Below are 72,089 nucleotides of genomic sequence, written 5' to 3'. Positions count from 1 at the left end.
TAAGGGGGGGAGAGAGAGAGAGAGAGAGAGAGAGAGAGAGAAACCTCATCTCACCACCCACCCTTCTATCCTCTTCATATTTCATAGACTTCATGGCACCTAAGAGAATAAGAGTTGTAGAGAAGTCACTCATGAATGGAAGAAGTAGCATCAATACTAGCAACATTGTAGTCATCTCTTCTTTGGAAATAGATAACAAAGAAGTGGCTAACCTTCCATCATCTAGCCAACAAATCTAAGTTCTGTATAGTGTTGTTATGCTATTGATGAGTTGTGCTCGTCATTAAGTTAAGATGTTTGGGAAGGATTGTTTGCCATGTGTTGACATGCCTTCTTTATGATTTTTCTTATGAATAAATAATAAGAATTAAGGAGGATATACAGTTATTGGATCTATGGAACGAGTGGAGCCACTAGCAATTGGACTCACCCTAAGGTCTAATAGGAGTGCTAAAGTGATTGAGATAACTTGAAAGGGCACTGCTTGTGTATTTGTGTATTTAGGACTAACATCTAAGTGTGAAAAAGGCTAGGCGTCTTGTTGCTACATCACCTTAGGTAGAGGATCTTAGAGGACCTTTGAGCTAGTAAATTCCTCAATGACCTATGATAGAGATGTATAGCTTCACGATTCACATCTCTAGGATAGGGTTGCATGACCTCAAATACTAGTCAAGATATGAAACAACCTTGAGGGTTTGAGAGGCCTTGTAAGGATTAAGATGGCTCTATGAAAGTCATGATCCTTGCAAGTATCGTAATAAAGAGATTGGACCTTAATTAAAATGAGTTGTTTTTACCTTTGATTATTTATTTCTTGAGCCTAAATTATGTGTAATGAACCTTGTGTAATGGGATATTAAAAGGAAGCTACTTTTATATGTTCTCTTATTATTGTAGCACTTTTTGCTACTCAGATAACTAAAACAAACCATTAATAAAAGTAGGAAATCTCAATCCCAATGATTAAGCATCTATGATCTGGTGAACCTAATAGGTTGGGTAGCTTTCTTGTAGTAAATAGAGCTACTAGTATGTGACCGCTTTGGTTGGATAGAACCTGGCTTAACATTGTTTTCAGGGACCAAATTGTGATTGAGTACTAGTCCTAATGGCCATGGAATTTTAAAAGGAAGCTCCACTCTCTTTGAACCAAGTGTAGTGTTAGCCCACTCTCAACTTTCATTGGTTACAAAATGGGCATTAGACTATTATCTCTACACGACTTTAGACATTAAGGAACCCTCATGTTGATCCTTCAAGTTGAGGCCTTAGCATTTTATCAACATAGATTTGGAGACTACCGACCAACTAAGTAAGTGTGTTCTATTAGGTTTGGATGATGCTAATCTTGGAGAAGTATCTAAGTGACCATTAACACCACCTCCTCTAGCGTGGCTAGGGGTGGGTAAGTCACACAACCAAAGAAAATGAAAGCAAATACAATAAACCTTTATAGGAAAAATGGCGTTATGTGCTAATTATTGATAAATAGATTTTTCATGAGGATGAACATGCATGGTTATCCACAATAGCTCAATACAATTAGGTAGACTAAGATTTTGTAGTCATCAATACTAGATTTTGCCAACTTCTCCAACATTGGCATGACATCAAAGGTAGTATCAAGGTCACCAGACACCTTTGCTATGTCAATAGAGAGAGCAAGTTGTAGAAGGTAAGAAAGAAGGAGAAATGGTCTAGAGAATGCTCAAAGTGTAGAAAGGAAGTGCTTCCCAATGCAAAGAAAATCTGGATATACCATAGGACCTAAAGAGCAAGGTACTTTTTAACATTTAGTAATATACAGCTACCAATCACAAAATAATTTGAGAACTAAAGGAGGCATTAATGTGTACAATGCTACCACCATGTTGCAAACATGATGCACCTCAATTTGAAAAAATGAAAATGATTTTGCTACCACATCATCATTACATTTAAACTTTTTGTAAGAAGTGCACTACGAAAAGATTTATAACCCAAAACCATGCCACCATAGGAATTATTAGAGAGATTGTTAGAGAATCAATGCACATTTTGGACTTTGCATTTGCACCAAAATCTAGAGCTTTCTTTGAAATCAAAAGGGACATTTAAGTTTAAATGCATTTTATAGTTAGAGTTGAAAGCCATTCATTGTGTGTGATGGCAGCGAATCCTACAAATGTATAATATAAAAAGAATTAGAATGAGTATTCTAGATCATGCAAAATGGTCTATTGCACTACAATTTGAGTTTTTCCAATAGCTTTTCTATGCGAGTGTATTGAACATCAATGTGGCTTGGCCAAAAGTTCTCCTCACCCTATTTTTCTAGCTCCTCCAAGCATTGATTTGTCCACTACTAAGCACATACTTGGAACCAAAAGATCCACATGATCATGGTGTTTAGTTATGCAGAAACTTGAGAGGAGATAGTTTGTAGTAACTTTATAAGATGTCTGATAAACCCATATAGGGGCTAGCAACTTAGCATCTCAATCCTTATTGATGAAATTCCATTAATTTAGTCAAAATCATGCATATGGTCTTCTTTGTAGGTTCCAACAAGCCATTTTCTTATAGGTAAGGAGATTATTTATTGTGGATGATCGTGAAAGATGTGGAGAGCCTATGAATTGCCTTGTAGTAATATCCTTAAAGAGATGCACTACCACAAAATTAGACACAAATTATTCTTTTATGCCTTAGCTGCAAGCCATAGTATCTTGTAGCTATTAGAATGTACATGTTTTTTGTACGAGAAATAATTGGTTTGAAATGGTCTAGCAAATTCTAATCCCCAAAATTGATTGAAGAGACATACAATGGCTGGAATCTAGTTGGCCCAACATTTGACATAGATCTCAATGCCTAGCCATCTTGAAAGCACATCAGCATGCATTATTGACCACCAGATTCTGGCTTGTTGAAACTATCACACTATTATCTCTATTTAGAAATGACCTTTTGATAATTCTTGAAGTGGTTTCTCTATCATTATGTCTTTCTCCAAGGGTGAAACAACCTCTTGTAGCACCTTACCCATATTTCAATGATACAAATATCCCAAAATGATCTCATCCCAAGATGATCTCAAACTAATGGCTATAGAGTGACAGCCACTCAAATGGTTGGGTATTTCCCTATAGTAAGGAATTCAAACATCTCCTCATACCATGACCAAGGAACATCTAGAATAGGAGCACTTTCCTCATTAGCTAATAAATCCCTAGACACTTGAGCATCAATCATCCACTGCATCCCAAGCTTCACCATTATCAAACCTTGATAAGAAACCCACAATCACATGTCGTACTTTGCACTTATGCCACACCACCCAATATTTGAAGCTCTGACAATAGAAGCGCCACTTGGCTAACCATCTTGTAACATTTAGTTACTTAACCTAGTTTTAAAAAAGTATAATGATTAGCATGGGACACAAATGGGTGCAATAACTAGTGGTGGAACTTCTTTTTATAGAGCAGTTCAACCCAAAGAATTCTATTTCAATTTGTAAAAATTCTTCTTGTCTTGTATAATCTCTAACTAGCATAGTAAATTAGCCTAAACCGTCTGAAAGGACTCCCATACATCATGATAGTTCCAATTGCAATGTTTGATGCATCCAAAAACACATGAAATTCCTTATTCTAGTCCAAAGGAACTAGCATTGGGGTTGTACATAACATGAAGTAGTGGTGCTACTAGAAAGCTAAACCACTAGCTCTACTACTAATTATTATCCTTATAATTTAGTTAGTCTCTCAAATTAATTGGATTGCACATCTTAGTACCAAGACTAATATTATCAAATCAAGGATCATCTTATCCTAAAAATAGTCTCGCAACTTGATGTACACTGCTCTCCAAAGTTCAAATGCTTGGGTGAATCACAGCACTGCATTGTTTGTGGTCATCAAACAACTAGGATTGTTTGATAGGTAGATGCCTTTTAGGGATCTATTGCAACATAATCTTGAGAGATTGCATGTCCAAGGAGCATCCCCACTCTAATAATGAGGACCCTCTTATGGGGATAATAGAGCTTCATGATTTTAAATAAGCATAGCCAAACATGATTCAAGTGCAAGATAATCTTTCTAGACACACTAAAACCATCTAAGAAGACCGTGAAGTTTGTCAAATAAGCACCAAATATTTCCTAGATGTGCTTTTGAAAGGAAGAAGGGGCAACTTTTAGGCCAAACAATGTCATTGTATAGAAAAAGACACCCTATGTTGTGCTGAAAACTAATGCTCATCTTTAGGAACCATTTGGACTTAGTTGTATCCAGTAAAAACATTAAGAATAGACTACATCTCATGTCTTGCCACTTCATATAAAACACTATCCGTACATGGAAGCAAAAATGGACATGTGATTATTGGTTCATTTAACTTCCTATAATGCATAAAAATTTGAAGCTTCCTATTTGCTTTAGAACAAAGACCATAGATTAAACACCTCTACATATAAGTAGCCATCACATTTGATTTCAATTGGATTCAAATCTAGTAAAATCAAGGATCTATCCCTTCATATTGAAGGGAGTGAGCCCTGGAGTGGAAGCACGAATTGGAAATAAGAGCTATGGTGGAGAGAGAGAGAGAGAGAGAGAGAGAGAAGAGAAGATGTGGGAGCTCCAATAGTCACAATGTGTGACTAGTCTTCCCTTTATTCAAATGTCATTGAAAGAATAAAGAATAAAGTGACACTGATGGGTACCCACCACCTACAGTGTACATGTGTGCCGGTTACTAATACATGGTGCGGGTATTGTCAGTGTAACTAATACATGGGTGGCTAGGCATATGTGCCTTTACCCCCAACAACCTCCCACTTAAAGGTGAATGTGCCCCTAATGAGGAGAGAACAAGAGAAAAAAGTGATAAAGTATAAATGTACATAAGTACAAAAGGATGAGGAAATACATCATCTCATCCAACGCCCATCATCTTCCTAAGGAAGGTAAAGCACTCCACTGAGAGACTTTTAGTGAGCAAAATTTTAAGATTTTGGTCAGTTTAGATTTTGACAAACTCAACGGACTTGTCCTCAACAACCTCTCGAATAAAGTGGTAATTTAAATGCAATGTAGGGACCACATACTATAGTAATGCTAAGGTATGCCACTAGACAACCTAGCCAAAGAGCCTCCTTACAAGTTTCAGTGGTTCCTCAAAATCCCAGGGAAAGATAACTAATGATCCCACGTCCATCACATAAGTAGTTAAAGCAAATAAGTGATTAGAAATTCAATTTATTTCACAAAATTGATTTGTCCATCGAAAACTAGCCACATTACATTTTCAATTCCTACATACAAATTCATAAATAATTTCATTATCTACCTTATGCCAAAACAAAATCAAACAAAGAAAAAACATATAGCGTCTCAAAAATAAATCCATCTCTCCTAAAGAACACGTGTGAGAAATATTTGTTTTCAGCAATTTCGTCATCTGTAAGACTTTGACCATTCTATGCAACCACTAAAAAGCTCTGGAAACACTGGAGTATAAAAGGAAAACACCGATATGAAAACATTATCTAAGAACCATATCAACCCAACTATAAAATACATTAGCTAAAGTTATAATCATACATGAATGAGTTTATACAATCACTCAATTGTCCACTTCTACAAATTAGGTTTTTTTGGTGTTCTTGTTGAAACACATGGGCGTACTTAAAACTTTTAAAGTCAGTTCTTGTATCCTTATTTAAATCCAATTATCGTAATCTTTAACAAATTGATGTATGCATCTTGGTTGGTTATGTATTGAGTTTCCATTATGTTGCTCAGTCTATTATGCCTTTGGTTAGTCTCTTTTGTTACCCGTGAATCCCACTCTATGCATGATGATTATGTCTATGGGATGTATCTCATTCTGACACATAACTCTTTGATGGTTCTCGGTGCCTGTTGCATATTCACTCACTACTTGTTGGAGCTGTTCCCTAGCAGTTATAGTGTGTCTCATATCACTGATTGCCCATCTTTGGCATTAACTTCTTACTATTGTACTTCATTTTCAGCATGCTCTAATTGCAGTTTATAGCACTATTTATGTGAGCAATCACCTCCATTTGATAGTCATTTATTCATCCTCTATGAACAGCTTCTTGGTTCAATTGTTCCTCCTATTTTTAGCTTAACACCTGGCAGTGGTTTTGGGGTTCATTTGCAAGTTATTACAACAACATGTTTTGCCCTTCTATGCAATTCCTTGGTCTCAGTATAGCTAGTGGTTCTAATGATAGTGCTATCTTTAATATTGACAAGTTGAATGGCACCAATTCTAGCTATTGGAAGGCCCAAATCTGGAAACTTTTAGTGCAAAAAATGTGGGTTAAGCCTTTGAAACATGAGGGTGTCAAGCCCGAACATATTGATGCAAAGGATTGGGTTGAATTAGATGAGCTATCTAAGTCTACCATCGTATTGTCACTCTCTAATTAGGCGTTCTATAACGTTGTCTTTGATGGGAGTCCACGTGGGATTTATGGAAAAAGATTTGCAAATGTCTATGACAAGCAGAGCCCTACTTCTCATATATTGGCTGAAGCAACTCATGGACCTTCATATGAAAGAGGACACTTCCATGTCGACCTACTTAAATGAATTTCATTCTATTCTAAAGCATTTGTCTTCATGGGGAATCGAATTCAAGGGGAATCTTCCCCCTTCGTTCCTCTTGGTTACACTACTTGAATCATGGAATACATTTCGTACTGCTACATGTGTAACATGCCTACTAATGGGCTAGACTTATTGCATGGTGTAGAGGGTGCACTCTTGAATGAAGAAGTTAACAGAAAGAATATTAATGCTTCTCACACCTCTCATGCATTGATAGTACGAGGCAGTATTGGTAGGAGTGGTAATGACTGCCGTAGGAGAGACTCTCAATAGTCTCGTTTTCTCAGTCACATGGATAGTCTCATAATAAGTCTTGTGGCCATAAGTCCTCATTGGCTTGTCACTATTTTGGAAAAGAATGATATATTTATCCACGACGCCATAAAATATGCGAGGACAAGCACAAGGAAAAGGGCAAGGGTAAAGTGTAGGACCAAAATGATGATCGTAGCATTATCCCTAGCAAGTCAGGTGTTAAGATTGAAGAGATTAATGTAACTGTGCTAACTAATTTTGATTATGATTTTATACTTGTAGCTTCTTCTCTTGATGCTTCAAAGCTAAATGATTCTTTGTTAGGGTATACTCAGTGTTGACTAATAGATTAAGGGCTTCCTTTCATATGACCCCTCGTAGAGAGCAATTCCAATCCTATCTTAGTTTGACTCGATTTTTCCATTTGGGTAATGACTTGGCATTAGAGATAGTTGGTATGGGTAATGTCCAGCTATAGTTTGGTTGCTGCAACTTGGTTTAGGTTGTATGTTTACCCTTCATTATGTATGCCATGTACCGACTCATGAAGAGCCTTATCTCTGTTGGCACTTTGGATGATGTAGGTTATGCAGTTTCTTTTGATGATTCCTCATGGAAGATTACCCATGGAAATCTTGTCATGGCATGTGGTACTAAGTCCAACACTCTGTACCCCTTGCTTGTATCTAGGTCAATTGACCATGTTTTGGCAGTAAATGTAGTTTCACATGTATCTCTTTGGCATCATCGCCTTGGGTATATGTCCTTGAAATGAATGAAAATGCTTACTTTGTAGTATATTCTTCCCCCCTTGACTATAAGTGCTTTAAGTCTTGTGATTACTATTTATATGGTAGATAGACATGTAATATGCATAAAAACTCCAGTATGACATACATGGGTGAGCCATTGGCTAATGTTCATTCGGATGTATATGGTCCTATTATGCCTTGCAAGTCATTAGGTGGCACGAAGTATTTTGTTACCTTCATCGATGATTATACTCATAAGATCTGGGTATATCCTATTAAGAAAAAATCGAAAGTCTTGGCTATATTTCAATGTTGTCTTGCTTTGGTTGAGAACCAATCTAGGTATAGGCTGAAATGCCTAAGGTCAGATAATGGGGGTGAGTATGTCTCTAAATCCTTTGAGCACTTTTGTGATGAGAGGGATATTAAGCGTCCGTTGACTACCCCCTATATCCCACCCTAGAATGGTATGGCAAGGCTAAACACATAAATAGGACAATTCAGGAGTGAGTTCATAGTATGCTTAGCCAAGCAAGCTTATTGTAGCCTTTTTGGACTGAGGCAATTACTACCATCATACACTTGATAAATCGATTCCCGTGTGGTGCTATTGACTATCAGGGGTACAAAGGAGGTCTGGTCTAGGAAACCTCCCTCATATACTCATTTACACGTCTTTGGTTGTGAGGCTTTCTGTCACGAATGCATCTTTCTTGGTTATGGAGATGGAGATGAGATGGGCTATTGCCTATGGGATGAGCAAGCTCATAAGGTTTATCTACAGCCATGATGTTTTTTTTCATGAGACAAAAATGCATAAGCATCCTGAGCATGTCGTTGAGGTACATATGGGGATATTTTAGGAGGAGCCTCTAGCTAATATACAACTATTTGGATAGCTTACAGCAATGGCTCGTGCTCTAGTGGCCAAGTTCCCTGATGCTCCATAGGATGTCCAAGCCCCTAGCCTGGCGGTCTTCTAGAAGTAGATGACAACCTGCAAAACTTGAGCCCTCTATGGATTATGTTATTGCGACAGATGCTGGTGAGTCTCTTACGATAAGGCCATGTGCAGAGGTGATAGTCACTCTTAGGAGAGGGTCATGCAATTAGAGTATGACTCACTATAGAAAAAATATACATGGGATTTGGTTTCTTTACCTAGTGGAAAGAGTGCTTTTCCATGAAAATGGGTGTATAAGTTGGAAAATACCCTTGGATAACCCAAGTCAGCATATAAGGCCAAACTGGTTGCTAAGGGTTTCAAGCAAGACCAAGGTGTGGACTTTGATGAAGTCTTTTATCCTGTTGTGAAGATGAATATCCTACGTTTGGTACTAGCTTTGGTTGCTTAGCTTGACTTGGATCTTTATCATATGGATTTCAAGACGACCTACCATAATCACAAAGTGATTAGAAGGTCTCGTTCTAGGTGGAGATAAGAAATAACCATCATAAAGAGATTATTGAATAAGTAAAAAGAGCCAAAATCCCTATAAAGAGCTTGGAATTTATTAAAAGAATGAACACTACTTTATTTTTGTGTAAGGATATGTTTGAAAAAAATATTATTCAAAGAGTTATGTTAAAATGAAGGTGCTTTTATATGTCTAAATAGTATGATAGCAAAATGGTTTAACCCACTAGAACATGCTACATGCATTGGATGGAAAGTGGATGATTTCAACCTTGATGCTCATAGTCTAAGATCGGTAGGGTAGGTTTCCAAGCTTGATTTAAGGGTAGGAGAATATGCACAAGAGGACCTATCCATAGGATGAGAACATGAATCAACTTTTTTTAAAAGGGGATTATGATGGTGATTCTTACCTACTTGAGATGGGAAAAGGCATTGTCAACTTTAAACCAAATGCAAAGTCAATTGCTCTCAACTCTTATGTGCTACCAAGTCATCTATCTTGAGCAAGCACTAAACAATGATTAGGCTTGACCAAACATTTCCCCTACAAGAAGAGTCAAAGTTCCCATATTCAACTAAGTCCATTACACTCTTGGAAAGGGATATGATATTGTTGGTTGTAAAAAAGAGCTACAATTGCCTTACTAAGAGGGCATCTTGATGGGCTAGGAGGCATGTATCTCACAAGACCTCATTGCCTTGAGTCCCAACTCCAAAGGGTTTGTCATTATCATTAGCAAGGCTACATATACCTATAGCTAAACTATTATTGTAATGATTTCGTACCCCTTGGTACACCATTGTTGTTTTTCAATATGCATTTAGTTTAGATCTTTTCTATGCATTCACCACAAAGTGCTGGCACAATAGATTAGATTTGAGATAAGATGCCTCAATGGAAAAGCTAGTAGAGTGCTTTATAATGGTTGTATGAGTAATATTTACCTCAAGAGATGTGGATCCTAATAAATGGATGCATGTATCAGTTTTCTTGTTATTGAGAAACAAGTCATATGGGTTCAATAGCTACCCAATTCATTGGTTCTTAACAAGGAAGGTCTTGAGTGGGATTACCTTTTCCTTTACTTTTGTTATGGGTGGTAGGAAATAGCTCTTCAATCATCATTATTGTTTCCTACTCCCCTTGGCTCAAAGTTGAATCCCAATACATTTAAATGAAGTGCATTGCTACTATTACTATATTTTCTCATTTCCTTATTCCCACTTTACTATTACTAATGTTACTTTATATGCTCATTCCTTTCTTGCTACTTTACTATTACTCTATTACTACTATTACTCTATATGCTCATTCCCTTATTGCTACTTTGATCGAGACTAGTATTACTCAAGATGCTCATTCCCTTATTTTCTCAACTATTATTACTTTATATGCTCATTCTTCAATTGTCACTTTGGAAATATCAATACAAAAAGTGTACCTATGAGCATATTTATATGGCATTCTCAAATCCTTCTTTGCATCCTAATCACTACAAAATGTCTTAGGTACACCTATTGTTTCAAGAATCCTTTGTGGAAGGATATCTTTGATGTTTTACATGTAAGATTTTGACACAAATAAGGAGTCCAAGATAGAACGACTTGCTCTATTTCTAATGTGTGAGAAGAAACTTTAGCAAGGAATCAATTTGTATCTTTTTAGATGCTAGCTTGATATACAAAGACAAAGTGGTTGTTTCATTCTTCTTTCCATGTTGTAGCTCAAGATCAAGGGCAAAATGACCACCATGATTACAATGGTCACTTTTTACCTACGCAATATAGTTTCCCTTTCAAAGATTATCAAGCTTAGATTACAAAGAATACATCCTAGTAAGTCATTCTCATGTTTTGGAGATGTGATCATGCTTTGTGTGCATGTCTATCTAACCTTTCTAGAAAAGTTTCATACGCATGTCTTGTTTGTATTTTGTAATACCTAGATTGGTAATGCATGTTTATTATTAGGGCATAATGTGACATAAGTAGTGTTGGAGATGCATCCATTCCATCTAAAAAATCATTCCAAACTATATCTTAACCTCAAGATTTGCAACCTAGAAGCTGCACTCAAATTGCTAGTGAGATTATGACAACATCGAAGCATGCATGCATACAACTAGGTGAGGAGTTGGGTTATTTGTCAAAGAAATTCTTCATGGTAGGCATGACTATATGTGGGAGGGGGATGCGAAGAGTCATGATAAGTGTTATACATATGTAATCAAAGTAAAGCAAGATTAATCAATAACCTTCTTCATCATTCTTGTACCTCTTCTTTCTCTCGCATGTGTATGTCTTTCATTCTTGAAAGGGCAGGTTTCCCATGATGTTGTGATTGTAATATGTAGTGTAATAAAGTATTGTGTTTCACTCTCCCCCAAAAGGAATGAAAGCACTAAGATGCGAGAGAGAAAGAAAGAGACACATGAGAATGAATAAGAATGAATGAGATGATTTATTATTGGATGAACCTTTGATACATATTTATAGCCTTTTGCATGACTCTTGGCATCCCCCATAATGACCCCTCACTTCCCTTAAATACCCTTTGTATCACTCTCACATATAATGACTTTGGAGAAGCTTTAAGAAGTGCATAAATCACTACATCTCTAATTGATCATGCTCTTGAAAACATCACATGGCCAAGGCATAAGCTCACCTCAAATTAGAAAATAGGGACAAATTCCAAAATCTTCAAAACAAGCTCTCAAGATAATCCCAATCTAGAGCCATAAAGCTCATGGCTTAGTGATGGGTCAATTAAACATATAATTGTGAGATTCTGAGTTCAATTCTTATGGGGTACATCAACTGGTTGGAGACCTATGTCCACATGGTTGGTTTGTTTATGCAAGTTTACACTCTTGCCTACTCAAGCATCCAATTGGTCCTCGGCTACTGGTCACGAAGGAGGCAAAAGCCCTATTTTCCATTCAATTGACAAGCTATCCTATTTGAAAATAGGAAAATGCTATGATGTCTCTTGCCTACTCTTTGAGTTAACTCCCCTATTGCCATTTAGGGGTGTGTTTTATCTAAGATGAAAGCACATAATTATAAACCATTGTATCTCAAAAGAGTTATTTACATATAAAGTGAATTACTCTAGTAACTATGACTTGGGTTTGATCAAAGCATGTAACCTATCTAGAACCCCAAGGCCACCTCCACATGACAATAAAACATAATCTTGTTGTTGATCTAATGTTTTCTAGTAGTTCCACCAAGCTTGATAATTGATACTAAGACTCTATGCTTCATTTCCAAAAGCATCTTAAAAATTTAGGACTTTTTAAAAGTTGACTTAATTAAATTTCTCATTGCTTGCACAATTCCGATGACAATTGAATTCAAATTTCTCTTTAGAGCCAAGTTTTTATAACTAGAAAAATGTGTTGAATGCTCCCATCTTCCTTGCATTTGCAATTCCCATCTAAGAGACTTCTTTGGCTTAGTTTTTCAATGAAATTGAAGGTGCCACATAACACTCTCCAAGAAAAAATTCTAAGCTTAAGGTGTAGTTTGTTATCCCACACCCCTTTGAAGATGGCCTCCAGCATTTCTTCTAAAACCTCAATCCCCTAGGTGCTTCTTATTCTTCCCCCACCAATATTCTCTTAATTAGCTAGGGGCTTCCTGATGATAAAGGTAATCTCTAGCTTAAATAGAATATGCTTCCCTCTCAATAGCAAAGGAAGCAAGCAATGGGAACTGAGTGTTGGGCGTGTACCCCTAGCCTCCTTCTACCAAGCCGACAGTATCCCATTTTGGCCAATGTGATCTAGTCAAATTCCAATGGGCTAGAGCTTGATTCATTGCAAGTAGTCTACCTTGTTGATCATACCAATGCTTTACTTTTCATATGCCTTTCTTGACTAGTGAGTATCCTCTCCTCCATAGAAAATGAGCTAAGGAGAGTGAGAAAGCCCATGACCAATAGACATTGTCCTCCAAAGGACTAGCTTGACTTGCATTAACTCAATCCGCTTTCTCAATAATTCTTCTCTGAGATGAGATCAAATGCACAAGAACACCATGTCCTTGCACTTCCTTAAAAATCTATTAAATGAGGATATCATCTTGTTGAGCACGCCACTTATCTCAAAGATCCTTGTTCACATTGAAAATAGTGTCTAGAATCATACAATTCTAAGGGGACTTCTGATCTAGGAATCTAGCAAATAATTTGGCCCTAGTAGCATCCACTTCAAAGCCCACATCAAGCAATTGGAGAACCCTTATTTGTAAACTAAACTTGAGATGTTGCATACCAATAGGATCCAATAGGACAATAATACCTTGAATGGCCATACTTGCCCCAAAAGAGTTTCCCTATTAAGGAGTCTTGAGACTTTTTCTAAATTTGTGTTCTAGCACATGAGGAGTATAAAGAATTTGAGGGTGGAGAAGACAAAAGTTTTGATCATCTTAAGCATGAGGTGCAAAGGCATGAAGTGGACTTCCATTTCAATGATTTTTATTTTATTTTCTCCAAAAATCCAATTTTCTTTAGCAACCTCTTTAACCTAAATACTCAAGGGGAAACCAAAGTAATTATAAATTGAGCCTCTAGCAACTACTTTCCCATGCCAATCTAAGTCTTGGAAGTGTGTCTACAATAGCACTAACCAAACAAGAATTTCCTAGCTTGATTGAAATCATTTGCAGAGGAAAGGCACAAGATCATGATGGATTAGTAGCCAAGCACTTGATCCATGCTAGAGATTTGGTGGCAGGATTCCTAGCTTACATGTCTAACAAAGCCATGTGTGAATGCCTACTAGAAAGTTGGAGCACGAACACTATTGTGCAAGTCAGGGGACCCTACTCTATCATGGTTGGGCATACATTGGCTAAGCTATATGCTTTCATCCTTGAGCATGAGTTAAGCAGGTGGGCAAAGATGTGGGGTGTTAGAGCACAGGGACAGGCTGGCTTTAGGAGAGGCTTCTCCACATTGGATCACATCCTCACACTCAGAGCGATCATTGAGGGGGGAAGGGCCCATGGTCAACGGACCTACTGCTGCTTTGTGGACTTCCGCAAAGCCTTTGACACAGTACCGATGAGAGACAAGCCAATACATAGGTTGCATGCCATGGGAGTACCAAAAGAGCTCAGTTGGGGTATTTTGGCACAGTATGAGAGAGTTGTGGGCAAAGTCCGAACACCTGAGGGCCTTTCAGCACCTATTTACTCCACCATTGGGGTGAAGTAGGGATGCCCCCTCTCTGGCATGTACATTGATGGGATTGCTGATTATATTTCATAGGAAGGAGATAAAGGAGCTCCACTAGCTAGCACTTGGATACCTCTCCTATTGTATGCAGATGACATTGTATTGATAGCGGACTCTCCAGAGGGTCTACAAAGACACTTGGATGCATTACACTCCTATACTTTGGACAAAGGGCTTTCAGTGAACCTTGGTAAAACCAAGGTGATGTTATTTAATACTACACCACAGTGGGTCAAGAGATCAGCACCTAAATTCACATATGGATCTAAGGAGCTGGAGTATGTGAATTCTTATACATACCTGGGAGTCTTATTCACAGGGCCCACCTTTTCTATGCGAGAGGCAGCAGACACTAGACTGACTCGCGGATACACAGCACTAGGTGGTTTGGAGAGGATGTGCTCACGAGTGCAATTCCAAGAACCCCGCACCAAGCTATGGCTCTTCAATACAATAGTCGCATCCACACTACTTTATGGAGTACAAATATGGGAGCCAAGTCTTGACCACCGTAGCAGATCAAGGCACACTTATGACAGATGGAGATCGATGGAGAAACCCCTAGTGTCCATGATATCCAGGATGATCAGATGTAAGGCCTCGGTGCCACATGAGATCGTCAAAGCCGAGCTAGCAACTACACCGATTGTGGTAGATGCCCTCACCTGATCGATAGTATACATACATAGCCTATGGGACTTACCCAGACACAAATATGCACGGTTGGCTCTTGAGTCCTCTAAGCAGCTTGCTAGAGAGGGTGATACTTCATGTTGGTATGCACAGATGTCAGCGTGGTTTGAGCTGCATGGCTTTACCATGGACAAGTTACCCCCCTTCCAATACTCCCTTTGTGAAAGATGCGGGATCTAGGACATGGCAGTGAGTTATGGTGGATGGAAGGAGAAGTGTGGACTCATGATGGAGAAGACAAAGACACTGTTTGTTACATAAGTGAATTAGGTTCCAAGATTGAGACTTGGACTCATAAACACAATCTTGTGTATGTGGACAATGACACTGACACTTCACTGAAAAGAAAAGAGTACTATCATTGCATTAAGAAAAGGAAGTAAGTACAATGCTTTATAGGAAAGTAGGAAACTGCAGTAGGCACCATTGTGCATATGGGATAGGTAAGCCTGCATGTCCTTGGCCCTGAAGCTCCATACAAAGAGGCTGTCAATGAGTGTGATTGTTGCTGAATCTCAACACCCCTCCTCAATCACAACTAGAAAGGCACAAAGTGTGTAGAGGCTGTAATGAGAACCATCTGCAAAGTGTGGCACACCACGAACATGGTAGACATCAGAGGCTGTCGCAGAAAAGGCTAAGTGTGGGCACCAAAACATGATGGACATCTAGAGGCTGTAACAGGGGCCTCACAAAGTGTACAGGGACTGTAATGCCAAGTTACATAAGGAGTTTACAAAGCTTATAGCAAGAAGCATTAGGGCAAGGAAATACAAGGCTTTTAAAATAGTCTATCAGAGTAATGAGAGTAGAAGGACTTATGAGTCTTGTCCTTCCGATCTTGGTGGTCTTCATCTTCATCTTCATCTTTTGGTCCATGGTCTTCTTCTTCTTTCACAGCTGCAAGATAGGCCTTTTGGGACCTCTTTCTAGCATGACAGAACTTCTCAGTGTGTCTGGTCCTTTTGCAGAAGTCACAGAAGAGCGGTTCCTTTTTACCTTTGTATCTGTTGTTTACATATAACATTTGTTCATCCTTACATATAACATTTGTTCATCCTTTGAAGTGCTAGGCTCTTCTTTGCTTTTAAGTTTCTTTTCTTCCTCTAGCAGAGAGGCTTTAATATCAACAAGTTCAGGATCAGGCATATTGGTTAGAGTGGTTGATACATTATCATAGGCAGGAGGCAAACTTTTTAACAAGACACCAATACAAACATCTTCATCCATTTTTAGCTTTATCTCATGGTTCCTGTGGATAGCATGCTCATGGCTATGCATATGGAGATTCATTTAGTTTTGATCAATATCAAGTTGACAACCATGATTGTTTCTATGAGTAGTCATATTTGCATGTAGATCATGCTACCTTCTTTGAGCCATGCTCTAATGAGTTTGGACAACATGTTTTTATGGGACAAACCAATGCAATGGTGAATATTTTCTTGTTGATGTGGATAATGAAGATGAGGAAAGGCAAGAAGATATATTGAGGAAGATGAACAAGAGAATGGCACTGCAAAAGATCATGAAGATGATGACCAAGACTCTTCTCAAACAAGAGAGGATGATGAAGCAAATCTTGAAGTGCACTATGGTGAGCAAGATGAAGAGTTACATGGACTTTTTGAAGTAAAGCAGGATATGTTGAAGACCAAGTGTATTGAAGATTTTGGACAATCTCATGATGATTTGGATAAATATAATTTTGATGTATATTATGTGGATGCATATTGTGGAGATAATTCTTCATACTCATTTGATCCAAGTAGTGGTAAAGAAAATATGATTGATGCCAATTTTCCTATTCTTGATGACCATTATGATGGGATTCTCTTTCATATGGGAGGCTTCCTTCCAAGAGAAATCAGCATACAACAAGGCTTGCATCCAAGATATTGTGCTATTTTTTCTTCATAGTTTCTACATGTTTTTAATGGGAGAAGGTTGAAGAAGATTGGGTTTCCTCTATAATATAGTTTATTGTATTAAAAGCACATTTATTAAATAAATTGCCTCACATCTTCATAGTCAAGAATTCGTGGTTGGAGGTGATGCCCCTCAAGATATACTTCGATATGACACTTCTTTTGCTAAATTTGGAGTTGTCTATTAAGTACATTTGATCTAAGTGGTAAAGAAAACATCATTGATGCCAATTTTCTTATTCTTGATTACCATTATGATGGGATTCCCTTTCATATGGGAGGCTTCCTTGGAAGAGAAATCAGCATACAATAACACATTCTACATCCATGATTTTTTGTGCTATTTTGTTTTCATAGTTTTTGCAAGTTTTCTATGGGAAGAAGGTTGAAGAAGATTGGGTTTCCTCTGTATTATAGTTTGTTGTATTAAAAGTAGAATTGTTAAATAAATTGCATTCATATCATTATAGTTAAGGATTTGTGTGGTTGGAGGTGATACCCCTCAATGTATACTTTAATATGAGACCTCATTTGCTAAATTTGGAGTTTTTTATCAAGTATTATCGCTCATTTTCCATAATAACCTTGTTGAGTGTTGAAATGACTTGTTTTTTGGCTGATTTTTGTTGTTTTTGAGAGCTGAATGGTTGATTTTATGAGATGATTGATTGATTTGGAAGTGGTTTGAGAGCGTTTTGGATGATATTGATTGTGTTTTGGAAGTTTATGATGTTTATTAGTGGTTCTGTGATGTTCTGATAGGTTCTGATTGGTTCTGTATACCTTCTGTTTTGTTCTGTTTTGGTCTGTTTTGTTCTGATTATCTTCTGTAAGGAGGAATGGAGTATTGATTGATGAAGATTGAGATATTGTGAAAGCTTATTGAATGGTTTGTGAAAGTTTGGAATGGTTTAAGAATGAGTTATGTGGTTTTGATGACCTTCTGTAACCTTTTGTAGGTCTTCTGTAGAGCTTCTATTTCTGTTCTGTTCTGTTCTGTACTGTAGCTGTTCTGGTACTGTTCTGTGACTGTTCTGTATGCTTCTGTATGTGTTCTGATGGATGAGAGTGTAGCTTGGGAAAGTTTTTTAGCCTTGGAAAGAGGTGAATACAAGTGTAAAAGAGCTTAAAGAAGTGGAAGAAGTAGCTGCTAAAGACTCAAGTGAAGACTAGAGTGAAGTGACAGTAGTGAGCTATGAAAGGACACTGTAGTGGCTCTGGTGACTCTTCATATCAGACATACCTCTTGGGAGGGGTATCCATGACCTAAGAAGGATTATTGAGAGTGATTTTGAGAGATTGTAGTGAGGATATGATGTATTATTGATAGAGAGAGAGAGAGAGAGAGAGTCAGAGATAGCAAATTCTACAAAAACAGAGTGATTGTATATGAGAGATTGAGAGAGAAGACTATGAAGATATTGAAGATGAATACTATGTGATGTATTTCCATTCAAAGATTGTGTATTCCTTTGCTTTCTTTGTTCTATTGATGGATTTTGTGAAGATATTGAAGAATATGGTTGATTCTATCAAATCCGTGGAAGATCTACATGATGCTGTATGAAGATTTGTTGTGCCTGGTGTTCTTTTCTTCATTGTGATCATATGAAACATAATTAACAAGCTTGTTGATGTTACAAGATATATTTTCTTGCAAGAGAATTCCCTTTTCCTTGGTGTTCCTCTTGGGGTTCCATGTTTTTGGTGCGCAGCCGGGGAAACTTGCCATCAACAAGCACTAGAAGTGGCTGAAAATGAAGGAAATGGCATTGCCAAAAAGAGAAGAATTCAATGGATGTTTGTACAGTTCCTTCTTCCACTGAAGAGTTGTAATTTCTCATAATCAAAGCCACTTTCCACAAGAAGTTCATCCCACAATGGCGGAAACACATCACCATCATGATGCATGCTCTATGTGGTGGACAGTTTCCTCTTCCTGTTGAAGCAGCAAAAACTTGCATCTTGGTGGCAAACTGTTTGGGAATAAACTGAAGAGAAGAAACAGAGAGAATGACCATCCATGGAAGATTTGGCATTCATTGAGAAGTTTCCAGACAACATCAAGTGGGAGATTGTGAATAAGCTTCAGGAGTCTTGGTCTGTAGAGGTTCACAAAGACAAGAAGGAAAAGAGTTGGAATTTGTTCGTGGATGCTCAACAGCAAGATACATGGGATGCTTGGTGTACTGATAATCTTCTGTTTGTTCAATTAGCAACCCACTGGAAGTTGGTAGACAGAGTGTTTTTCACAACATACACTGTTGAAACCATCAGAAGTTGGCATTACTATGATGATGGCACCACCACAATGCTCAGACGTATGCATTTTGACACCTTCAGAACCGAATACCTTCCTCTGTGCAGTGGAATGAAAGCAGAATTCAGGGATGTTGAAAAGAAAGAAGTAGAAGAAATGTTGGCAAGAGACTGAAGCCTTCTGTTAACCCTCTGTGGAGCACTAACAACCTAGTGGAGCCAACCCCCTGATGAATGATGCAATAAAGAGCCAAGCGTTAGAACGAGTCCAGAGGTACGTGAGAAGAGAGAAAGCAAAAATCAAGGCTGAGAACGAGCTCGCAGTAGAAGCCGCCTTTGACGCCCTTGAGGAACTCTTTACAGAAGTCCCAATGGCACATCAAGCCCTTCCTCCTCCTGCTGGAGGTCCACTTCCAAGCCAAATCCGTCCTGGAAATATTGATGACAGGCCAGCGAATGTAGTCCCATTGCCAGTTTTTAAGGGAGAGTACAATGAAGACCCCGATCTTCATGTAGCAGAGTTTATGGTAGCGTGTGTGGCTAACAATGCCAGAACCCCTGAGCATTGGTTGGCAATATTTCCTGCCACTTTCAAGGGCGTGGCGTTTCAGTGGTATGAGAGACAAGCAGCAGGAACTTTTGGCACATGGGACGACCTGAAGTTGGCCTTCCTCACTAAATTCAGGCGTGAAGGTTTTGAAGAGCGGATGCGAGAGGAATTTATGAACCTAAGGCAATCCTTTGGAGAAAGAGTAGAAGCTTATGTCTCAGAATGGAATCCATCCTGAAGAGATGGACTAACCATAATCTAGATGATGGCATTCAGAAGGGGATGTTTCTCAGAGGATTACAACCAGAAGTCCATAAGTTTGTGGAGCTGCAAAGACCAGCCACCCTGCAAGCTGCAACAGAAGGTGCAAGACTGTACAATGAAGTGGAAGCTAGATTAGCGATGAATACAGGAAGAGGAGTCCTACCTCCTCTGATGCCAGGAATGATGTATCCACCAAATGCAGTTCCTGGGACTGTTCCCTATCCCTACCAACAGATGCCCCCGGTATCACAGTACAGTGCACCAAATCCACAGTGGCCACCATCCATGCCTCAAATGGTGGTTCAACCACAACAACAATGGTCCCAACCAATTTCCTCAATGCCAAATCAGCAGCAACAGTGGAACCCTACCAACTGGAGCCAACAGCCAATAGTTCAAACATGAGATCTGAATCAGATGCAGAACAGAGACCCCTCTGTACCAGCCCAACCCGTTTATGCAGTGATTACAGAGACTCCTCAAAACCCTCCTGCCAGTGCCTCAGGAGGAGAAAGCTTGAAGGACTACTTATCCAACTCAGTTGCAAACATCAAAAAGGAGTTGATGGATGTGATTACAGAACAACTACAGATGTTGAAAGTGAATACCGCTAGCATATCCAACGTTGCAGGAGCAGGAAGAGATGTGATGCGGTCAAATACTTGGTGTGGTAAGTGTCATCAAGCAGGCCATTTAGCCACTGAATGTACAATGAAAACCAACCATTCCTGGAGCCTTCTGTTCCTACTGTTTGCGGAAGAACCATACAGAGGACATTTGCTCTCTGAAGGAGATGCATGATAGGAGAAGGAAGGAAGAAGACGCAAGATTCAACTTGCTGGAATCCAAAATGACAACACAAGATATTGGACCCAAGCCTAGAGAGTTTGGTCCTAATTTCGGACCCAGAAGATTTCCCTCCCAAAGTTACAGAGGAAGACAGTCTGGCGGTGGTCAAAAATTAGAAGTGGAGTGTTACAGATGTGGAGAAAAGGGACACATCTCCCCAAATTGTCCAAATCCTCGAAGGTCAGTGGATTACAAGCCCTTATACAGTCGATGCAAAGGAGAAGGCCACACTGCAAAAGACTGTCCAAGCCCAGCCCCAATGAAAAACAGTGCTACTGATAGTCCGGCCAAGGCCCAAGAGCCTACCTCAAATTTAGTGGAATTGGAAGTTGCTGCCATAACACGTGCAAATAAGAAGGAACCATCTATCCAAAAAGAAAATAACCCTCCAGCCAGAACAGTGAAGTTCAATCTTCCACCAGAAGAACAGAACAGAACAGAGCCTAACATTGCCGTACAGAGCACTACAGTGCCACAAAGAGTTACAGAGACAGTTATAGAGACAGGACCAGAGGTCCAGGATACAAAAGAGGAGGACGTGCCACAAGTGGCAGAAGAAGTTCCTATAATTCCTCTGTTGGAAGAAAGAGGGAAAATGAAAATGGGTGTTGCCCCATTCCCTAACAGGTTAGAGAAGCCAGTGGATCCTATTAAGGAATACGATCTGGTCAGAGATCTAGATACCTTTAAACCAAACCTCACATTCCGACAATTATTGATGTTGTCTCCTAGTTGCCGAAAAAGGTTCAAAAGTATACTGACAAGAAGACGTGGCTTAAGGATTGCTCCCTCAACAGCAACAGAGTCCAACAAGGCTCCAGAGCCTGTAAAAGAAGTGGATGTGGCTAATGCTTTCCTAGATCCGGGTACTCTAGAGACTGGCGTGTGGATAGAAGGTTGTTTTATTGCAAATGCACTGATTGATGGAGGTTCATCAGTGAACATTATGACGGATGTGACAATGAAGGATCTAGGCCTACAAGGTGTGCAACCAACCCAATGGCTCATCAGACTAGCGGATCAGAGTAGAATCGAGCCTTTGGGCATTCTCCCATATGTGAAGACTACAGTGGCTGGAAAAGATTATTGGCTAACCTATTTGGTGGTGAAGCCAAACTCTTATGGTACATCCTATCCTCTGTTACTGGGCAGACCATGGCTTTTTGAAGCCCGAGCAAGGACGGATTGGTTCAAATGAACTTTGACTTTGGGTAGAGGACCCAATAAAGTGGTGTTGAACCTGTATGGTTCTCAAAAAGGACATGGATCCACCTCCTTGGAATTATCTTCTGACTCTCCTAATGAGGCTACGAATGGAACATCAGCACAGATGAAGATGCTGTCAAACAGATCCTTCCCAAGAAAACAGTGGCACGTTCCTTAACAGTGGATACTGTAAGCCGACTTCCAAAAGATGCAAAGCCATTATCAATGGGTGAATACTTCCTGCATTAACCAGGAATGACTTCTGAAATCACTTCTGACAGTGAGATAGAAGCATGGATGTACTACTCTCCCTGTTACATGGCCATAGCAAAGATAGAGACAGAGGCAGAAGAGGAAACAGCGAATCTATTCTTCTGTTACAGAGCGCCTACAGATACAAAAGCAGAGACAGAAACAGAAGCAGAGACAGAAACAGAAGCAGAAGCAGAGACAGAGACAGAGACAGAAGAGGATGGATATGATATGGACGAAGAAGATTATGAAAGTGAAACGGAAGAGTCTATTCCACCCGAAGAGGATATATATGAAGAAGAAGTTCCAGAAGCTTCAGAAGCAGACGAGCTCATGCTATGGGACAGAATGGCAATGGTACCATTTGGTTTGGCAAATGGATCTTCTTATATGCAAAATTCTTATAAGACGTGGGTTAAGAAGAACAAGCCGTCTTTCAACAGTGGCTCATGCCATCCTCACCCATCCTTGCCAAAGAAAGATGATGATGATGCACCGTGCCAACAAGCACCAATCCCACCAACCCAACGGGCATCAGAGGGTCCCTGTTATGTGACGTTCCTGGATGTGTCATCTTCAAAAGAGGAGTCTTCAAGCCAAGAGGTAATTAATTTTGAAACCAAACCCGAAATGGCTCTAATCCCATTTCAACATCTTAAGGAGCAACCTAAGTCTCCACCAAAAGAAGAAGTTGGTTCTAGTGGGACATCAGAAGAGGATACCACTCCTTTGAAGGAGTCGGATCTGTACCCAAAAGTAGTCCGTGGGACCTTCATCCGTGAAGTAGAAGGTGAAAGGCAGTTAACCTTTGTGGATTCAGATGGCATTGAACGCCACTTGAAGGTGGGTAGCAGCCTCCCAGAAGAGGAGTTGTCAACCTTGTACAACTTGTTGAAAGAGAATTTGGACGTGTTTGCATGGTCTTACAAAGACCTAAAGGGGATTGATCCCACAATATGTCAACATCATATTGACTTGGAACCTAATGCCAAGCCAGTACGGCAACGACAGAGGCGAATGAACCCGAATTATTCCACATTGGTGAAAGCAGAGCTGTTGAAGCTTCTGGAAGCTGAGTTCATCTATCCAGTGGCAAATAGTGAATGGGTTTCACCCATCGTGGTTGTACCCAAGAAGAATGGCAAATTGTGAATATGTGTTGACTTCCAAAAGCTCAATTCTAAAACAAAGAAGGATCACTTTCCTATCCCTTTCACAGACCAACTGTTGGACACAGTGGCAGGACATGAGCTTTATTCCCTTTTGGATGGATTTAGTGGATATAACCAAGTCCAAATCGCAGAAGAAGACCAGTCCAAAACAACCTTCACCACAGAATGGGGGACCTACGCTTATCGAGTGATGCCATTTGGACTCTGCAATGCTCCTGCTACTTTCCAGCGAGTCATGATGGCTGCATTTCAAAATCATCTACACGACTTTATTGAGGTATATTTGGATGACTTCTGTGTCTCAAGTTTGATCCGTGCACACTGGGGACACTTGGAACAATGCTTCGACCGATGCCGGGAGTATGAGATTTCCCTTAACCCCGACAAATGCATCTTTGGGGTCTCTTCTGGAGTCCTGTTGGGCCACATGGTCTCTGCACAAGGGATATCAACAAACCCTGCAAAGATCGAAAAGATCGCAGCTCTGACCGCACCCACCAACCTCAAACAGTTGAGGGGATTCTTAGGCCATGTGGGTTACTACAGAAGGTTCATAGCTCATTTTGCAACAAAGGCAACCTCCTTGCACAAGCTTCTGAGGAAAGATGCAGAGTTTACTTGGACGGAAGAATGTGACAAAGCCTTCCACACTCTGAAGCACTGTCTGATTGAGGCACCCATTCTGCAACCTCCTGATTGGACGAAAGAGTTTCATGTACACACTGATGCATCAATTGAAGGCTTAGGTGTTGTCCTTTGCCAGAAGGGTTCCTCGAAGCTGGATCAACCGATCTATTACGCAAGCCGGAAAGTCACTGATAGGGAACGGAACTACACAGTGTGACAGAGCTGGAGTGCTTGGCAATGGTGTTTGCCCTAGAGAAGTTTCCCCACTACCTCCTATCCACCCACTTTAAATTTTATGTGGATCATGAGGCCCTATCCTTCCTGATGAACAAAGCAGATGTGAAAGGACGAATGATGAGATGGCTCCTTTTATTCCAGGAGTTCGACTTTGAGGTGATTACTAAGCCCAGTCGTTCCCATGTTCTGGCTGATCATCTGTCACGTATCCCACAAACTGCAGACGAGGAGCAGGATGATCCCAACCTCCCTGATGCTTCCCTATTCTTGGTGGAAACTGTAACTCCCTGGTATGCAGACATTGCCAATCTGCTGGCAACCCAACAGTACCCTCCTGGCATTTCTAGTCGAGAAAGGAAGAAGCTCATGCTAAAATCAGCCCCATACCTGCTAGGCGGTGCACTATACAAGAAAGGCAAAGATGAAGTGCTCTGAAGATGTGTTGCAGGAAATGAGATTGGGATTGTTTTGAAGGCTTGCCATGACGAGCCATGTGGAGGTCACTTTGCAGGAGAAGCTACAGCCAGGAAGACTCTGCTAGCAGGATATTGGTGGCCTACCATTCACAAGGATGCCTATGATTACTGTAAAAGATGTGATGCTTGTTAGAGAATGGGGAAACCCACGAAGACAAGTGCCATGCCAGTGCAGCCTATTCTTCCCTTAAAGCCGTTTGAGAAGTGGGGTATCGACTTCGTAGGTCCGATCGATCCTCCTACCAGAAGAAAATAGAACCGATACATCCTCGTATGTACGGATTATGTCACAAAGTGGTGTGAAGCTAAAGCCCTAAAGCGGGACGATGGTAACAGTGTGGCCCTGTTCATGTACGAGAATATCATCACCCATTTTGGCAGCCCCTTAAGAGCTGGTAAGTGACAGAGGCACTCATTTCCTTAATAAAGTCATGGAAGAATTGACAGAGTTGTATAAGATCCGCCATCGTAAGTCCACTCCTTATTACCCCAGAGCCAACGGCCAAGTCGAAGTCACCAATCGCATCCTCTGCTCGATTCTGACAAGAACGATTGCCGCACATCGTCGTGATTGGGATGATCGACTTATAGAGGCCCTCTGGGCGTACAGAACCTCTCATAAAGCAGCAACAGGACAAACACCTTTCCAGAGGGTGTATGGTACAGAAGCTATTTTCCCTGTTGAACTGGAATTACCTTCTTTGAGAGTGGCTATCAAAGAGCGTTTGGGGGATGATGATTCACTGCAACGCCGTCTCCTGCACCTGGAGTGTTTGGATGAAATTCGTAGGATAGCTCTACAGTGCATGGAAGCCACGCAAGCTCAACCTCCCTAGGTGCTGCCGCGCAGTCCCTGCTATGACAGACGTGTGCCGAGAAGATACCTTGGTACCTCCAGCAGCAGCCGACAACAACACAGGACGTGCCATCGACACTCAACCTTGCTTCTTGACGAAATGGGCCAAGTTTTTCTAACCCTCCCACTTTGGTTTCTTAGTGATGTTCATGTTTTAAGTGTGGGGACGTTAGTGGATGGTCTGTGGCGTGGTCCTAGGTCCATGTTGCTCGGTTAACCCTATCCGTTAAGGTCTTAAGTGTGGAGACGTGTCCCTGCCCGTCTACATTGCATACCCCTCTGCAAAATGCCTTAACCTACTCATGCATGTATGCCATGCCTTGCTGTTACCCTGATGGGGTCCCTTCCCACCCACCCGGTTATGTTCCACCCACCCTTGGGGCTGTTCCCTTGCAGTTTTCCTTCATTCCCTGTTTTTGAAGTCCTGCCATGTGAATGCACCCTACGTTCACCAAAGTCCACATCCAACCTTATAGCCCTGTTCCTCTCTTTGCCATGACCATTTTTCCTTTTTAGCTACCCCTGTTCCGGTCCACGATTTTCAAGTTATTCATTTTTGAAGCATTTTGCATAAATTAGCCGGTTTTCCATGTGAACGTGTTTTTCTTGCTTCGGAACCATGATCTGATGTCTTAGCCTTGACACCCACTTATCCCTTGACATTTTTCCTTTTTACTCCGAGTCATTCCGATACACGGTTTGTCCATTATTAATTTTCCGATTTTTTACGACTTTTTCATGCGTCTTTTTGACATTTTTCCATGTGAACCTGCCCTGTTTGCATCGGAATTCCAATTTGCTTTAACAGCCATGTCCCTTGTGCCTTCCCCCACCTTTTTCCTTTTTCCTCCCCCCTCTTTCGCCTTCTGGATTTTTAATTATTAATTTTTAAATGAGTTTTCGGGTGTATTTTTGGAGTTTTTTGCTTGTGAACCCCTCCTACTTCCACTGGAATTGTGGTTTAACGTGATAACCCTGTGCCACTCCTTCCTTTTTCCTTTTTTCTGCGGACATTTTTTCTTTTTCCTGCATGACATTCCGGCGAACGGTTCGTCCAATATTAATTTCCGATCCCATTTTCAGGTTCATTTTTTGGGTTTTTCCCACGTGAACGCATCTTATCTTTGTCAGAACTATGTTTTGATGTGATAGGATTGTCGGGCACGTCTTTCTGCATAGTTTTCCTTTTTTCTGCACCTCCTTCCGATGCACGAATCTCCCGATATTAATTTTTAATTGCGTTTTTAGGTTCATTATTTGTGTTTTTTGCACATGACCGCCCTTTAGCCCTCCCGGAACCTCCGTCGTATATTTCCCTATCTTCCGTCTGCCGTCCTGTCCACTTTTTGTTTTTACGCCATTTCGTTTTGACGTCCGGATTGGTAGTTATTAATTTTTTTTTATTTTTTATGTGTTTTTACGCGCCCCGTCCCGGGCGTGAACGCGCTCATTTTTTATTTTACGCGTCTTAACGCGCCCCGGTCGCATCCGCGTGCCTCGTCCCCGCATTCGGGCGCCTTTTCACTCCCGTCATGGCAAATTTTTTTACCCCCGCCCAGCGCATGCGCGCGGGACGGGGGGGTACGCCTCCTTTTTGGGCATCCCGCCCACTAACCCCTACCCCACCCCCTTGGCCACCCTTGCCCATGAGTCCCCCCCGCCCATTTTCCCCCTTTGGGCCCCTACCCATCTTCCCACCCTAACCTACCCCCAACCCCTACCCCTACCCCACCCCTTGGGCACCCCCCCTATGACCTAACCCCTACCCCTACCCCACACCCTTCCCTATCCCCCCCCCCCTGCCCCGACCCTTTCCCTCCTCTAACTACCTCTCCCTCTCCCTTTCATGTGTCGTCCTCCCCTCCCCTCCATCTTCTCCTTCCCCTCCTCGTTCCCTCCTCTCCCTCCATCTCCACCTCCTCTCCTTCCCCTTCTGCTCCTACCCTCCCCTCCTCCTCCCTCTCCACCCTCTTCTCCTTCCTCTCCACATCCCCTCCTTCCCCTCCTTCTCCCTCCCTCTCTCTTGCCACCTCTGCAGCGCCTCGGACCCGCCTCTACTGCAGCTCCCTGCGCCCTTCCCTCGTCGTTTGCGCCCGTGCCGCCGCTGTTCGCCGTGAGGGCGTCGTTGCAGCGCCCGTCGTAGCACCTTCGCCAGCCCCGCAGACGCCCCGCCGTGCAGTCTGCGCCGTCCCTGGGCCCTCCTCTGCAGCGCCCAACGTCGACCGCCCGCCGCCATCCGCCCCTTTGCCCGACGCCGCAGCATTCTCAGAGTTGCCGCTGAACGGTTGCCCGACGCCGCCGTGGACTTGTTATGGTCTACCTTTGAGCAGTTTCAGGAATATGTTCCACCAGACCATTCTTTCTTTGTCCACTACCATTTACAGAAGTTGGTCTTCTACATGAAGCTTTCCACGATGGATTTACCTCTTCCAGAGGATGGATGGAGTGGGGCTTGGTCTGCTGAGTTGTTGACAGAGGTAGTAAGGATGGTGTTTGAAGATTCTGTCACGCCAGATACCATGTTGATGTCATACATGTATCTACGAGGAGACTTGTTAATTCCAGAAGAGGTGGATATGGCATGGTATGTGGGGGATGTTGTATTACAGGCTGTTTTGTATGTCAACCATTTGGAGTTGCGCATAGCTGACATGTTCCAAAGTTACTCCTCCAAAGTGGCTGATTGTCATGATAATTCCTGGCATCCCATGATTGATTCTGTGGTTCTGAATCAAAGACAAAACACAGCTCCTACCTTTGCCCAGAGTACTAATCAACTGAGGATGGATCTCTTAGCATATCTTTCAACACATAATCCATTTGATGCTACCTTCTTTGATGCCTATCATAGACGATCTCTCTTAGGACCTTCTATTCCTACCCTCCTCTATTACCAACAAATGGCTCACCGCTATGCTATATATCTTTCCCTTTGTCAATCTCATTCCACAACTATTTTAACCCTTCTTTTCCAACCTTCATCTTTCTCTCAAATTCCCATTTTTACATACTGTTCCTTTATTGAGGATCGAGTATTTTCCCCTTCTCCACCCTGTCCTTCTCCATCCATTCATGTACCCTCCACATTTCCTATTTATCAGTTAACACCCTTCCTTAGTGATTCCGTCCAAATTTCTACCACTCCTTCTTTAACCTTTTCTTCCTTTTATGATTTTGCATATCCCTCCCTTCATCCACTTTTCCTTATTCCACTACCCTCTCCTAATACTTCTATATCTCAACCACCTCAGTTGATTAGTGATTGTGACGGGTTTAATACTCAGATTTCCAAAAGAAGAGGATGGAGTTCGGATGATTCCCTTACACGACCTCAGATCAATTGGCCAGTAATTCCAGGAGAATGGACAGCTTCCAGTCAAGCTTATCAGAACTATGTTCATTTTGCTCAACAGTATTCACAGTCTGCAGATCCCTCAGTGAGATTAACTGCTCACTTTGCTCGGTACCTGGCGTATATGCATAGGCACTCTCATAATGATTCCAAGTCTATTCCAAAGTTGTGCATGAATGTCAATGTGAGCATTGATTCCCAACAGCTGGATATATTGTATTTTCATGCCCTTTGTTTGCCTAGCAGATACCTAGTCCTGTTGGAAAGGATGTGCTGTCTTCAGTTTTTTCAAAATCCTCCCAAAAATTTTGTAGATGAATCCTTGTCTATGGATCGTTTCCGACAACATTAATCTTTCAAGAGGGATCATCTTCATTGATACATTTCCAATATATGGTGGATGCTTTTTAATGAAACTCTCTCTTTTTGAAGGAGTCATTCAGATGGTTGTGTTGTGTGTAGTGTTTGTATTGTGAGTTCATTTATGTAAAACAAACATGGTGGTTTTCTATTGGATTGGATTTCGTGTGCAAGCTACATTTTGGAGAATTGTGGTGATGGCGTCGTGGTTGCAGAGTTGAAGCTGATGCAGATGAAGAAGAAGCAAACTCTTATATCCTTTACAAATTTGTTGGGATTTTTAGTTTGATCAGAGGTGTTAATGTGTAAAGGGTTTTCCTTTCTTTGTATTTTTATATCAGAAACAGGTTATAAGTTGGGGTCGTGGTAGATGGATTCTTTTTTAGAAGATCATTGAAGATTAAAGTTGCGATTTTAAAAGCACTTGTATTCCCTTTTTCCTGGGTCGCGAGAACGCTTCCTTATTAAGTGTGGGGATATGTTGAGTGTTGAAATGACTTGTTTTTTGGCTGATTTTTGTTGTTTTTTAGAGCTGAATGGTTGATTTTATGAGATGATTGATTGATTTGGAAGTGGTTTGAGAGTGTTTTGGATGATATTGATTGTGTTTTGGAAGTTTATGATGTTTATTAGTGGTTCTGTGATGTTCTAATAAGTTCTGATTGGTTCTATATACCTTCTGTTTTATTCTGTTTTGGTCTGTTTTGTTCTGATTATCTTCTGTGAGGAGGGATAGAGTATTGATTGATGAAGATTGAGATATTGTGAAAGCCTATTGAATGGTTTGTGAAAGTTTGAAATGGTTTAAGAATGAGTTATGTGGTTTTGATGACCTTCTGTAACCTTCTGTAGAGCTTCTATTTTTGTTCTGTTCTGTTCTGTACTGTAGCTGTTCTGGTACTGTTCTGTGACTGTTCTGTATGTGTTCTGATGGATGAGAATGTAGCTTGGGAAAGTTTTCTAGCCTTGGAAAGAGGTGAATACAAGTGCAAAAGAGCTTAAAGAAGTGGAAGAAGTAGCTGCTAAAGACTCAAGTGAAGACTAGAGTGAAGTGACAGTAGTGAGCTATGAAAGGACACTGTAGTGGCACTAGTGACTCTTCATATCAGGCATACCTCTTGGGAGGGGTATCCACGACCTAAGAAGGATTATTGAGAGTGATTTTGAGAGATTGTAGTGAGGATATGATGTATTATTGATAGAGAGAGAGAGAGAGAGAGAGAGAGTCAGAGATAGCAAATTCTACAAAAACAGAGTGATTGTATATGAGAGATTGAGAGAGAAGACTATGAAGATATTGAAGATGAATACTATGTGATGTATTTCCATTCAAAGATGGTGTATTCCTTTGCTTTCTTTGTTCTATTGATGGATTTTGTGAAGATATTGAAGAATATGGTTGATTCTATCAAATCCGTGGGAGATCTACATGATGTTGTATAAAGATTTGTTATGCCTGGTGTTCTTTTCTTCATTGTGATCATATGAAACATAATAAACAAGCTTGTTGGTGTTACAAGATAGATTTTCTTGCAAGAGAATTCCCTTTTCCTTGGTGTTCCTCTTGGGGCTCCAAACCTTGTCATGATAGCTTGCAAGAAACTCACTATAGTCAATCGCTTGTACTAATCACCTATGAGATCTTTATTTCATGAGATCTATGGTTTCCAAGTTCTATCCATTGTATTCTCCCCCATCTTTCAAGCTTTGAGGAGAAAGCTTCTTCAGGCTAGGATGGTTTGTAATGTAAAAAGTTGATAGGGTATTTTTACTAATAATAGACTTCAGAATTGGAGGAACCTTCTATTGGAGTGAAAGCATAGGATAGGGGAAAGTGTGAAAGGCTGGTGTTGTAACATGTGAATCATCTTTTGATCATTGTCGCAAATACAAATTTTCTAGCTTAATGTGAAAGGATGGTGTTAAACATGTGAATCATCTTTTGATCATTGTGGCAAATACAAATTCTCTAGTTTAGCAATGGTATTTTCTTACTTGTAATTTTTTTATAATTACCATGGCTTACTTGTGCTATGAATTAATTGATAAGGAATCCATGGCACGGCCATAGTTCATTATTTTCTTATGCAATTTTCAGTTTTCTAGGAACAATCAATTACATTAATTGTTAGTTAGAGTTTCCTTCTTTACATCAAATTGTTAGTATTCATGGCCATATAGTTTATAAAGTGAGGTTTTCTTACATCAAATGAATGGAAGTAAAGAGATATTAAAGATTTTTTTGATCGATATCGCGATGTTGTTTGCATGATTTCAGTGCTAATTATACATGGGGGCTTTAAAGCCAAAAAATCAATTTAAGAACTTTTGGAGATACATTTCAAGATACATTTTTAAGACAATGATCTGTTAGAGACTCTTGGTGGGAGGGTTAACACATTGAGATTGTTTAGGTAAATGTAACGTTTCTCCAAGCCTGAAGTATGACATATCACTTATAAAAACTAGTATTGGGTCTTAGAATTCCATTAGAAAGTAAGCATCCAAACATAAGGCATGGCATATAATGGATGGAAAGTAGTTTTAACTTTGCTACATTTTTTGCCCAATGATTAATAAATTTTGGTCACTTATTTATCAACTAACAACCCAACGCTCAAAAGACCAATATTGAGTATCATTATGCAAGTCCATTGGACAATAAACTTTCATTTTTTCATATAATGAGATTATTGGTATGTCCATATTTAAGGTAATAATATATGCTTGCATTTCTTTTACCTTAGGCATTTTCTCAATAAGTATGAAGGATTTCACACCTTTGGCAAGTTACTTCTTTAGGAGCAGTTAGAACTTGAGGTTATGAAAATAGTACTTTCCATTCATGAGGTTAGTGTGTCACAAGGTACTTTCCATTCACAAGGTTAGTGTATCACAAGAAAGACATGATAGTTCCTCAACATAAAGCTTTAGAACTGTACACAAATGAAAATATTGTCTAATTGAATAAACATTTGGGTTAGTTATCAAGGGAATTCAGTTAACTAGAAAACATCTCAACACATAGGTTATGATAAACTGGTAAGAAAAACCAATGATATTTTTTATTAGTTTAATGTTGAAACATGGGCAAATTATACAAGTTGGATTTTAAACATTATGAAATTAATGAACATGTTTGAAATTCTACATGTAGGAGTCATGCAACCACATGGATGCCAATCTACAAGAACACAAAAGTAAACACATGATGAAGAATAGTCATTGTATCAACAAACTAATCAACAACACAAATTAGTGAGAATAGAAAAGTATTAATGGGTTGTATATGCCCTTCCCATCATGTTGCTAGCATTTGGTTTGATGTATATGAAGCTGCAAGTAGAAGTTGCCTTGGTTTCTTGAAAGTGATTGAGATATCTAAAAAGAAGATATTTGGACAAGATTTATGAGGGAGTAGGCTAAGTGGCACACGTATTGTTTGAAGGAGTGTTGCTTGCTTTTGGTGTTGTTTTTATAACTATTTAGAGCCCTATTGATTTGACAAGCAAGAGACAATCTTTACTTGTTTTGTCTGTTGCAATGAACTAGAAGAGAAAAGTTACTATGAGAAATTTCTTGGAAGTTACTTTGAGAAAAGTCAAAAGGCACATTGAGCAACTTGAATTGGACATTCTTCCACATCTACATACTATTTCCAATCCAAAAGCCCTAATTTTCGTATCAAATCAACATTCTTATTTTGGATGATTGGGAAAATAAGCTAATGGTTGTAGAAGATTTAATATTAGCTAATAGTTCCTAGATAGCACTCCAATCTCGGTGCAACTGTGAGGCATTTAAGATTTCTAGTTGTTGATGCTAAACTAGGAGGCAAGTTTTTGTAGTGAGTACATTGTGCAAGTAGATATTTACATCACCGTAAACATACTTAAGCAAGGCTCTTTAGATCTTGTTGATTGGCTTTAAAACCCAGCACAACCTTAGCATGAGAGAGAGAGAGAGAGAGAGAGAGAGAGAGAGAGTGTGTGTGTGTGTGTGTGTGTGTGTAAATAGTAATTCATTGTAGCATGAAAACACAAGCATCCGTCGTACAGATTGTAGCGTGAAAACTGCATCATCAGACGGTATCGCTGTCTCATGTATCCCATGTAGAAGGGCCATGGGATGAAGCACCTTCGGAGTTCACCGTTTGAGTTCGGAGCTTTCTGTAAATGTTGAATCTCATTCCCACCTCTTCAAATGGCGTAACAAAAGAAGCCTCGGAGCCAATTACTCATTTCAAGCAACAGGTGAGGCCTTGATCCAACCAACACACACACACACACACGTATACCATCATTTCCATAACCAAGGCACTCGTCGTGCCATCTCAATGCACAGACTAGCTTTCAGACTAGCCATGACACGGCATCGTTGTGACCCATTGAACCAACAACCCCCAGGTGCACACCAACCCATCAAACCCACTGTTGCTGGGTGCATGTTTTCATGGATCATGATGTTGTAGCAACAGAGCTAATGGACCACGAAAGAGCTTACACACATTACAGCAACAGCGCCAATGGACCATGGAAGCGCAAACATCCAATCCAACATTTCTTCTGTTTACAACGCCTCTTTCTTGGATGGAGTTGATGTTGGAGTGACTCTGGGTGCCACCTTCCCCTTGCTTTTCAAATCAGCCACTGCCTTCTTTACATATTTGATGTATGCATCAACATTGAACTTTCTTTTACAGCCATTGTAATTCATGTATCTTATCTTCCCAAACACAGGCCGCTCACGCCATCCCTGCGGACATGTATAATTGAGTGTTGATTATTAGTTGTTCTTGAGCTAGGTTGCTTTGACAGAACCAATCAAAGCCAAGATTACCTGATCATGTATGCCACAGATTGACCACATGCACCCAACATATCCATTTGGATCCCTCCCGTCTATCTCGTACTGCATATAAGCAAGAGAACACGGATCTTTCATCAATTTTTAGGAAACATTCCTAAGTTTTGATGGAGGACATAAGAATCCTGAACTTTGATTTCTACATACTTCCTTTGTGTCACATGCCTTTTGATGAACAACATTTTACCGAAGAAAAATCCTCAGAAGATAGGTTTTGTCTCTGGACAGCCATGTGCTCTTGCATACACAAGAGAACCTGGATATCTCATCATTTTAAGGAAGGAAATACCTGCTATGATGATCCTGAATCTTGATTATTGAGCACATACATAGTTTGTGATGGCAGGTGCTTGCAAATGAAAAACATTGTACTGACCAGATGTTCAGGGCATAGGTATTAGTCTCTGGACAGCCTTGCCACCTCTTAAAAGCTTTCTTTAACCATTGCAGGTTAATAGTAATTCTCATTGATATCTTAATATAGTACCTTGTCATTCAAATAGATTGCATCCAGAGGACTTATCTCTAAATGCTGCAGCATCCAAAGGACTTGAGCTTTCTTCAGGCATTGCAGGTTAATGATAATTTTCATTGATATCTTAACAGAATACCTTATCATTTAAATAGATTGCATAAGCAAGCGCTTCTTCAGGTCCACTTGTCCACTCCAAAATTTTCTTTGCCCAGTACATCCTGCAAGAGGAACCGAAGAAATCAGACTAACAGCATGTGTTCGTGGATGTGGCATGATAGGGCAGACCAAAAGCATCAAAACTACCCAAGTTTCTACAAAGCCGTTTAGTTCTTTTCACAAGGTGGCAGGTTCCCCACATGACAGGTGAAATATCTCAGACCCTAAATTTCCTTTAAGGATTTTATGGTCTGAAACTTTCCCTGACCTAAGCAATTTTGTTACAAAATGCTTTGCACTTGTAAATCAATCTTTCACTAATGGTTAAGCTAAAGGCACGACCTATGCAAAAGTGTACAATTGTACCTCATAAAGCCATGCACTTTTCCCAAGTGTACCAACTCCAACTGGGACGCATTCCAAAGCTGTACCATACATGACAATCACAAGCACATCAACCTCCACACAACATAGGTATTAAACTACGGACATGAAGTGATAAACCATCATATGATGCCAATCTATGATTGGTCTGAGAGTAAGCCATGTTAAAAAGCAGTATCATTTTTTGTTTGAAACACAGGTATAGCAAGAAGAATAATGCAAGATTTCCTCTTGCACTGAGTAGGTAATGTCATCTTACATCATCATAAGTTTTCCCCTTCTCCAGCTCTTCAAGGCTGTTTGTGAGTTCCATTTCAGATACTGATAAATCAACAAACTTGGATCAAATGAATTGCATATTTCTGTATCCACTACTTACGTGTAGATAGGCTCCCGTTTATCCGAGGCATGATCTAGCAGAGTCTTGCGTGCCCAGTCATATGCTCCCTTCAAACTGTCGTAATGTGGTTGATAATAGCAGAAGTTGTCCGCCAGCTCTCTTCTTACAATCAACTCCTCCAAGAATGCATCAATGTCCTGCCAAATAAATGAGATATAGCTAGTCAGATACTCATTTACAACAATTCAAACAATACCATCCGTAAGCTTAAGAAGTGCCGATGTGCTAAGTATGTCTAAGGAGATACCTTGGGGTATGTTTTTCTCAATTTTTGCCCCTCAAAGGCACAGCGCTGAGGTGAAATCTGCCCATAATGCAAGTAAGGAGACAAGCCTGAAAGGCCTGATGGCTTGGACGGATCATTCCTATCACTTGAGTAGTTCTTGATGCGAACTGTCAAGAATCCACTTTTCTTACCAAGGAGTACCTCCATGGCAGCATCTTCACCTGGCTCACACCATTGAATTTCTGGAACTTCAGCACCCTTTCTGTCAAGTAATCAAACCCATAGAAACACCTCACACATCGACCCCAGATAATGGTTGCTTTGTGGAGGAATGAACGTTTCACTGCAGAGGCTCAATTACAACTCACCTTGTTATTTCCTCAATGAGAGAGTCCCAGTCGATTGCTTTCGGCTGCTCAGATGACCATTTGACCTTCAGAGGTTCCATTGCAGGATAGTCTATAAGATATTCTGGCAGTTTGCTCTGGATTTTCCCTCTTATAGTCCTAGCACTGTACTCCAGCTTCTCTGAGGCAACCCAGACAGGCACAATGTTATGTGCATCTACTTCATAAACGGAGACTGATGACTTGACCTTCTGACAAACACCATCTCGCCAAGTTCGACCTATTCTTAAAGGAGAAAAGTCCATAACAAGGACTGAGGCATCACACTTTTCAAGGAATTCAGGTATTTTCTCCTCAGGTTTTCCCTGTAAGCAGAGTAAACACATAACAGATTCAAAACAAAACTACCTTAACAATTTAAGCCAAAGCATACTATCCACAAGTCTACAACAAACTTATCAATTAGAGGAAATCAAAGACAGATCTTAGAGTGAGGGGGCTTGAATTGACTAACATGCGAAAATTTGAAGTTGTCTTACTATTTAAACCTTGCATTGAACTATGTACACATTTGAGATGGCTCCATGTGTTCCACATAGTAAAAACAGAACTTAGTCCATCCTACCCTTGAACTGAAAGTGCAAATAACAGAAAATGAGAGCATACAAATTTCTTCTAACAAAATCCAGTGCAACACATCCCCCTCCTGGATGGCACAAATCACAATAGAAAAGCACAAAACTCTTGCAGGAGAGCCTTGATGAGCTCAGAACCACTCAGGCAGCGACAAATAGCATAATAAGCAACATGCACATTATGTGGCTGCTCATTCACTATCTGACAATCATAGTTTTTAGACAATGATGAAGATTTGGAATTAAATAGTAGCCATGTAGCATGAATGCGCTAAGACCTTTTCCAACACATATGTTTCATATGTGGGGTACTCTACATATATCTTTATACAAAAAGATTTGCATATATTTTTTAAAGATGATTCTATTAGGAGATATGTTTTGGAGGAGGGGGGTGTGCATTTGTAACTACTTTCTATATGGCTTTTGAGTTGAACCCAAAAGCTATACTAGGTATTTGGCCTTTGATCATGTGCCCAATGCCTATGAGCCATACTAGCTTCTTGGTCAGCCTCTGAGCCATGCACACTCATCTCCCTAATTTGAGATCTTTCTCATTTCTCTCTCCTTTTAAAATCATCCAATCACTGTTTTTGATTTTCATGGGTTCAATCACTCGTGATCACAACCTCCATGTGAGTGCACACACCTAAGTGTCTGTTAGCATATGAACATCCCTTAGTGTGTGTGATTGGCTAGGGTTAGCATTGGGGGAATCCCAAGGCTACAAAATAAACCCCTAATATTGTATTGCCAATCATCAAACTAACATCAATCCATCTATATTGGTGTATTGCCAATCATCAAACTAACATCAATCCATCTATATTGTATTGCCAAATATGCCACAGGGCTCTCCATCTAAGGAAATGGAAGAGGCAGGAATAATCTGAATGCAAAGTAGACACATAAAGGTCATCTTTCCCATAATCCACGAACGAGCTGATATCCGGTGCTGAGTCGCCGAGGACCCCACACGGGAAATCTATCGAGCAACAGGGCAAGAGACAAAGAGATGAAGCAATGTCTCATCACATGTAGTGCAAAATACACAACGACCAGCAGAGATCTTGCGAGCATGCAACACATCCCCAGTTGGAAGACCCCCCATAAGCAACTTCCACATGAACACTTTGCCCTAATAAGGAACCTTAAACTTCCAGAGTTGGATGAATCTTTCCTGCCACTTCTTTTTGCTATCCCAAATATGCCATAATTTATTAGCCTTTCTAGTAACCCATCTCTTGGCCTCCACCATCTCATGTTATATCTAATTAGCTAACCTTTTCTCAAAATCATTAGGAAGCACAAACATCCAATCTCTCCAGGGAGACGGTCGTTGTAACGCACGCAAAAGGAGAGAGCCTCAGAAGGCTGTCCTATATGTACGACCAAATGTCATGACATCTTGGAGGCACCCAAAAGTGCTGACGACACCATCATGGACTGTTTACAACCCCAAACAAAGCCATCCGATTAAATTTGTCTCACTACAAATCTTTATCAGCCCAATCCAACAACCTAGAGGTAGCTTGTACTTCTCCTTGTAACGAATTCTCCTCCTTCCAAAAATCAAGAGGGCACCAAACTACAGAACGTAACATCTCTTGCCAAGATACAATCAAATGAGAAAGGAAAAAGGATTGGGAGACCTAAATAGGCCTCGTAGAATTAAGCACATGCCACCAAGACGCGTGAATAATCGTGCTACCATGAGAGATACTAGTCCTTCCTATGGACAATTTTGCAATATCAAACCAAGGATGACTCTCTACACATAGTGCTTGCAAAAGTGCTAGTCTCAAAGTAGCCATATGCAAATTAACATCCAATAAAGATGCTCCCCCCATCCTTTTACAAGTAGGCACATGTTGCCACGAAATCCAAACCTGGCCCAAACGATTCCCTTTCTTTTTCCACAAAAAAAGAGACTTCTTAGTCCAAGGAAGCAATGGCAAAAAAACGAAATCATATTGATCATGATACATTAAGCAACTTTAAGTCTCACATGAAGAGGCCAGCCTTGAGATTATTGACTCACGTCTCACTTACGCCTACGCTTATATGGGAGTGTCGGTGATCAGTAGGACACTAAGGCACTTTTTACTCTCGGTAGGAGAGGTTTTTTCCCCCAAACTTATGGTCTTATTGTCGTATGTACTTATGTGCTTATGTTACACACATTTGGGCACTTAATGTGTGTCGGGTGTGAACACCTCCTACAACCCTAAGGTTTAAGGGTTGTACTTTGTACTTTCTGGTTACACTCATTCAGTCTATTCTCTTGGGTGTCGTGCTTCAACTCTGTCTCTCACTCTCACACTGTCTACTGAATCCCAGCTGCACCTCGATCCTTCCATCTCACATTTGGTATCAGAGCAATCTTCTGTCTGCTGTCTGCAGCCCCCGCCCCCCAGCTCTGCCCAGTCGACCAGTTCAGCAGCTCGACCTGCAGCCCATCTGCCCGCCAACACCGCCTGATCCTGCTCGCTAGTCCCCATCAAGTTCTCCCTAAACTGCTTGGGCAGTCGCCAGCTGGCCTAGGCGCCCCTTGCCTCCAGCACGCCTGCCTCCAGCACGCCTGCCTCCAGCAAGTCTACCTCCAGCACGTTCGCCAGTCGCCACTAGTCTGAAGGGCGACGCCAGCTCCAGCGCCACCAGCGTCAGTCCGCAACGTCAGTCTTGTCGTCAGTCTACCAGCGTTACAGCCCACCAATGCGCTATTCGTTGCTGCAGTCCACGTCAGCCAGCCTGCCCGTCCGACGACCTACCACACGACTGTCATACCCGCCATTTGACACCTCCACGTCAGCTCGTGACAGTCCTACGAGTCAACCTCTCCTCACGACTGTTTGCCCGCACATCTGACCAACAACCTCTGCTCGTGGCCTGCTCCACGTCATGTACTTTTTAAACAAATTTTTTTTTTAATTTCAGCCCAGAACATAGCTCTGGAAGAGGAGGTTCATACGCGGCAAGCACAGCACATGTGTGGGATAAATTTCATGCAAATTTCTGGACTGGATCATCACAAATTTTGGGGCTTTTGTGTATTTTGTGGACAGTTGCATTTGAACTACTGGTACAGTCACAGAAAGATTGTTTTGACAGAAGTTTGGCAAAAATTTTGGGAAAATTGAGTGCATTAAAAGACAGTTTTCTGACAGAGTACGCCCTTGCACTTTAATTGCAGAAACGTGTTTGCTGCAATTTCTGGAAATTTGCAGGTTTCCAGTTCATACTGCTTTGACATTGCTCATTTTGTCTTTGGAAATTTGTCATCATGGCAAATCAGGGAGGTGATGTCTTTACGTATGTATCCAAGGAAGACAGATTGGACGGAAACAACTATTCGCTTTGGTCATTCATGATGAAGAATATATTAGTGGCCAAGAATTTATGGGATTATGTTAGTGGAGAGGAAACTCGACCGGGAGTTGTAGCTCCAGTTACTCCTCCCCATGGCGCACGTGGACAACGGGGACCTCAGCCCGCTCCACCTCAGCCACTTCCTCCAAGAACTGCAGCTCAAAAAGCTTGGGATACACGTGATGCAAATCCTTGTCGCTAATTGCTCTGGCAGTTCAGCGGTCCATCATACCTCATATCCGTTCGGCATCTTCTTCACGAGATGCATGGTTGACTTTGGAGCATATGTTTGCAGGAAAGAATGAGACTCGGATCTCTTTCTTGAAGAAAGAGTTGGAAACTCTGAAGATGCATGAAGGTGATTCTATGCAGGATCACTTAAATAAGATTCAGGACTTGAGAAAGCAGCTCATGAATGTAGATGAGTATTTTTCGGATGCACTGTTGATATCCACCACCTTGAATTCCTTACCTCCTTCGTACTTGTCTTTTCATACTGCATTAAACCTCACCATGAGGATTGCTGAGCACCCACTCACTTTTATTCAGCTGGTTAGTTTGCTTCTAGAGGAGGAGCAAACACGAAAAAATAGTGGTGTGGATGCTATAGTCTCTGAGCAAGCTTTTGTGGCAAGACAGAAAGGCAAAAATAGCAAGGTGAAAAATGCTCCACAGAGTTCTAGCACTTCGGGCATATCACAGAATCAGACACAAGGGGGGACGCAAGCAAAAAAAGGAAAATGTCATTATTGTAAGAAGCCTGACTACTATATCACTGAGTGCAGGAAGCGCATTGCCAAAGAGAAGGAGGAGTCAGGAATGTCTGATTCTACTACTCCTTCCACTGCTAGTGAGTCCGCATCCTTTGTTGTGGACAGGGACTATTGTTTTTACACTTGCAGTTATGACATCTCTTGGGCCGATAGAGCACTTAGCTCTACAGAGGATACTGACACTTGGTTTTTTGACAGTGGTGCTTCTAGACATATTATATCTCGCAGAGATTTGTTTGCTTCCGTTAGTGTATCTCCCGTTGGGAAATCGGTACAGTGTGCCAATAATGCATCATACCCTGTTCGTGGTATTGGGGAGATTCAGCTCACAGCCATTGATGGCTCTATTCTCCGCCTGCAAGATGCTTTGTTTGTGCCTGGAATCAAGAAGAATTTGCTTTCTATTTCTTCTTTGGCACGTTGTGGTTTGCACGTCACCTTTGATGATGACCGTTGCATGGTTAGAGAAAAAGAATGCATGACTTTGGTCTTGACAGGATCTTTGTGTCATGGTTTATATGAGTTGGATGCTCTTTCAGTAGATCAGTCAGCATACTTGACATACACTCTTACTCCTGCTATGATACAGGCGGAGTTATGGCATGCTCGTTTGGGGCATGTAAACTTTGGCAGCTTGATGCTTTTGCAGCGTACTCAGATGCTGGATGGCTTACCTCCCTTGGAGAGACCTCCTGAGCACTTATGCGAGGGATGCATTTTGGGAAAAATGCATCGATTCTCATTTCCTCGTGATGTTGCTTTCAGAGCAACAACCAGATTGCAATTGGTGCATTCAGATATTTGTGGGCCTATGCAAGCCATGTCATTGGGTGGTTGTTATTATTTTGTGGCATTCATTAATGACTTTACACGTTTTTGCTGGGTCTACTGTTTGAAAAAAAAGTCAGAAGTGTATGATGCATTTTTGGCTTTCAGTGCACTTGTTGAAAACCAATCTGGATGCAAGATTAAGACTCTCCGTTCGGACCGAGGGGGGGAATACATGTCCTCTATGCTGAATTCTTTTTTGCAACAGAAGGGCATAGTCCATCAGTATACTACAGCTTATACTCCACAGCAGAATGGGGTAGCAGAGGAAAAAATCGGTCACTCATGGAGATGGCCAAATGTATGCTGAAGGCAAAGAGCTTGCCTCATAGTTTTTGGATGGAAGCAGTCATGTGTGCTTGCCATATTTTGAACAGATGCCCTACCAAAGCCTTGAAGACCATCACAACATTTGAGGCTTGGAACAGCCATAAACCTTCTGTTGGTCACTTTCGTACCTTTGGGTGTCTTGTCTATGTCCATATTCCACAGGTACTTAGAAAAAAATTGGACAACAAGGCTGTTAAGTGCATTTTTATGGGATATAGCAATGAGAGCAAAGGCTACAGACTCTATGATCCCGTTACAAAGAAGGTTTTTGTCAGCAGGGATGTTGTTTTTGATGAAAAATCAGAATTATCCTTGGCTGGTTTGGACACATATCAGGCTGCCCGTGATGTTTTTGAAGGGCTGCTGCCCATTACTTTTGGTGATTCAGCTGGAGGTTCAGAAAATGAACCTAATGTTCAGCCAGCTGCTCCTATGGAAAGTGCAAATTTCAGCCATTGGCTGATCGAAATATTCAGCATCATGCTGAAACTGAAATTCAGCAAGAGCTTGCACACAATCAGGATGCTAGACAATTACCTAGATGGTATTTGCAGACTATGCAAGATAGTCCTTTGGATGCACCCATGGCTGGTCGTACTAGAAGGCAAACTCGTTTGCATGATTCAGCACATACCATGGAGTTTATTATGGCAGCAAGTACATTTGACAATGAAGAGCCTGAATGTTATGAGGATGCACAACACAGTGTGCATTGGATGGCAACTATGCAAGCTGAATTAGATTCTATTACTAAGAATCAAACTTGGGATTTGGTGTCCTTGCCATTTGGGAAGAAAGCCACTGGAACGAAATGGGTCTACAAATTGAAAAGAAAAGCAGATGGATCCATTGATAAATACAAGGCACGGCTGGTAGCTAAAGGCTACGCACAGAAAAAGGGCATTGATTATGAGAAGACATTTGCTCCTACTTCCCGTATGACGACCATCAGGTCTATGATTGCTTTGGCTGCACATTATGGTTGGACAGTGCATCAGCTAGATATCAAGACTGCATTTTTACACGGGGAACTTCAGGAGGAAGTTTATGTGCAACAGCCCATTGGTTTTGCAGTTGAAGGCTCAGAACATTTGGTATGCGAGCTCAAAAAGGCACTATATGGTTTGAAACAAGCTCCTAGAGCTTGGTATGCAAAAATAGATGCTTTCTTGCTTGGTCAGGGGTTTCTAAACAGCTCATCTGAGTCTACTCTTTACGTATGTAAAGAAGGGGGATCTATGCTGATTATATGTCTTTATGTTGATGACCTTTTGCTCATTGGAACACATGCTGATCAAATTTCAGCATTCAAACAAAATTTGCAGCAAACTTTTGACATGTCTGACTTGGGAGTTTTGCATTACTACTTGGGCATCCAGTTCATACATAATGCTCGAGGTATTGGGCTATCACCTTCAAGGTATATTGAGCAGCTTCTTGAGAAGTTTGGCTTACAGGATTGCAAGCCAGTTTGTACTCCCATGGAACCTGGACTGAAATTGTCATTACATGATGACAGTGATTTGTTTGATATACATACATATGCTCCTGCAGTTGGATGTCTTATCTATCTATGCAACACTAGGCCGGACATACAGTTTGCAGTTTCAGCTTTGAGTAGGTATATGCATAAGCCACATATGTCACATTGGCAAGCTGTCAAGCGTGTTTTTCGCTACTTGCAGGATACTCGTTCTCTTGGGTTGCTTTATGCCAAGGGGGGACCACTGCAGTTACATGCTTACAGTGATTCTGATTGGGCTGGTGATTATGATACACGTCACTCCACTAGTAGCAATTGTTTCTTTCTTGGCTCTTCTTGCATTTCTTGGCTTAGCAAGAAACAATCCACTGTTGCCACATCGTCATGTAAAGCTGAATACAAGGCAGCTTTCACTACCACAGTTGAATGCGTATGGCTTAGACACTTGCTAGCTGATTTGGATGTATCTGTTACTGAGCCTACTCCTTTGTTCACCGACAGTCAGAGTGCCATTGCAGTGGCACGGAACCCAGTGTTTCATGCTCGCACTTTGTCAGAGAGAGGCTACATGTAGGTGATATCAGCCTTGTCTATTGTCCTACCACCAGTAATGTGGCAGACATCTCTTCCTCGTGACAAATTTGAAGCATTTTGCGATGCTTTAAATTTGATATCCTTTGGTGGCCCTTGTACTCTTGATCACTCTTCACTCCAGGGGGGTTTGTTGGGTATTTGACTCACGCCTCACTTACGCCTACGCTTATATGGGAGTGTCGGTAATAATCAATAGGACACTGGAGCACTTTTTACTCTCGGTAGGAGAGGTTTTTTCCCCCAGACTTATGGTCTTATTATCGTATGTACTTATGTGCTTATGTTACACACATTTGGGCATTAGTGTGTGTCGGGTGTGAACACCCTGAACACCCCCTACAACCCTAAGGTTTAAGGGTTGTACTTTGTACTTTCTGGTTACACTCATTCAGTCTATTCTCTTGGGTGTCGTGCTTCAACTCTGTCTCTCATTCTCACACTGTCTACTGAAACCCAGTTGCACCTCGATCCTTCCATCTCACAATTTCTAGTACATGAACTAATCATGAATACAGGATGACACTTAATCAAGCAAGGCACGGGGAGCTACATCCACACCAATAGGATGACCCAAGTGTTTAGTTATATCTCCCTTAGAAATCACAACTCCATGCCAACCCAAAGCCTGTAAATCATTCTCCATACAAGAAAACGGTGTAGATTTTTTAGCATTAATATGAAGTCCCAATGCCAAAGCAAAAAGATTCCACGCAACCATTGCCCGATTAACATTAGTACAATCAGCCTTAAGAAACATAAAGAAATCATCAGCCAAAGATTGACCCAAAAGTTGGGCACCACTAGGAAGAGACAAACCAACAATCTCACCTTGATCAGCCAACTTATCCAAGAAAGAGAGCATCGGGTGAGTGACCAAAGCAAATAGCAAAGGGTTGAGAGGGCAGCCTTGCCGAAGAAACCGAGACAAGGCAATTTCATCTGTGATCCCTCCATTAAGTGCAATACGAGCCACAGCACCCTGACTAATGGTATCAACAACAAGAGAAATCATGCGAGAACCAAATCCTATGGTGGACATTAGCTGCTGCAAAAAAAGACCAACTAACATGATCAAATGCCTTTTCAAGATCAAGCTAAAGCATAACAACTTGCTGGCCTGAGGCTTTCGCATAATTAATCCCCAGTTGAACATTTAAAATGTTATGCATTATATTTCAACCCCTAATGAAACCATATTGGCATGGATGAACCAAGTGTGGAAATACTTTCTGTAATCTATTGACAATGATTCTAGAGAAGATTTTATACAAAGAACCTATAACAAAAATGGGTCTCCGTTGTTTCAAAGAGGTCGAAGAGGGAACCTCAAGCAATAATCGAATGACAACAATCTTCCATTCTGAAGGCATCATACCAAAATTTCACAATTGCTGACATAGGCGAGTTAATGGGTCCTTAAGCTACTCAACATGGGCTGAAAACAGCTCATTAGGAAGCCCATCCCAGCCAGGGCTTTTCCTTCGAGGCAAATGGGACAGCACATCTTCCACTTCATCCTCTAAAATATCAACCTGCATCAAATCAACCCATTCTGGCTTAACCTGGTTACTAACCAAATTGCAAATGTATCGACGAGCAGAGTGAATAGCATCAGAAAGAATCTCCTATGGACCCAACAAAGATTTATAAAAAACAACGCACATTTGAATGATGGAAACAAGATTAGTCACCATAACATCTTGTTCATCCAACAAATGCACAATATTTTCTCGAGCGTATTTCTAATGTAAACGAGCAAAAAATTGATAAGATTGATAGTTATTATCATGTAAAGCTTCCACTCTGGCCGCAATTTATAATTAGCATATTCATTTTCTTGAAGAGATTGAACTCTACATTTCAACCATTCAATGCATGTGAGCAAGTCATCAGTGATATCCCCTCACTGATAGAGAGACAACGAGTGGGCCAACAAAGATTGCGCATGCTGCAATTCAGCTCATAAAGAGGAAGTATGCTGAATACCATACTGTTGGGATAGTGCTCGTGCATTATCTTTAAAAACAGCCCATGCTTCCATCCCTCAGATAGGACCCTCGAGCTAAAAGAAGCAATCAATTGCTAAATACATTCTAAAAACTAATTTTGCAACAGAAAAGATTGGTTGAAACGAAGAGGCAAACGAGCAAGGAGGGCCTTAAAGGCATGAACAAGTTTGTGAGTCAAATCCAAAACCAAAGAAAAGTGATCTGACAAAATATGTTGTCGCTCCACCCACATATCAATGACTACATGAAGAAAAGAATCACTATGAAAAATGTAGATCCTATCAAGTCTGGCCCAGGTGTTTGGATGCTGAAGAGAACAATAAGTATATCCAAGCTGTGAAGAATGCATCTAGGACCACATGTGAGTCAAATCCAAAACCAAAGGAAAGTGATCTAACAAAATATATTATCACTCCACCCACAAATCAATGACAGAGGAGGAAAAGAATCAATATGACAAATGTAGATTCTATCAAGTCTGGCCCACGTGTTTGGATGCTGAAGAGAACAATAAGTATATCCAGACTGTGAAGGATGCATCTAGGACCACATGTGAGTCAAATCCAAAACCAAAAGAAAGTGATCTGATAAAATATGCCCTCACTCCACCCACATATCAAGAACTGCAAGAAGAAAATAATCACTATGAAAAATGTAGATCCTATCAAGTCTGGCCCAGGTGTTTGGATGCTGAAGAGAACACTAAGTATATCCACACTATTAAGGATGCATCCAGGACCACACGTTTGTTCAAAGACACAGCTCCAAGAGCATCCAAGCCTGTCGCTTAGGACCATCCATGACCAAGTGCGGTGAAGTTGCCTGATTTGCAGATACATATACACTAAAATCACCCATAAAAAAGCCTTGACAAGGCATGGCAAGACAGTGTAAGTCATCCCAAAGCTGACGACATTCCCGAGTAGTAGAAGGAGCACACACGCCCACCGACCACAAAACCTCTCCCTCATAGGATTTTCGGCATTAAAAATCTGTTGCGAGGGTCTTGAGAAACCAAGGATGGTTGCAAGGAAGATCTAACGGCCAACATAACTCCACATTTATGTGGAACCCGACTACTAAAAAAAATTATATAGTCCTTATATACATAAGAAGATCCTACCAAAGCATGGTGTTTGTGCTCCACAACACAAAAAACATCCCAATTTCCAGCTAACACAACTTTCCACAACCGAAACTGCTTACTGCTCAAAGAAATGCCTTTAACATTCCATAAAGCAAGTCTCATGATAAATCACAAAAAAGAAAACTACTAAATCACCACTTTTCCTTTCCCTATAGCATCAATATATTTAGCTGCCTAAAATCTAACCATCTCACTGCGGATCACATCTACAAGATCTACCCTCTGCAAACAAGCAATCGAAGCACAGAAAGGAAATTCTTGTTGCTAAGAACGGAAAACATCCTGAGGAGGCACAAGCCTTCCACATGCGTCAAAGCGCAAAGCAGAATCAGAAGCCCTTTTATCATCCGCACCAACTACATGAACACGTGAATATTGAGGTTTCATATTTAACCTCTTACCTCTACATAGAAAAGTTTGAGTAATAGGGTGTGGAGGTGAGTAAGCAGGAGCCAATTGAGATTCCTATCTAGCATTACATCTGACCACAGTGACCCAAGAATCATCTGAGAAGGCAAATTCCAACCAACTCAAAGCGATGCACGCTCAATACTACCTTGGGAAACATCCTTCTTTCCATCATCATGTCCATGCAGGACAAGAGGCACAGGGAAGTTCCCATGACAGCAACCACATGATCCCCTTCCGGTAAAGGGCTCGTTTTATCATCATTAATATAAACATAATCCAACATAAGATTGTTGGCACTGGCAAGCATAAACTGAAGAGACCCAACAATCTATGAGCATGAAGCATGAACATCTTGTTGAGGCAAATTCAAGGCACATAAAACCAGTTCATCAACCAACATCTTACAACATTTACCCATCTCATCCCCATCCATCAACTGCCCAGAATCCTCGGCCAACGCATCACCATCCGATTCTGTCAAATCTTTATCATCCCCATGCCCTATATGCCGGTCGAGAAAGGCCACATCAATACCATTTGACACCTACAGATTCGCCATAATAGAAATCTCTCTCTCTCTCTCTCTCTCTCTCTCTCTCTCTCTCTCTCTCTCTCTCTCTCTCTCTCTCTCTCTCTCTCTCTCTCTCTCTCTCTCTCTCTCTCTGTGTGTTGGTTACAAGCTCTGTTCTCAACCCTGAGTGGCTGTCTCAAATCTAAACAGAATCTGTCTCTGTCTTCAAGCCCTGCGTGCATACTGCACGTATTATGTAGTTAGGCTGTGTTGGATTGCACTTGTGCAACAAACCTCACGATGTGCCTTCAAACCCTTTGCGCAGGTTGTGAGTCTGCAATTCATCAATTTGTCAGTCAACCAAGCTGTCCCTAAATCAAGTCGACAGTCTGCTGGTCTTCTCTCTCTCTCACTTTTTTTCGTGAAGATAATTAAATTAAGTAGTAAATATTTACATCAGACCATCAGGTCAGCATTCTCTCTATATCTCTTACTTTCTATTACATCAGACCATCAGGTCATCCGAGAAACTGACGAAAGACTATTAGGACTTTTACATAAAGAAAAAATAACACAGAAAGGACAGCTGAAGTAGAGCGAACAATAGCCAGTGAGGGAGCAGCAACGTCAGGAAGGACCAAGTCAGCTCATATCATGGAAGAAATCTACCATAGCACTAAACCTCGAACATGGGCCACATGACCATGGATGCCCGAAACTAAATCAAAAATAAAGGCATTCCGAGTACGCCAAATATGCCATAGAGCAGTCCATCCATCTAAGGAAATGGAATAGGTAGGAATAATCAGAATGCAAGGCAGAGAGGGCAGCTTTCTCATAATCCATGAACGGGTTGTTATCTAGTGCTGAGTCGCCGAGAACCACACACAGGAAATAAAACTCGAAATCTGTCGAGCAACTGGACAAGAGACAAAAAGATTAAGCAATGTTTCATCACATGTAGTACAAAATACACAACGACCACCAGAGATCTTTCAAGCACACAACACCTCTCAAATTAGAATACCACCAATCAGCAATCTCCACAAGAAAACTTTACCCTGATAGGGAACCTTAGACTTCCAAGGCTGAATGAATCTTTTTGAGAATCATGGACCTAAAACTAGATGAGCTATGGTGGATGCAAATCAAAAACACGATACATGATCAGGATGAGAAATTGTAACTCAAGTGAATTAGGTTCCAAGATAGATTATCTTGGACTTATAAACACAATCTTGAGTATCAAGTATATGAAATGAGTGTCAAGTACATGCTTATATAGCTTTTGGGTAGTACCATTGTTCCTCACCGTGCTTATGGGATTTTGGACATCTCTTCTTAGAGCTTCTAGAGCATACATCTTTGTCATCTCTCTCATACAAAGCCACTTGTGGGCAGGCCTCTATATCAAGCATCATTTGCTATTCTCAGCACCCCCCCTCAAATGATGAATCTCTACCCTTGCTAGCTTTTGACCCCTACATGATGACATGGCCCGCGAGACTAGCTTATGGGCAGCCTAGTCAAGTCAAGCTTGAAATTTTACATTTTCGGTAGGGTTTGTTACATCCACTATGGGAAACAGATCCACTACGGGAAGGTTTTTTTTTAATTGGCAGCGGAGAATATTTTCTTCATCTTCTTAGTGCTTCTTTCGCACTCTTTGATGCAATCTTTAATCTTCTTGGACTCCTTCTTGGTCTTCGTGCTCTTTGTCTTTGTTGTGATTCTTGTCCCTTTGTTGATGCATGGTACTTTGCCTTTTTGCTTTATGCTTTTTGAGTGCTTTAACTTGACAAGCTCTCTTTACTGATTTGTATGCCTTGGCTGAAGGGTTCTATTTGCTTCTTGCCGCCTAAGGATCTGACTTGACCATCCTGAATAACCCGAGCGCTAAAGGTTCTCTTCAGTGACATTTCTACATATCTCATCCCTACATGTTAAGAAGAATACACTCCACTGATCATCTATTAACTGGTTATATAAAGCCAGGATGGATTGAATTGGAGGAGCCACTGGTTGTGTTTCCCATATCACCCATGCAGACCTGTTGAACGGAATAGCATAAAAATGATTTCTTGAGTAATACAATATGTGACTTAAGACTGTATCATCAATGTCAAAAAACCAGCCATCTTTTCCATGATCATTGCGTGCCACACCTTTTGCATATGACATGGCCTCCTGGGTCATGAGATCCATATCTGTGGCGTAATGCCCCTCAAGCATGTAGTTGCTCACATAATCCTCACAGTTCAGGGGGATGATAGCCCAATCAATAATATTACCAATCTCTACATTCAACCTCCAGCTCTCGCATGCAAAGGATACACTTTGCACGGTGATATCAAAATAGTTGCTAGATATGGTGGAGACATTTGAAAACAAGAAAACGAAAAACAAAGCGATCTCCTTCATCTCTGTCAAAGTGAAGCAGCAACTAGCAGTGCGTGCTTGGCAGGAGACTCTCAGATCCAAAGGCCACGGTGATGTGTGCCTGTGACAGGAAACCTAGGCTTATCTAATGGGGCTTTTCAAGGCACGATGAGAAGATGGGGAAGAAAATAACATTATGGAGCAGCAGCAACCACATTTCGTGGAAGTACTGGGGCTCAATGGCAAAACCCATTGATTTGCGAGTGGCACCAAGGCTGGATTTGCTGCGGATAGGATCAACAGCAAGCCTGAAGCAGAGCCTTATCATAGCCTCCCGCGAGTCGCCTACATCCAGGCTCGAAAGGTTGGCGAGGAGCCTGTCGATTATGGCCCTGATGCACCGCTCATGTATTACGGTGACAACTGGACGCTGCACACCATAGCAGTTCTCCAATCTGGACTGGAACCACCTCCCAAGCAACAGTCAATTTCACAGCATGTGGCCTATCAGATGACAATCCAAAAAACAAAGAAGGCCACAGCAATGCACCTCTGTGACAGGGAAACTCTGCTTATCACAAGAAGACAGATTCTGCAAATTTGAGAAAAACATTCTGCGTCAGATATCTTCATCAGATTTGACACTTCAGATGCTGTTGCCAAGCTGTACACTGCTGCATTTCAATATCCCACCTGCACCCTGCTGTCCTCAGCCCCCTACATCAGATTTTCAGTCGTAACATCATTGACTAACCCTCAACTGCTGTGTGGTATCACCCTTGGCTCGATCTACTAGGATTTGGTGGTATTGCTGCACTCACGATCCATTCTCGGAGTGTGACGCTCTACAGCTCTCACCCTCACACAACTCCCCCAAAGGCAATGCTTGTTGGCCATGTCCACTTCTTGAGCTCCATCTATGTCATATTCTCTCCATACATTCATTTTGATCCATTTTAAGACATTTGTCTTCAATTCTTTTACATTCTTGTTTGAGTTCTCTATGTTTTTGTTGAGTTTGAATACAGTGTTTTCTTTGTGCAAACCCTAGCATATCTTCAACACATATACATATACATATACATATGTGTGTGTGCATATACGAGAGAGAGAGAGAGAGAGAGAGAGAGAGAGAGAGAGAGAGAGAGAGAGAGAGAGAGAGAGAACATGGATAGAGATGGAGACCTCTTGTGGCATAGATATGGAGTTTTTGGATCAGCAATTGGCCAGGGTGGAAGGTAAAGATGCTTTGGATTTTGATGAGGAGTCCCAGCCAGAGGACATCCCCGAAGAGGCTAATGGCAATGAAGTGGGCAAACGCTGCAAGACTGTGGTGGATCCTCTGGACACGAGCACTTTGGAATCCTCCCATCTCGGTGGTTGCCCTCCTTCGCAAGGGAAGGGGGATATGTTGAAAGGTATGCTAGCTCAAGCTAATAGCTTGATAAGTGGGTACATTCATGCAAGTGGGTAAGGCGTCCGCCTTGTCAGACAGGGAGCATGTGGTGGCAGTTTTGGGTACAGAGATTGTGGTACAGAAAATTGCAGCCTTCCATGAGAGGGCTGCCATCTTCTACTTTATTGGTCACATTCCCCTCATTACTTGTATCAGGGCTTGGCTTGAGGGTATGCCGTCACATAGTGAGGTGTTTAAGGAAGATGGAAATGAACAGGTACATACTCCTCTGGTGGAGGACATTTACGATGGGCCGAAAGGGTTCTTTGAGGTTCTCTTTCACTCCCCACAAGTTCAGCCCTAGATCATGCAAAGTACACCTTTGCTTTAGGATGGACAATTAGTTCATGTTGTTCTGTGGTGGCCCCTTGGAAGAATTTCAGGATGTACTTAGACAGGTGTGTCCTTTTTTTGGGTGGAAGTGGTCGACTTCCCTTGACATTTTTGGAGGCTTCTTCCCTTGGTCTTGTGCTCTCTTGGGCAGGTTTTAGTGGAACCCCGTTTGGCCTCCCACAACAAAAATCAGCTTGTTTACTGTGGGATGCCATAGTAAAGTTCATTTGCACCACCAGCCAAGATGCCTTATGTCTCCCATTCATTTGCACCAAAAAAGGCCTGTGCAACACCATGCTTATGTGATAATTAACCAATGTTCATCACAATGGAGGTCCTTAGTACCCTAGGAAAAAGTGCACACAAATTGGGACGATTGTGCATGACAATCCATGAAGGGCTTTTCTTGCCTTTTCTGAGAATCAAACAGCAACATAAAACAAGTGGTTGATTGCTACCTCCCAAGGTGTTTCGTACCTTCTTAATTATTCAAGGTGTTTATGCCTACGGAAGCACTCATCGACTCTTTGAGTCTCTTAAGTCTCAATATTTCACAATTCTTCACATAGTAAAATAAAGAGGAAAGAAAATATTAAGTTACCGAGCAGGGAACTGATTTGTCAGGGGAATACTGAGCTTCAGCTTGGCAGAGAAATATGTCCTCACCTACTTGTTAGGGCATGTCTTATCCGAGAGAACGAAGAATGAAGGTACTACTTAAAGCATATCCTGACCAAAAGGAAAAGGAAAGCGCATAATCTTCCCTATGACAAATATTCTAACGCAGACTATATGGAGCGACCTACATTTGCCTATCTGTAATGAGGTGAAAAAAGAAAGATAGGCATGGCTATTGCTCATTGGACCTTTGGCCTAGTTATGGAAACGGGGGCGTACCTTCAGCAGAAAGAATGGGACGCCCATGGCCTTCAGTTTGCCCTCAACAATGCGAAGCCCGCGAAGCATAAAACCGAAGTGCCGAGCCTTGGCTTCAAGGAAGTGGTCGACGAGGTTGAACACGACAGCGAGGGGGGAGCTTTTCTTCCTAGCTTGCTCTGCAGCATACAGCAGGGCCCAGTTGTCACCCGAGCGCTGGTCGCGCGACATCCAGTAGATGATGGGGCCGGGGCCTTCCTGTGGTGCGGCCTCCTTGAGCAGGCGGACTCTGTTAGGGTTTGTGAGGCCGGGCTGGACCCTCTGAGGGAGGCCAGTTTTGAGCTTCTTCTTCCTACTGCTGGGGGGGGGAGGGGAGACATCTGCCGCGTGCTTCCGGCCGCCGGTAGGGGTGTCTGGCTGCGGCCTGGTGGGAGAAGGCGCCATGGCTGCGACTCGTAAGCCCGCTGATGATATCGATGGAAGAGACCTGCCCAAGAACAGGAGATGTTGCGGCATTTCATCTCTTCTTGCCTTTTGTGTAAGCTAAAGAACCTGTGCAGACGAAAACTTGTGGCTCCGTATGGACCACGTGGCAGACCTTGGCTTTGTCCACGTCTTCTTAGTAGTCCTTTCCAAAGCTCGTGTCATGATGTCCCGTGACTGACCGTTATATTTTCGGTTGAAGAGGATAAGGGAGGTTTCACGCTTAGGCTCCATTCACACTTGTCTTGACACATCTCGACACCGGCTCCATTCGCACTCATCCGAACAAAGGAGGAGCACAAGGCATGTTCCTTAAACCAGTGCAAAGCACTGGCATTCTCTTAGTTTTTAGCGCTAGAAGGGAGAGTGAGAGAATAAGAGTATACGATTGGAAGAAAGAAGAGATCAAAGAAAGAATATATGAGAGATCAACTAAGTGTTAAGGAATGTGGGTTACTCACACATACATACACATTACATATAACAAATGTGATATAATAAAATTCCATCACATTACACCACAAGTGTGATATAATTAAATTATTATTGAAGCATGACATTACATTTCACATATGGTTTCTTTGAATAGCTTTAGTGTGATTAGAGTGTGAGCCATAAAAATTATGTGAGCGATAATACCAAAATACAATGCTTATGTGAGAACCCTCTTACTGCATAAAGTGTGTCTTAGGATGTGAAGCATTCCAAACCACATTAGTGTGAAGCATCGGGATTGCCTATGTGCATAGGGCCTAGTTCCAATTATCAAGGTGTGCTTAGGAAATGTTGCATAGCAAGATCTTAAATTTTGGTAGCTCTAAATTATAGTGCCACCACCAACCTAAAATATAAATAGCAAGTTTCTTTTAGTCTTTTCTTTTGCTTGCTTTCAATCACTCCTAGTATGGTACATACATTTGTTTAGTATTCTTTTTGTGTGGCATTCTTTTTCTATTGATTGTACTGTCCATGTGCAACTTTTCCAACTTCCTAATAGCACTCGCACTTGTTGCTCAAGCATTCATCTATATTTAGTAAAGGTGAGTTTGGGTGTATGATTTGTTACCTTAGCTCAAACTTAAAAAGATATTTTAATGAAATGTTAATTTCATTTTACATTTTGAAATTTTAACAGTTAAATGAGAGACACAAAAGAGAGAGAAAAGGAGAGAGAGGACCTATCTCACTCTCTTATTGAGCATGTCCTACATTCCTCCACCAATCCTGCAGTACACTCTAGGGATGATTAGAAAGCTCAAAGCTTGAGATGCCTTTTTTATCTCATAAAAATCTACATGTAATCACACTTGAGAGCATCACTAAATTGGTGCCTCACTTCCTTTGGACTCCAAGCAAAGTCCTCTAAGGTAGTCTTTTGGTGAGTAAGGCTGATGAACTCATATATATCAATAAAAGGTTTTGAGAGATGCCACATGTGGGCATTGGGTGTGCCATGTGTGGTAGGTGCTGATCACCTCCCAAATCTTGTTTTTTCCAAACTAAAAAGTTTAAAAATGTGATAATAAGGTCCTTGCTTGCTTTTCACCTTCTTTTTGTTCTTTTTCTTTGTCTTCTTCTTCTTTTGCTTCCTTTTCTTCTTCATGTTGTTCGGATCATCTTTTGATAATATGAATTTTCTCATCATAGGCATGCATCAATGTGGCCTTCTTTGTAGTCTACATTGCACAAAACTAAAACCCTCCTTTGGCATTTTCCTTAGCTATATCTTTAATCTCTACTACTATTTTCCTCAATCTTAGCAAGAAATTTCTTCTCTTGTTTAATTTCTTTCCAATCATACATTGTCTTTGCTCCTATTTTGATCCAAGGTTTCCTAAATTGGTAAGGCTTATGATTGGATGCCTTTGTGAGTAAAGCAAGGCTTCCAAATAAGGGGACTAGTATTATAGCTGTAGTTGAAATCGAGGTTATTGCTGCTCCTCTAGAGAAGAAGATATCTAGGAAGGATGTTGAAATGTCTCCTAAATATTAAGATTGGTAGAGATGATTCTCTTGGAGAGATATGGCACATGGTCTTCAACATGGAAGGTATGGAGCTTTTCCATCAACTTTTTTTTCTCCAACACAAGCCCATTAATTGGCTTGCATTTTCTCGATTTCTCTATACATGCATGCATAAACATTCTATATAGAGTGTGAATGTTTGGAAGCTAATTTATGTGTACATATTCTCGTGTGTGTGTGTGTGTGTGTGTGTGTGTGTGTGTGTGTGTGTGTGTGTGTGTGTGTGTGTGTGCGCGCGCGCGTGTGCGTGTGCGTGTGCGTGTGCGTGTGCGTGTGCGTGTGCGTGTGCGTGTGCGTGTGCGTGTGCGTGTGTGTGCGTGTGTGCGTGTGTGTGTGTGTGCACATATGAATATGTACACATAAATTAGCTTCCAAACATTCACATTCTATATATATGACTCAAAGGAAGGTCATGCTTGTTTGGAAGCTAATTTATGTGTACATATTCATATATATATATATATATATATATATATATATATATATATATATATATATATATATATGACTCAAAGGAAGGTCATGCTTGTTGGTCATTCTTCTACTTTGAAAAAATTCACCTCACTAATTGTATCCACCTAATTGTAAGGTGATTTCATGGGAAAATCATCCACCCACTTTCCATAGTGTCGAGGCACATTTTAGTGTTTTAAACATGGCATGTGTCCACGTTGTTATATATATATATATATATATATATATATATCCAAGAACTTTATGTACTTTGTGTAGCCTAAGTTCAAGATTTATGATCACCTTCAATTATCAATTAAATATTGAGCCATCTACATATGTATGCAACTTGTGCATTGACCATACTACACAAGAATTTCCTTCTTGGTAGTTGAGTAACGAGATCCACAATCATCACTTTTATGAAGCAAATTTGTATCTAACTTAGTATTCAAGGCATTGACCTTGAGAAAAAAAGTTGTGTAAATTTGGGATGGCACATATTATTCTTTTGTTTTGCGCTTGCTAATCACTTTGTTATTGCTTAAATGCTACAAGTTTCTTGAATGACTCACGTGAAGGATGAACTACACTAGTGCCCAAAAGTATTTGCAACTCTTCAATATTTATAGATGTTAGAAATTTTATATAACCAATATCTTGGTAGGGTGGACAATGAAAGCAAAGCTTAATTGTATCGTGCTAGCTTCTTATAAATTAAGTCATAAATAATGAAATTTACTAGTCTTTGAAATGTTTTTGGAGCATCCGATAGGCCAAGTTCCATGACAATAAGTTCATGTAATCATGATTAGTATGAAAATGTACTTTATGATGATCATTAGGTGGTGTCTGCATTTGTCAATAACTAGGAGCTAGGTCCAAATATGTACAGTAGATTAACCAACCCAACTAGTTCAACAAATCATCAATTCATGGCATCATGTTACTTTACTTTATTTAGGGTACAAAAACCAATGTAAAATTCATATTCACCAAAATCTATTTTCATGAAATCTCATTCTAAACTAGCATAGAAGTAACGATACATTCTCCCTTCATTGGTATTATATTTGGAAATTATCATAATAACTCGAGCAATCTTTTCACTTGAATATCAATCATAGATCCTCTCGCTTGGTGACACTAACATATATTTTTAGCAAAATTTACTAAAATTGAACTAAATGTCCATTGTTGAGAGAGACACAAATTGTGAGATTTAATTGAGCTTTATGCTTAATGGACCAATAACAACCCAATAGTAGTGCAAACAATTGCTTAGAAAGTACACAATATGAGGCTTGGACATTTTCAGCTTAGTGTCTTGAATTGGGGAAATGTTGTCAATTATCACAATACTTTATTACATTACATATTACAATCGCAACATTCTAGGCAACCTTAAGTATCTCATGTCAAAAGTCTATACTACCCATTAGAACTACATCATTTTCCTCATCAATTTTATTTAATGATTTTTTACTTCTAACCTCAAATTGACTCCCTTATATTTTTAATGCTATTTTGATTGCATATGCAAATGTGTTTAGTCCCTAAGGTTTGACAAGCATACAAATAGCTTGACATAATTGAGGCAAAAGCAAATGTAGATACATATCTTTAGACATATTCAAATCAATCTATATTAGAATTTGTTTTAATTTATAGCAAAGTGTGCAACGAGCTTGTGTTGCAATTGTCTACAACTTTGCAATTGGTAGCAAAGCACTTCTCGCAATATCTTCTTGAGCTAAACCTTTTTGAATTAACTCCTTGTCTCCTTTGATCATATCATCTTGTTGAGAATATCATATTGCCATTGGTCCTCCTAACATCATATGAACCTTAGCAATCTTGCAGTCATTGACCCATTGGTAATACATTGCCTTGTTTCAAAATGATCAAGCAATGAAAGTACACCTTCATTTTGAAGTCTAGAAATAGACTTAGGGTGTACACAAGAATCTCTTTTATTTAGCTTCAATTCAAACTCATCATATGTTGTGTTTGGATTTGGTGATTTGCAATTAGTCTTTCTTTTGGAGTTGTTTGAGAAAGTGTTGGAGCAAATGTTGCAACATGCAATTTTGAGTTTGTAGAAGGGGCCATATCAATGAATTTGATTGCTTGAAATCATGGGCCATGATCTATACACACCAAATTCCAATCCATGCCTAATCATTTTATTCTTCCTTCAAAAGGATCCTGCTAGCCTCATTGTTTTAACCATGACACCTCCACAATAGAAGCAATAGTAGCATACTCTTATATAAAGTGCCTCGTTATTGTCATATGGCCTTCATCCAAGAGACAGGGAATACACTCTTCATATGAGAGAGAGAGGGGGGGGAGCCTTCGTCTAAGAGAAAGAGAAAACACACACACATAGTCTCTCAAATGCCTTTAATAAAATCTTTTCTCGCACACACATATGCACATACACATGGAGAGAGAGAGAGAGACACACACACACACACACAGGGAGACACACACACACACACACACACACACACACACACACACACACACACACAAGCTTCAATAGTCATAGTCTTTGCAAGTGGTCTTAGTCAAGACTTGCATATAATGGTTGAGATACTTTTAGGCATGTGTGTGCATTGGATAAGTGGGATCCCCTTGGTTTTTCTCTCAAATGCCTTTAACAAAATGTCTTCATAATAACATGCAAATGACCACTGGTAAAAGAAAGAGTTTGAGAGTTTAAAAGCAACATAGCCAAAGTGCTAAGAACTATTGGAAGTAGTGACAAGAGGGCAAAGTAAGAAAAGAAGCTATGTTGCAGGTTCACACATCACTACATCCACATGAATATGTTGTAGTAAACAAATGCCACCACTAATCAAAGTTGTCTCCATAGGGGGATAGAGAGTGGAGATGCCTTGGAGACGAGGAACATAATGATTGCCTAATGACCATCTAATCCCATTAGAGTTCAATGAGTGGTATTTACTCCATATGTGTCGTTTACTCTTGGGAAGCTACGTGGATGCCCTCCCCATATAGAGTGTTATTTGGGCCTTTGCATGCAATGCTCTACATAAAGTCTAGGCCACCTAGGATTAGGATTGTAATGTGCCTGCCTATCGGTTGTCTAGGCATGTTTTTAGCGGTCCACACCGCCTGGCACTCCCATGGAATGTTACAGGTTTTGTCACCTAGGGTTTCTCGAGTTCGCCTCGCAACGGAACATATGGCCAAACCCACATGGCACTCCCATGGAATGTTACGGGGTTTGTTGACTAGGATTTCTCGAGTCCGCCTAGCAACGGACACGGCTGACAAACCCACTGGGATCAACCTAAAATCTGAGTTCCTAGTGGTCAAGGTCTCCTAACAGCATTCTAGCATCAGGTCCTAGACATGGGAAACGAGAGAAAATGCACCGCTCAACCTCTCTACTCATAGGGCATAGTCCCATCCCAGTCCCCTAAAACAACATGAACTGGGTTCTAACTTAACAATACTTAAAGGTCGAACGTCGGTAAAACCTTGTGAGAAGCCTCCCAGTTCTCTAGGACCACCCTACTATAGGATAGACCTGTCGGGAGTTTCGCCCACCCGCTTCCCTCAATAGGTGTTCTTTAGTTATTTAATTAGGTCCTATCACATTTATAAGTCACATTTAAAATCAACTTCCTTAATTAAGCCCTTTTAGGGAACAGGGTTCGTTCGCATAACTTATAGCATAGACACGAAAATAGTGCAAGCAATCCTTTTGACAACCAAGTTCAAACAAGCTCCCTAACTTATCTTCAAGTTAATCTTTGTCTCCTACCCATATAGGAGAAATTATAAATCCCTTCTGCCTTGCAAAGGTAACCGGTTCAAATCACATGGCACCACAATTTTCATCCTTTATCTAGAATAGGATCATCCAACGCCATAGACATTGGGCCCACGGTAGTCTTCAACTTCATTCCGGATTGGGCAAGGGGTGTCCAGAGCTCCACCTGACCCACAAGCAACCTAGGAGTGGACACCATTTCCGTGATTGGCCTTTTCATCACTCGACCTTTGGCCTGTGAATTGAGCAGTGCCCTTCTCGGGTTGAAGTGTGGTGTGACCTTGGAGATGATCCACCCTCGCAAAATATTTTTTCATTAATTAATCTAGTTAAGAATCAAGCACAATCAAAGCAATCAGCCTAATATCATCTTCCAAGAAAACATTCCTTTATCCCCATGGCAACTTGTCATCACAAACCCTTGCCATGAATTTACCATCAATCACAAGCACTGGGAATAATTATCCAAACCACAATCCAACAATCAACTGAATGCAAAAGCATTTAGGGTGTTGTTCCATCAACCAACAAAAACAATGGTATTCTTTTCCAAACATTGTGGAAATAGTTGTGATAACATTTCCATCGAGTATTCGCTCTCCCCCTTGGAATCAAAGAGCAATACTAAGCAAAATTTTAACTTGACTTTATCTTCCTTTCCCCTAAGGCAAAGAATGCGAGACAAATTTGTAATGATACAAGACTATCTTCCAATTTAAAATAATCCCTAAATTATTGTGTGAGTTGTAATCAAATCATGGTTTGGCAACACAAGGTAAACTCCTTGACCATTATTTTATGCGAAACCTTCATAGGATGGATGCAAGACTTTAATGCAAGATCAATTCGTGTACCATCGATGTATATTTCATATAATCTTTTCCATGCATGTACCATCTATGGGCATAACCCTCAAGGTAACCTTACATGCTCTTCATGCTACGTATGACTTTGTCGCATAGCATCGGGATGCAATGATTGTATTTGGGTACAAGGATTTGTGTGAACCACAATGCTCCATATGCATAAATCTATGCAAGGTCATCTATGGTTGCGGAAAGAATTATCCTATAATCCCCTATGAGTTCATTAACTATTGAAAAATAAATTCAAGTTACTTGTTAAAATGAACTCATGTGCATGCCAAAGTGATATAACATATGCCTCAATGAATAGCGGAGATGGCAAATAGTACATGGATATTCAAATATGAATTATCCATACCCGATGTTGTATTCATATTAGCAGTAACACCCTGGCCGGTGGCTCCATTGTTGGGTGTGGGATTACCGTTGGTGCGTGTCTCCCTTCGTTTGGGGGCCATACTTTCAGCTTATAAATCTCGCTTTCTCTCTCTCTCGTCGGACAAATAGCATGCTGGGGTGACTCTCCTCTATTGCGATGGGGAGTTTAACTCACGGGAAAAGGAGAGAAGAACAACACGTGTGGTCACCCTCTAAGACGGGAAGAGAAGAAGAACCTTCTTGGAAGGTTCTCTCTCTCTCTCTCTCTCTCTCTCTCTCTCTCTCTCTCTCTCTCTCTCTCTCTCTCTCTCTCTCTCTCTCTCTCTCTCTCTCTCTCTCTCTCTCTCTCTGAGCGTGCCGCTCAATGTCCAGGCCTTGTTCTCCTACTCCTTGATAGGGGGGATTTTATAGTTGGAGAGATGGGATATTATTGGGGGGCATGGTGGAGGCCCTCAGCTCCAGTCTGGGTGACCAGATTGGCTACCGCCATGCAGGGGGGAAAAGAGAAAGAGGGGGGGGGGCACACGTGTGCCCCTCCCCCCCATCGACTTCATCGACATCGTCATCTCCTTCTTCTTCGTTGTCATCACTTGCTTCTTCCTTGCTATCGTCATCTGCTTCTTCCTCCTCCCTCAACGTTATCGACGGCTCCCCCCCCCCCCCACATCATCTTTGAGGATGCTGTCACCTCCTTCTTTCCCCCCTCCTGACGTTGACAGGGGGAAAAGATAAAAATTTCAATTTAATTTAATAAAAAGGGGGTGTTCCTATGCGAAGGGGGCGGGTGGGGATATTACAAGGATATAACTATGGAGGAGGAAAGGGTTGATAATAGTGTCTCACTCTTGAAAGAGTAGATTGAGAGGAAGAGCTCACTTAAATGCAAATGGGAAGAAGTGTGTGTTGACAGTCTCGACATTGAAAAGAGGAGGGTCAAGGAGTTGGTCACTCTTCAATTGAAGCACAACAAAGTTCTTCTTCCCATGAAGACCATTCTATCAACACTAAGGAGGACAAATGCCTTTACTTGGAGGAAAACCCACAAGTGGTGGTCGACTTCAAAAGTTCATTGTAGCCTTTGTTAAACTCAAAGTTCAATTAGCGACATGGATTAAAGACAAAGCAATGATATCACGAATAGACAATGAAAATGCACCATATATTGAAATATTAAGCTCCAAAGCTCCAACATCACTCGCACACACGTGTTTGAGAAGTCTTTGTGAAGACATATGAGTGTGGAAATTTACTCGTTGCATCATAACCATCCTTTATTGTATTTTTCATTGTTGAATTGTCAAGAACATGTTAAGATTCAATGTTGTCTTGACAAAAACCAACTATTCTTTAGAGAGTTTAGCTATATCCCAAAAAACTAGTCACATTTCAACCTCTTCCTTTTTTCCATTGGATGACAAAAAAGTTTTCGTAAATACTCAAAGCTAGACTCATGTTGCAACTAGATTCTCGAAGTAGCAATAAAACCAGAACTATAGGTGATGTGATTCGATTTCACTAATTTGCAATTAGGTTAATAAGAAATATAATTCTAGTAGCCTTAAAGTTGGATCAAGTTTATTGAAGATTTCGTGGGATTGCTTAAGTTTGAAATGTTGACTTGTGTTAAAAAAATTTAAATCATAGATCAATCCACTCATGTCACATCTATGATGTCATGTCCTATCTATGACTAGTAATAGCTTCCATGGCATCATCATCTCTTTAATGTGATGACATCCTTGTGAGCTAAACAAATAGCATGTATGATCAACTAACTTTCAAATCTACACAATTGAAGTTGCATTATAGTGACCAATTCTATCATAAGAGCCTAGCCACATCACATGCATGGATTCATATGGCATCACATTATAATTGCAAAGAAAAATCCGATTGCAATAAGTTCATAAGATTGCACTTGGGGAGAACGATCACACCATTTGCAACACTTGTCACCACTCCTTTCATAACTCCCTTTGTTTCTCTACTCATGTCATCACCTTGTAGACTATAGTCCCCACCCTTAAATTTACCAACCCTCCCTTTAAATGACACTACAATGTGAGACATGTGAAGGGACATGGGCCAACCTACACTTGCAATTGAATGGCTCTTTCTAGAGTGCAACAGAGGCTTTACAAATTTTACACCTACATAAAGTGTTACCTAAATAAAAATGTTGAATTAGCAAGGATAGTAAGGCATGTCACTCTATTATTAAATAAAGCATTGTCAAATTCACAGATGGAGAAATTCTCCAAGGTGAGGCCGATGACTTTATTAACACCCTTCAAATTGATAGGGTAGAGGAGGACCACATTGCCTTGTTGAAATATCTTTTGAGCCAAAAGCTATTCGAGGGCTCTCAAACTGTTCACACAAGTGCCACAATGCACAAACTCACAACACCACCCATAGACAAGAAATTCAATAGAATCCTAACAATAGCAAATTAAAAAATTAAGTTCAATAGGATTGAGAATGCATATGACTTAGTGGACAAATTCAAACAAACTTGTGATGACAATGGTGGATGATAATGGTATGTTATTAGCCACACACATGGACAAATCCCTAAGGTTGTGTCTAAATAACATGGAGAGAACTTTGTTCAATATATTGGAACATATCGTTGCATCTAGTTGTAAGGACATAAAATCCCTCATGACCAACACGTTTGTCCTACCTAGATTTAGTGATAGCCTAGTAGTTGCATCAATCAACACACAACAAAGAACTAGTGTTAGTGAGTGATTACATGATCAAGCTTTGTAGCTCGATTAATAATATCCTTGAGGATGAGACACATTCCAAGTATGCATTATCTAAGAGATTAATGACAAAGATACCTTTTAGATAGAAACTCTAAGCTCGCCTACTTGACTTTCAAATTGAAATGGAAATATTCTCTTAAGGAATGTATATTATACTTTCATTCTGGGGCATCATTGGATGAGACAATCCAATCTAGTGCATGATTGGCTATTTGAAAGTGTGTGAAAAATCAAGATAATTCTATTTAGATTTTTTTAATATGAAAGACCTCCCTTGTCCTTGGCACACCCAAACATGGGTCAATCACAAGCCATGGGTCACACTTCAAGGGATGTCAAATTGGAGTTTGGAAAAGCCTATTTTCGAGCATGTTAATATTATCCCTACCTATTATTTCTCAAGCCCAATAATGCTAGATGACCTCGCTATCAACATGAGCCTTAACCCCTTTTTATTACCACTCACGACACCGAAGGTGATTATAAAAGGGCTTACTTTGGACGAGATCTAATGTTTTAAATGCATACAAAGGAGAGCCCTATCTATAAGCAAGGATAGAGTGTACCAGACATCGTGCTCAACTTTTTTTCAAATAATTTTGGTTTGTTTCTTTGTGTTGCAAGAGAGAGATACTGACAAACAAACAAACAAGAGAGATTTGATTGATCGCTACATGTGTGTTTGAGATCCATTCGTCACATAAGTGGTCTTATAACCTGTCTAAGCCCTTGTGCTTCACATCAATACCCATGGTGATTCAACCTACGCATTAGGGTGATCAAGCTCTACAAGTTGCCTTGCAACAAAACATTATCACCATCCCACACATTATTAAAAACCCCAAATCCCTCATCTACAATATTAAGATTGTAAAGATTTCCATCTTGACTCTATTGAAGGCATGGCACTACCTACATAGTAAAAGATGACATAGCTTCTTTGTAAAGCTCAAGCTTTACGCTTCTTGAATACAAGGTTAATTCAGCTTTAAAATTTGACTTCTATAAGATTTGAAATCAATGCTTTCTCTTGAGCCCTTAAGTGCAAACTTAGTGCCAGTAAACCTTCAAAGTGTAGGGCTGTACTTGATCTTTTCCATTGGTCATATGGTCCGCCGAAATTAATTATTTCCACATTAATCCTCATGCCACATGAAAAGTTGATACATAGAATCATCGGCAACACATTCACAAGTACTTTCAATTTCAATTTTGAAGTCCAATATTCATTACCTTAAGCAAAATTTCATGTAAGTGACTCATTTTCAACATATGGCTTTAATCAAATCCTACTTTGAAGGATTTGATATCTAGTTGACCATTGTCTTGCAGCAAACATAATGAAAATATGGAGAGAAAAATCACCTGGAAATGATGAAAGACCAAAACAACATACAACTATAACAAGGGATAAAAATTCAACTATTCACATGTAGTTCCATTCTCTGAAAAAGCTCATGGCCAGAGTGTTCTTCAGGCATAGTATACAGGACTGAAAACAGGTCTTTTTGGCTACGGCTTTCTATCCTTCAAGAGAGAGGTTAGTATCTGTATTTGCTTGTAAAAATCCATTTCGTACTTGGTCCATAATATCATTTGCATGACCAGGACCATGGGGTATAAACAATGTGGTATTTCTGGAAGAACTTCCAATATCCTTCATGGTGTCAAAATATTGTGTAAGCAACACCATATCCATTATTTCCTTGGCACTAGTACCATGAACGCCACTTGCAAAGGTGAGAACACTTTCTCTTAATCCATCTGTTATAGCTTGGCGTTGTCGCGCAATGCCAATGCCAGACAGATACTTGGACTCTGCCTCACCTTCAGCCTTCTTAACTAGAAGGACTTTTTCTGATTCTCCTTTGAATTCGGATGCCACTCTTAAACGTTGAGCTGTCACAGCAAAGGTTTTTGAAATCTGTTAGAATATCTGAAAACAACAACTAAATGCAAGATATTAGAAAGATAGGATACATAAAAATTTTGAAAACATTACCAGCATTGATCTCATTCATTGCTCTGCGAACAGCAGCATCTGGTATGATATCAACAATCAACGTATGTTCAATGGCATAACCATATGCACCCATTACCTGCAAGACTTGAGACAATTATGACTTGACTTATCTTAAACCAATGCGATCACATATTATATACTAGAGTTCCTGATGCATTCCCCTATCTTGTGTGCATGTGAGAAAGAGACTAATCAGCTTCAAGACAAGAGAGTTTGTAAACCTCTGCAAATATACCTTTTCAAGCTCTTCTGAGACAGTCTTAGCAACCTCACCCTTTTGCTCAAACAGTTCATCCAAATTCATTTTTGGGACACAAGCTCTGACAACTGCAAACCAAGAAACATGAAACAATTAGCTGGCTTTACCCCCTCCAGCTTATGTTGACTCTTAAGGAAAAAACACCATTGAACCTACCATCAAACACGTACGCTTGTACTTGCTCTCTTGGATTTTGAAGTTCGTAGAAAGCATCATCTGCATTCTGAGGAAGTACGCGATACTGTATGGAACATAAAAGTTGGACAAAGACATTGTCCTGCATGAACAATATATTCTCATTATTACAGAGCCATTAATCAAACCAGTTACCTGTGAGAAAAACAATCTTGGGCTCATTCACAACTATATGATCCTAACATCACAAGACATACATAAAATAAGTTAATCCCTTGATGTAAGATGCTATCAAAGAGAGTGCAAGCTTATCTAACTAGCAGTGACTCCCTTACCAGTTGTCTTGGAGTCTGTTCTTCACAGCCATTATTCATGGCATCTATCTTAACCATAATCTGGAGACACATAAGGAGGATATGAATTTCTTCAAAGTGAGGAAGGGAAAAGTCATCTTTGATGTCCCAAGGTCCATGATAGTTTGTCAAGAAACGGGCCAAAGTGTGTGCATAGGCCAAGACGCCTAATAAAATTGGGTATCCCATAGAACAATGCCTTGCTCTATCAGGGTGACCTTTGGATACGCACCCTTGAATGGGTTCAAACCCTTTACATAGCTTTATTGTAAAAACTGAGGTTTCTGATGCATCTCCATACCTAAGCCCACCTGAAACTCTGGCATAGGAACATTTCCTCAGTTCCTCTTTATGTTTGAGCACTTGTCTCCCCAATCAATGTCTTTGCACTTTAATGTTTCCTGAAGTTTTTTTAACTTGGCTAGAAAACGGCATCCTCTTGTACATCGCCTAGCATAATGCCAGAACATATGTAACTCAAAAACGAAGAAGGTGCCAGCATTCCATGTCCACATAAAGGCCCCTCTCTCCTCGTACGCTCAAAGCAACTTTGGAGTCCCCCCGAGCATACGGATAGTCTCGATCCAGATCCTAGATAGAATCTCTATGGCATGACTGCACCTCAGAGTCCAAATGAACTGAGCAATAATGCTAGTAATCAACTCCCATCTGTGGCAATGCCCTTCATCCATTCTGCCTGTAAAGTCTCTGCTGTGGGATTCCTTGTTGGAAAAAGTTCATTTGTTCCTCATCTTGCTTTCTATAACGTGTGTGTGTGCCATAGTTGAGGGGAATGGGGAAACGGAAACATCAAATTTTGGGGAGAGGGAAACGGAAACACCACGTCATCTGTGGCGCTCGCAGGGGAGGGGGGCTTAGAGTCTAGCTGCTTAGAAGCTAAACTTAGAATACAGGTTTCATACTCAAAATCAAAGCTTTCTAATTTCCAAGCTTTAAAAGAGTTCTACAAAAGGTGTAAGATCAAAGGAGCTTTCTAATGCATACAAGGATTTTGGCACATAATTAATATGCTGATTGCAAAGAAAGAACAATTGTAAATAAGTGCCAAACCATACAAGAGAGTGAATGATGACTAATTATCATCTGTTAGTTCCTCTTCCTCTCCGTCTCCCTCTTCCTCATCCGTGCGTCAGTCTTCAGTTGTAATAGGCAAAACCACTTCATTATCATCCTCCTCATTAATGAAGAAAATTGAAACAGATTGAAACGGCTCTAAGCTTAATCATTTTAAATTATTAAAAATTGGAAATATAATGATTTAAGCTTAATTAATGAAACATTTTACATTTAAATATTAAATACTAAACAACTATTTAATGTTGTGAGTTTGAAAGAAAACACTACATTAAAACATTTAACAATAAAACATTAATAACACTCAGAGAACACGTTAAAAAGCGCAAAGAACATGAGATTAGTAACACTTTAAACGCTACGTTTAAAGCATAAAGAACATGATGTTTTATAGCACTATGTTTAACAAGTATATAGGGCACAATGATTAATAACACTACATTTAAAGTGTAAAGGAAATAGTACGTCTTGCTGAAAACATTTCGGGCTTGTTGGGAAACGGGGTGAACCAAAACGTTTCCCGATAGGCAAACACGTTTGAAGTACTACTCCACACGTTTTGGTGTTTCGGATCCTATAAAGGGGTGTCTCGAGGCATTTCCCACTTCTATTGTGTGTGCCTTGGCCCTTTCATCTTCTCTTGTGCTCTTGTTTGGGCTCAAACATAGTATCAGAAATTTTGTTGTCTTGTGTGTGTGGATGCGTGCGTGTGGGTGGGTTTGCGTGTGTGTGTGTGTGTGTGTGGCAAATGCACCTTTCATTTTCATTCATTGTTCTTCCTAGAAAAAGTTCCTTTGTAGCTCATATTGTTTTCTTCTACATGTGCATGTGCGCCTTTCACTTTTGCTTGTGTCCTTGTCCAAGTTTTAACATGTATCAAAAATATTGTTGTCTTTTGCATCTGTTTGTGTGTATATGTGTGCGTCTATGGCACACGCCTTTCATTTCCATTAGTATTCTTGTGTATTAATCATGTTGGGAATAAAGGCCTCATGCCTTTTAAATGTGCTCGGATGTGAACACACCCTTAGCACTTGTACTTACACATATATATCTATCTAAAAACCTAAAGGTACCGACTCGTCATCGTACCTACAAACGTGCTCACTCTCTACTCTGCTCTCTCTCACTCTCTATCTCTCATTGCGCGTAACAACAATCTGTCTCAATCTCCGTGCCTAACTGGTCCCTACAAACTGGGTATCAAAGCTGCGGTCGAGGCGTTTGTACCTATTGGAGTTCGAGCAAGACAAGCGAGCAAGTCGTGAGCTGCAGAAGGTCCAGTGTGGACCACGGCGACACCAGGCGTGTGACAGGCTAGGTGAGTAGGCAACGGCCTGATACGGGCAATAATCAATCAAGCAGGGAGAAGGCCTGAAACATCGCAGCAAACAGGACTCAAAAATAGCGTGACGGGCAGCAGCTGATGGGCTATCAGCTGACGACGATTGCAGCAGACGGGACAACTTCAGCGGGCGGCAATTTGGCAAGCACGATAGGTCACGGACCTCAACAGCCCGTTGACCCGCAATTTTTTCTCCTCTTGTTTTTCCAAAAATATTTGAGATTACTTTTACCTCTTCTCCTCTGGGTGTTTGCACACGCAAGCAAAGTCTGCAAATCTGTGCAAATTTGGAAATTTGGGGCTTTTCTTGAATTTGGGGATCTCAACACAGAATTGACAATCTAACTTAGAAATTGCAAAGTCAGTGCACATTTGCTCGGGAATTTTGGGGCTTTTCACATTTTAGTGAAATTCTTTCAATTTCACTGAAATTAGTGCACGCAGGACTAGGAAAATTTGGAGATTTGTCAAGATTCGATGCGAGCAAGATGCAACTGTGATATCTGTCTCAGAAATCACAAGAATTTGTGACATTTTGTCTCTGACATTTGGGGCTTTTAATGTAAATACGCAAATTGGGCTGAAATTTACCAAATTTCTCGACATTGATACACATTGGACCCCGTGCAATTGGGGCTTTCGCAGTTTGGGCAAAATTTGTGCAACATTTGGGCATTTTATGTACATGAAAGTTGAATTCCACGCAATTTGGACATCAACACTTGGTAAAATTTGGGGGTTTTGCTGAAATTGCTCTATTTTGGCAAAATTGGACAGTTCTATGCATGACAGAGAAAATGCAAATGTGTGACTGATGCTTTGAGCACAAAACTTTGGGGCTTTTGACCGTTCGTGGTCAAATTTTATGCCCATGGGTGCATGTACAACAGTAATTGCAGCTGAAATTTTGGGATTCCTCATGTAATGTGATGCATATGCCCTTGGAACAGCTGTAATCAGTTGGATTGTAGCACATGGTTTGGTGCTTCTGAAAATTTAATTACAGATCTGAAACCTGTGCTTCTGCGTGGTCATTTATTGTTGATTGGTACTTATTTGTACCTTGGTCACTTGGCGACAGTTTGGGCCTGCATTTGCTGGTTTTTTTGTCACATTTGGACTGAGAATCATAGCTGGCAGCAATGACAGCAGTAATCTAATGCACATAAAGAAGTTTGAAGGCACACATAACTTTGCAATTTGGCAAAAGCAGTGCTACAATATCCTGTTGCAAAAGAAGCAGGCAAAGCCGATCAAAACCAAAGGGGTAAAGCCCCCAGACATGGAACAGGACGATTGGGATGAGTTAAATGAGCTTGCATGCTCAACCATAGAGCTATCGATTTCTGATGCCTTGCTATTCAACATTGAAGGTTTGGATTCTGCATATGCTGTTTAGATTCTGCATATGCTATATGGACTAGACTGGAAGAACTATATGCACAAAAGAGTGCTGCAAGCAAAGTGTATTGGCTGAAAAAGCTTATGGATTTGCATATGAAAGAAGGTACAGCAATGTCAACTCACTTGAGTGAGTTTAACTCCATTTTCAGCCAACTGGTTGCCTTGAAGTTCATGATTGATGAGGAATTTAAGGCTACTTTCTTGCTTTGCACTCTACTAGAGAGTTGGGATACATTCAGGATTGCTATGAGCAATTCTAATGTAATCCTTTTGTATGCTGATGTAGAGAGTGCTCTACTTATGGAAGAGATGAATCAACAGAACAATGCATCTAGTAAGTCTTCTAGTGCTTTGCATACTAGGGGCAAATCACAACAAAAGGGCAAATATGATGGCAAGGGACGCAGTAAATCACGTGGCAAAGATGTTGAATGCCATCATTGTGGCAAGAAGAGTCACTTTAAACGTGACTGCTACAAATGAAAGAAAGAGAAAGGAAAAGGCAAGAAGACAAATGATAGCAAGGAAGAGAAGAAGGACAGTCAGCCTAAGAAGAGAAGTGTAAAAATTGAAGAGGTGAATGTAGTCACTCATGACAGTGACAGTGGGAGTGACGTACTCTTTGTCTCTTCACACTTTAGTGCACATGCTTTACTTGCAGATACAGATAATGACATGCATACACGGATTCTCGATTTAGGTGCTTCCTTTCATGTCACCCCTCATCGTGAGTGGTTCTCCACCTATACAGGGGGTCAACATGGTGTTGTCCATCTTGGGGACAACTATGTATGTGAGATTGTAGGTATTGGCAATGTGCAGTTACAGTTTCAGCATGGCTCTGTCTTTACACTTCAGCATGTACGGCATGTACCTCAGCTCAAGAAAAGCTTGATTAGCACAGGGCAGCTAGATGATGATGGTTTTCATACCACCTTTGGTGATGGAAAATGGAAGATCTATAAGGGACCTAGGGTTATTGCCAAAGGTTGCAAGAGTGATACTTTGTATCCACTTCATGTATCTAGTGTGTGTGACCATGCTGTTGTCGTGACCGAGCAGCCAAGCGATTCTTTGTGGCATGGGCGGTTGGGACACATGAGTCAAACAGTAATGAAAGTGCTTTCTCGTTTGGGTCACTTGCCATGTCTTCGTTATGCTGATTTTGAGCACTGTGATCATTGTATTTATGGAAAACATGCACAGACGTCTCATAAAAAGTCTCTTTCTTTGAGATCTTCTCCTCTAGAGTTAGTACATTCGGATGTATGTCAAATGCCATGATTATCTTTAGGGAAAAAGAAATATTTTG

General features: G+C 40.7%; 2 protein-coding genes and 1 pseudogene across 3 annotated transcripts in view; 1 reads left to right on the top strand and 2 right to left on the bottom strand.

Moving 5' to 3' along the window:
- Positions 1-33,394: 33,394 nt before the first annotated feature.
- On the bottom strand, positions 33,395-53,930 carry LOC148016068 (deoxyribodipyrimidine photo-lyase-like). Of its 2 annotated transcripts, none has more exons than XM_087664405.1 (9): positions 53,398-53,927; positions 36,264-36,607; positions 35,917-36,157; positions 35,649-35,806; positions 35,529-35,565; positions 35,252-35,310; positions 34,866-34,947; positions 34,228-34,299; positions 33,395-34,143 (listed from the first exon to the last, which is right to left on the bottom strand). In XM_087664405.1, exons 1-9 carry the CDS (start codon positions 53,890-53,892, stop codon positions 33,958-33,960), a joined length of 1,674 nt encoding a protein of 557 aa, XP_087520531.1. In that variant the 5' UTR covers positions 53,893-53,927; the 3' UTR covers positions 33,395-33,957. The 2 variants fall into 2 exon arrangements, 1 of the variants encoding a protein (XP_087520531.1); XR_015688123.1 differs by having other exon boundaries at positions 34,104-34,143; positions 34,402-34,947; positions 53,398-53,930.
- Positions 50,661-51,315, top strand: LOC148016069 (uncharacterized; annotated as a pseudogene).
- An 11,629-nt stretch (positions 53,931-65,559) lies between the features above and the next one.
- Positions 65,560-72,089, bottom strand: part of LOC148016067 (SPFH/Band 7/PHB domain-containing membrane-associated protein family) — a 21,130-nt gene continuing 14,600 nt past the window's right edge. The window contains exons 2-5 of the mRNA XM_087663720.1: positions 66,602-66,722; positions 66,422-66,513; positions 66,166-66,262; positions 65,560-66,062 (exon numbers count right to left, since the gene is read on the bottom strand). Coding sequence (XP_087519846.1) covers positions 65,686-66,062; positions 66,166-66,262; positions 66,422-66,513; positions 66,602-66,722 — 687 coding nt within the window. The 3' untranslated portion in view covers positions 65,560-65,685. The remainder of the gene's footprint in view (positions 66,063-66,165; positions 66,263-66,421; positions 66,514-66,601; positions 66,723-72,089) is intronic.

The sequence above is a fragment of the Lygodium microphyllum genome, chromosome 23 (assembly GCF_053477565.2).
Source record: "Lygodium microphyllum isolate KBCC chromosome 23, Lygodium_microphyllum_v1.1.10, whole genome shotgun sequence".
NCBI classification, from domain to species: Eukaryota; Viridiplantae; Streptophyta; class Polypodiopsida; order Schizaeales; family Lygodiaceae; genus Lygodium; species Lygodium microphyllum.
The sequence above is the reverse complement of the archived record's forward strand: the minus strand, read 5'-3'. Positions and strand labels throughout refer to the sequence as shown.

Coding starts and splice junctions, on each gene's coding strand:
- LOC148016068 (XM_087664405.1), bottom strand. CDS start 53,892: ATGCCGCAACATCTCCTGTTCTTGGGCAGGTCTCTTCCATCGATATCA. Junction 36,608..53,397: donor TCCCATTCTTTCTGCTGAAG/GTACGCCCCCGT, acceptor CTCTGCTTACAG/GGAAAACCTGAGGAGAAAAT. Junction 35,311..35,528: donor AGGGGAAAACTTATGATGAT/GTAAGATGACAT, acceptor TGTATGGTACAG/CTTTGGAATGCGTCCCAGTT.